Genomic DNA, 72,089 nt, shown 5'->3' on the forward strand with positions numbered 1-72,089 from the left:
TTACTCTCATATATTCCTTTATTTAGTTCTCCTTTGTCATATTGTGACAAAAAGGGGGAGAATAGTTTGTTCTTAACGATGTGATTGTGAGAGGAGTAGCATTGGTTATGTTACTCGGGGAGTATGTGACTTATTGAATGAAACTGGTTAAATGTTGAATGTTGAATGTTGAATGTTGAATGTGAATGTTGAATATTGAATATTGATTTGCAGTATTAACCAGTATATGACCTGATTCATAACTCTTTAACCAGGTTGTTTTACTTTATGTTTTGAACAATCGTTATGTGTTTTGTCACTAATTTGACAAAGGGGAGATTGTAAGTGCTATAGTTTATATCCCTGTCTGTTGTCAAATTTGTGGTGCCAAAATCACTGTTATATATGACTTGCATAAGTGAAGCTCTCTCAAGGATCAACATTCATAAACAAGCTAAAGTCACAACAAGCAAAGCTCACAAGTACAAAGATCAATCTTGAATGCAAGAACTGCTCACAAGACAAGACTCAAGCTGCAAGACTTCAAGAAGAGTACAAGGCAGTTTATAAAGAACTCAAGACTCTTTCAAGATTGAGCTACATCAAGATTTCAACTTCATCAAGACTTCAAGGCTCATACTTCAAGGTCACTTGTTCCTAATGTTTCAATGTCCTTACTTCATGATTGAGGTTTGATGACCATAGGTTGACCTTAGAAGTAGGTCATTTTGGATACATAAGTCGAATGTTTATTTTACATGAGTTTGGTCTGTTTGTTCTTCGACTAGTCCTAGGCCTTCTTCGACTAGTCCTAGAGTTGCTTCGACTAGTCTAAGAAATCAGTCAGGAGTTTGTTACAAATTTCGGATGAAATCTAGCTTCGACTAGTCCAGAACTGCTCGACCAAGGAACAGTTGTCGATCGCATCTTCGACCGAAAATCTTTGACTCAAATCCAAATGATGTTTTATAGGTTCTTCGACTGAAGGAAACCTACGATCCTAGGTGACCCACGACTCCGAAGGAGACCTTCGACCACCGTAGAATGGTCAAAGCTTATCCCGCCGGATCTTTCAAATATCATATTGCTTCGACTAGTCGAAGAGCTCCCTAGACAAGACACGATCCGCTCACCTATAAATAGTGCACGAATCTAAGAAATCATTGAATTAAGTAATCCATTCAAGCCAATCTTCGTCAAACTTCCGAGAGATAATTCGTGCTCCATCTAAGCTAAGTGTGTTATTTAATATTCTCTTTCCTTAGCTTTATTTAATTGATTTTGTTTCGCTATTCCAATCTAATTTGATAAGAGGAATTATTATTCCCTTTCTTTGAAATCAAAATCAATTAAGGCAAGCCCTATTTGGTTTAATTTAAAATCTATTAGAATTAGAACCATTGTAATTGAGTCTTGGACATTGAACTTGGACATTCAATCATCTACTCGACTTAGTTCTACCTGGCCGCTACATCGAAGGAGATAATCAGGTATTTTACATTTAATTGTAAATTCCTTTTTGTTTTGGTTTCTTTCAAGATTTGCCAGAAAAATCTTGTTGTATTGGTTATCTGAGGAGAGCCAGGAAAACTCAGAAGTGGGGTTTTTTTAATTGTGTAAGCCCAAGGACAAAGACACAATTGTAAAGGTTTTGGGTGAACCTGGGAAAACCTATTTTGTTAGTGAACGCTAATATCCCCTGTGTGAGGATATTATGAGTGGAGTAGCATTCTGTGTGGCTGTTGTTTAACAGTTGGTGAACACACAGGCGAACTACTATAATCCCTTGTGTTGTGGTTGAATGATTTATACTTCTGATTTTTAATTATTCTTTTGTGGGATGTATGCATGGTGGTGAATGTTGTAATCATTTAATTCAAGCATTGTGAGAATGTTGTAATAGTTTAGAATTTATTTTCTACTATTCCTTTATCAGCTTGATATTTAATTTCTTTTAAAAGTTGTTCCAGCAAGGTAATAAGTTTAGGGAAAGGTAATAGGTTTTGATTTAGGTTATAGGTTATAGGTTTTGGTTTTGGTTTTGATTTAGGTTATAAGTTATAGGTTTAGGTTAAGGTTTAGGTTTAAGTTTAGGTTTAGGTTATAGGTTTTGGGATTTGAGAATGGGTTCGGGTTTAAGTTATAGGTTTTGGTTATAGGTTATAGGTTATAGGTTTTGGTGATAGGTTATAGGTTTAGGTTAAGGTTTAGGTTTAGGTTTAGGTTATAAGTTTTGGGATTTGAGAATGGGTTCGGGTTTAGGTTATAGGTTTTGGTTTTGGTTTAGGTTATAGGTTTTGGGATTTGAGAATGGGTTCGGGTTTAGGTACTTATAAGTTTTGGTTTTGGTTTAGGTTTAGGTTATAGGTTTTGGGATTTGAGAATGGGTTCGAGTTTAGGTACTTATAAGTTTTGGTTTTGGTTTAGGTTTAGGTTATAGGTTTTTGGATTTGAGAATGGGTTATGGTTTAGGTTTAGGAAATCGGGTTCAGGTTCGGGATTGGGTTTAAGTTTGGGTTTTCAAGTTTAGGTTTAGGTTTTGGTTAGGGAGTTGAGATTAGGATTTGGTGTAGGTTTAGCTTTAGGGAATTGAGTTTAGCTTATAGGTTTAGGGAAAGGTTAGGTTTAGGTTATAGGTTTTGGGATTTGGGAATAGTTTTAGGTTATAAGTATAGGTTTAGGTTAGGTTATAGGTTAAGGTTTAGGGATTTGAGTTTAGGCTATAGGTTTAGGTTTAGGTTTAGGTCTATGGTTTAGGTTTTAGGGTTTAGGTTTTGGTTATAGGTTTAGGGATATGAGGTTTTGGTTAAAGGTTATAGGTTATAGGTTTATGGTTTGGTTTAGGTTATAGGTTTTGGTTTGAGTTTTGGTTTAGGTTATGGTTTTGGTTTAGGTTTAGGTTATAGGTTTTGATAGTTTTAGGTTTAGGTTTAGGTTTTGGTTTAGGTTTAGGTTATAGGTTTTGGATTTGAAATGGGTTAGGGTTTAGGTTATAGTATTTTTGTATTTGGTTTAGGTTATAGGTTTGAGGTTTTAAGTTGGTTTAGGTTTTGGTTTGGTTATTGGATTTAGGTTATAGGTTTAGTTTAGGGATTAAGGTTTAGCTTATAGGTTTGGGAAAGTTTAGGTTTAGGTTATAGGTTTTGGGATTTGAGAATGGGTTAGGTTTAGGTTATAGGTTTTGGGATTGAGAGAGAATGGGTTCAAGGTTTAGGTTTAGTTTTGGTTATGGTTTAGGTTTAGGTTATAGGTTTAGGTTTAGGAATGAGTTTAGGTTATAGGTTTAGGAAAGGGTTAGGTTTAGTTATAGGTTTGGGATTTGGAATGTTTGGGTTTAGGTATAGGTTTATGGTTTAGGTTTAGGTTTAGTTGGAATTGAGTTTAGGTAGGTTTAGGTTTGTTATGGTTTAGGTTTAGGAATTGAGTTTAGGTTATAGGTTTAGGAAAGGTTAGGTTTAGGTTTAGGTTATAGGTTTATGGGTTTGGAATAGTTTTAGGTTATAGGTATAGGTTTACGTTAGGTTATAGGTTAAGGTTTAGGGATTTGATAATGGGTTCTGGTTTAGGTTATAGGTTTTGGTTTGGTTTAGGTGATAGGTTTTGGAATTTGATAATGGGTTCGGGTTTAGGTTATAGGTTTTGGTTTTGGTTTAGGTTTAGGTTATAGGTTTTGACGAGTTTAGGTTAGGTTTAGGTTTAGGTTAAATGGGTTGTTGGATTTGAGTTAATTGGGTTTCAGTTGGTTTAGGTTAGGTAGAGTTTTGGTTGTTGGTTTAGGTTTAGGATTATTAGGTTTTAGGTTTAGGTTATGGTTATTGGTTTAGGTTTAGGAAATGTTTGTGGTTTAGGTTTAGTTTAGGTATAGGTTTATGGTTTAGGTTAAGGTTATGGTTCCCTGAAATAGGATTAGTTAGGTTATAGCTTTAGGCATTCGGTTTAGGTGATAGGTTTTGGAATTTGATAATGGGTTCGGGTTTAGGTTATAAGTTTTGGTTTTGGTTTAGGTTTAGGTTATAGGTTAACGGTTTAGGTTAAGGTTTAGGTTTAAGTTATAGGTTTTTGGATTTGAGAATGGGTTCGGGTTTAGGATATAGGTTTTGGTTTTGGTTTTGGTTTAAGTTATAGGTTTTAGGTTTAGGCTATTGGTTTTAGGATTTGAGAATGTGTTCGGGTTTAGGATTTAGGATATAGGTTTTGGTTTAGGTTAAGGGTATGGTCCCTGTAAATACAGATATAAACACGGCCATCCGGTACAAATGGCCAGGCCCTTCTAATGTCATCCATAAAAAATGGACAGCTTCATCATGGTCATAACAGCGATTCCCTCCTTCCAGGGACCCCCGCTCATCCGAATTGCTCCGACGCACATCCAGGTCTGATCCATTAATTTTGAACAAATACATAAACACGGCCTGTCCAAATGACCAGGCCCCTCCAATGATGTTCATAGGAAATGGACAACTTCATCATGGTCATAACAGCGGTTCCCACCTTCCAGGGACCCTTGCTCATCCGGATAGCTTCGACGCACATCCGGGTCTGCTCCATTAATTTCGAGAAAATTTAATGGAGCAAATACATAACCACTTGGCCCCAAATACTTACTTTATAAAAGAAAATTTTTCCTGTTTTCTCAAATTTTCCATTTCGATCTTTTTTGGCCCAAATCCATGTCAATGCATGAGAATCATGCATAAACATGGATTTTAAGCAAAATACATAAGGAAAATTACAACATAGATATCATACACACGACATCACATAATGTATTGTTTGATGAACTACACATGTGCATTATTGACAAGAGACGTACCAGATATTTGAATTTAAAATATGCAGCTCCAACCCTCCCATGTGCAACATCCACCTGAAAGAATGCGCATAACCGTCATGCTTGAGTAATCAATACATGAATGTACAAGTAAAACCATAAAAACAACATTCCTTCCTAAAAAGCATAAATAATAAAAGCAAATAACAAAAGCAACATTTCATAAGCAGGATTTATAAAAACAACATTCCTTCTTAAAAAGCATAAATCCTGTAAAAAGTTTGTTCAAAACAAAACAGAATCACAAATTATAAGAAGGGAAGTACAGGCTCCACCAATGAGGTCAATCAATCGCAGTGTGAAGAGCATCGCACATCAGTGTCTTATGAATATCTTTTGCAGTCTTGAGTTCCAAAAGGATGTTAATAAATGTTTTCCGGAGCTAAGATTTTCTTGATGTAAATAAGTGTAAGTAGATCCATCAGAAAGAAATCCCAGATGAATAACCATATCTGGTTGTATCAGTGCTGGAAGGTCAACTAACAACTGCCAGATAAGTCCTAGAATATAGAAGACATGTATAAAATCAATAAAAAGTTATGAAGAGACTTAGATCTAGGTTGCTCCCTACGGTTCCAAGTTCCAATCGCATGCAGCGACAACAAGTTTAGTAATAGGGGTACCTTGGTAGAAGAGTTCATCTACTAAAATTTCATATACTTGTTAAAATAGCTCCACCAATAGAAAAGGGCTTACTCAATTGCCACGAATTGATTGGACTAAATTTAGGAGCGACTTGGAAAAGGTTAACAAGATTCTTAATGCAAGATTCATTGTAAAGTTAACATTATAACGTTGAAAGATACACAAGCATACAAATTTTAATTTATAAAGCAGTAAAAAAGAAAAAGAAAAAAAAAAGAAGAAGAAGAAAAAGAGGACCGAGCATGCTATATGAGGCAAATTGTTAGGCAGTTAGAAAGCAGCATGAGCAGAGATTTGGTTGTTATAGAGATGAGAATGTGGAGATGAAACTGTATGAAGACAACGATAAGTTTAGAACCTGCAGTATGGTTTTTTTTTTTTCTAATGAAAATGGCTCTATTGTTAGCTGGTACATAATCTAAGTCATATGTTATTTTAAGTAATAGTCACCATTTGCTCCCCATGGGATTAAGCAATGTGAACAGTGAGCCATGTCAAAGGCTCTAGATGGGTAAGGGAGCTGTATGGTTCCAAGGACACCAATAACTGTAGGCACACCTCTTTCCAAAGAAAATTGCACTTGTGCCTGATGTGAGTCCCTTAGTGCAAAGGACATTGCCAATACATTTCTTTTCAATAGGTAAGCACCCCAGCTTGCAACTATGCACAGTTTCAAAGTTAGCTGGTAAACTACAACTAACGCAGTATCCTGAAAACTGTCGTGTACTAAAAAACTGGCCCAGTCAGATCGACTCCATCCAACTTGGTTGATTTTAATCAGTAACTTCGTTAAAAATTAACCAGAATTGGTTGGAGCACATTCCATCCAAGGTGTGGTCCATCAGATCAACAAGCTAGATCACCGGACCATGCCCGCACTTGTAAATAGGTATAATTGATTTCTTCTATATGACCATTTAAGGCTATTGACTTTAACAGCCATTAAAGTATTCCAAGAACTTTTTTTAAAGTAGTACAAGAACATAGATATGAACTCTAAAAGTTGGTAGTAGTAAGTGATGAATAAAAAGGAATGAGCTTTCAAATCCAGTACACAAAGAATTGAGATACCATACCTTGAAGTAGCAGACATGAGAAGGCATTGGTAGCGTCGAGGGACATGTGGGATAAGGGCTTTTAAGTCATCTTCATAGCCATATGACAAAAGGAGATCTGCCTGGAATCAAATATAAATCAAGTATTATTCTTGTAAAAGAAACCACACACAAAAAAAAACCCACATTCCATAGTTGAATAAAAGAGGAGACAAGTAGGTAAAACTTAACATCAATAAAACCTTGATACCATCCAATACAATTTGAAATGCATTCAAATGAAAAAGATGAATATGGAGAAGCTTTTCAAAATTAACAAGATTTAAAAATTAACACAATTCGAGCTTCGACTAATATGAAGCATGTGTAAGTGTCAAGTTTCTAAACCAAAAACCAAACAATAAGCTAGGCACCATATAAACCTCTTGGACAAAATCAACCTGACACTAAAGTTTGGAGATGCTAAGCACAAAGTTATATCGTGCTAAAAACAAAAGTAAGAGTGATTTTCTTAGACAGTGGGTGGTAAGTGTGTGAAATGGAATGAACTGAAAAGGCATTTAGAAGAATTCAGCATACCCCAAAACCAGTGTCCAGTGTAGTCCTGACAGTCCCGTTGGTAATTGGGTAGATAGAAGCAAGTTGTTTGATAAGCCTCAGCAATGATCGGTGTTTACTTACCTGGAATGGACTAGATTGTCAGATTGGTTGAGATCAGAACTCATCACTGAAACAGGACGGGTTTTAGCTGGGACTGAAACTCCTCAATGAAATGGGTCAGTTCACCAAAAATACAAGAATACCATTTTATTTAGAACATGAAAGTTCACCAGTCAAAGCTCAAACACAACATGCATTCACAAGAGACAATACAGGTCAGGCAACCAGATCAAAATTGAATTGAACTTGAACTCAATGATGTTCTATAAAGAAATAATCGATACTTAGCATACATTTTGTAAGGCTCGTATCCTAGACTGTACCGTTCCGTCCGTTTCCGCGGTCCTTTCGGTCAAAATCCGGCAATCCTCGACTTGTATCTGACGTTTGCACGCGGTCCTGAGTCGTGTCCCTTATATTTGAGTCGATTCGAACTGAAACTTGTACCCTGGCGACCATGCCGTCGCTGCGGTTCCAACGCCGCGACTCATGCACCGACCCGATAGCCAGGCTAGAAGATGTCGGCCTGCATTCAATTTGAGAAAAACACCATGCGTTGCGAACTTCGAGAGAATCTCTACCAAATGTCAAATCAATCCCATCAATCAATCAAAGTACTCAACTCATCAAGTCAAGTACCCTATCCCATCCCCAAGTACACAACACCATCCCCAAAGTCAACTTTCCCATCCCATCTCTTACACACCCCATCACTCATCCCATCACTCTCTCTCTTTCAATCCCTTTCTCATCTCTCTCTTCCATTCTCTCTCTCTCATTTTCCTCCCAAGCAACTCACATCCAATGCTCCATAAGAGAGCTAGGTGTGGCCCACCTTCCTACCTACCATCTCTACCATCCAAGTTCAATCTCAACCATTAAAGTCTATCCATTGGAGCTTTAGATCGCATCGGTGGAAGGAAGAGTTCGAGATCTTGAAGTGGGTGCTTCTCTCTCTCTCTCTCTCTCTCTCTCTCTCTCTTTCTCATTTCTGTATGATGATGTGGCCGTGTGGCTCACCTGGATGGACCTTATCTTGATGTATGTCTTATCCAACCATCCAAGTCATGTAGACCCCACGTTATGGTGGTGGAAACACACAAGTATCAAATTGATTCAAATCAGGTGGGCCACGTTCATGTGGGACCCACCTTGATGAAATGTGGGCCACATCCGTGTGGGACCCACCACGAGTCTTGTGTTTCTTCATGTCGTCCAGCGTCTCTGGACGCTGGACGAGCGTGACTCACATGGACTGTGTGTACTGACAGGGAGTGTACTAACGAGCTAACCAAAGATTAAAAAAAAGAAGAGAAATGATGGGCCACAAATGCAGGCCCCGCTTTGATGTATGTACTTAATCCAAGCCATCCATCCTCTTCCTCATATCATTTTAGTCGTTGAGCCGAAAAATGAGGCTGATCTGATTTCCTGGCGGGCCTTAGTATAGGAAACAGTGTTTACACCGTTGAATTTCATCCTGTTATTTCTGTACACCAAAAAAACTATCTAATATTAGACTCGATAGGTGTGTGTCAAGCCACAGGGACCAATGGCTGGGTCAGATTCACCTGATGCGGGCCCTACCTAGGGAATTCCTGAAGAATTCTTGATTTTCAAAAAAAAAAAGGAAAAGAAAGAAGGGTGCAGCGCTGCTGCTGCAGACGCAGGCAGCGCCTGCTCCTGACGGGTGGGCGGATAGGCTGGGCCTCACGGCCCCAGCTATGGGCCCCACTGTGATGTGTTTCGAACATCAACACCGTGCATTTGGCACGTGCCCTTTAAATTATGGGTTAACCCAAAAATCAGCCGTATACGAAACTCAGGTGGGCTACAACATCTAAAATCATGTGAAGACAAGCCTAAAACATAAAAAAACACCTGGTGGGGGACTACTTGAAATTTGGATACGGCTGAAACTTGGTCTGGATCCTCAGCCAGGTGGGACACACATAATGGGTGGGCTGGATTTGTGAACCACATTTCGGTGGGCCCCACGCCCACCCCCAGGTCCAAGTGACCTTATAAACAGGTTGGACGGCAGATAAATATCACGGTGGGCTCCCTGCCCACGTGACCCAATCAACAGATTGGGTGGAAAATAAATGTTACGGTGGGCCCCCTCCTTAACCGTGTGACCTTATGAACCGTTTAGATGGCAATAAACATTCCAGTGGGCCCCTGGACGGATTGGATGTAAATGGACATTTTGGTGGGCCCTTGGTCCACGTGATCTTATGGCCAGATTGGATGCAAATAAACATTCCAGTGAGCCCCAGGTCCTTGTGACCCTATCAACAGGTTGGCTGGAAATAAACATCATCGTGGGCCCCCCTTGGTCCACGGGACCTTATGAACCGATTGGATGAAAATAAACATTATGGTGGGCCCCTGGTCCACGTGACCTTATGAATAGATTGGATTGCAAATAAATATTACAGTGGACCCTAGGCCCATGTGACCCTATGAACAGTTTGGATGGAAAATAATCATCATGTTGGGCCCCCAGTTTGGATGGAAAGTAAACATTATGTTGGGCCCAGGTTTGGGTGGAAAATAAACATTTCAGTGGGCCTAGTTTAGGTGGAAAATAAATAGTACAGTGGGCCCTAGGTCTGAGTGACCTTATCAACAGTTTGGATGTTATATAAACCATATGGTGGACCCCCAGGTCTGAGTGACCTTATCCATGGGTCAGATGGAAAGTAAACATTATGGTGGGCCCCACATGGGATCCACTAATGTATGTACTGTAATCCACACCTTTCGTTAGTGTGGGCCCCACTAGGAGGTACGTACTTCCTCTATGCCGTCCATCCTTTTCCATTCCTATGGGACCCACCATGATGCATGTGTTGCATCCAAAGCGTCCAACCATTTTTGGAAAATAATTTTAAGGCTTAAGATAGATTTATTTATCAAGTGGACCACAGTGCACAGTGAGGATTGGACGGCTACCATTGAAATCCTTGAGATCTTATGATTAGATTGGATGGGAAATAAATGTTATGGCGGGCCTTGGGAATTTTAATAGTGGAAATCATTATCACCACTTATATTTGAGTGTGGCCCATTTGATATACATGTGGCCCATGTGGTGTGGCTCACTTACCATATTTATGGCCCATTGTTAAGGCCCACATTGATATATATGAGGTCCCTGTGATGCAGCCATTAGATGTATTTGGGGCCCATGGGTCAAGGCCCAATGTGATATATATAAGGCCTATTTTAATGTGTGATTCCGCCATGATAAATGTATTGTATATCCGCACCATTTAGCCTGCTAGATGGTGAGACTCACCCCGATCTATGTATTTTATATCCGTACTGTCTACCCGTCTTGATGGTGCAGGGCCCACTTCCTGCATGTGCTGGGCCCGCCTACACTGTACAGGCCCACCATGCTGTGCATGCTTTATCCATACCGTCCACTTGTGTGGCCCACCTATTATGTATATATATGGCCTCTGTTGAGGCCCAATATGATGTTTTATGACCCACCTTGATATATTTGTGGCCCATCCCTGAGGCCCACCTTGATGTATTAGTGCAGCCCATTGTGACATATGTGGCTCATCATGATGTGTTTGGCCCATATGCGGACCATCTGTTTATCTTGTTAGGTCCATAAGACGTGGCCCACTGTGATATATCCGAGGCCAATGGGTGAGGCCCATTAGTGCAGCACATATGATGCAACCCACTTGATGTGTATGAGGCCCATTGATGTGGCCCACTTATTGTATTTAAGGCCCACGGGTTGCGGCCCATTATGATGTAATGGGGCCCATGGGTCATGGCCCATTGAGATGTATACTCGGCCCATATGTTGTGGCACATTGAGATGTGTTTCTGAGCCATTTAGTGAGGTCATTGTGATATATTCCTGCTCATATGATGAGGACCATTGAAATGTATTTTCGGCCCATGTGATGCGGCCCATAGCGATGTGCATTAGGCCCATGTGATGCGACCCACTTGATTTATGAGACCATTGTGTGAGGCCATGGGCCCACTATATGTTTGGCCTTATGTGGGTCACTCGTTGGGAGCAATGTTGGTTAGATGTCCACATTGTTGGGCAATGGCGGTTAGATATCCACATTGTGACCTTCCCTTAGGCCTTGATCGGCCGATTACCGATTATCGATCGAGGCCGATTACCGATTCTTATTTGTTGTGGCTGATTGTCGATAATCGATCAATCTCGATTGTCGTGACCAATTGTCGATTCTGATCGACGTGACTGATTGTCGATTTTGATTGATGTGACCGATTTATCGATTTTGATTACCGATTGATCCCGATTGTCGTGACCAATTGCCAATTCTGATTGACATGACCGCTTTGCTGATTTTAATTATTGATCGATTCTGATTGTCGTGACCGACTGTCGATTCTGATTAACGTGACCGATTTGCTGATTCTGATTATTGATCGATCCCGATTGTTGTGGCCGGTTACTGATTCCGACTATCGATCGATTTCGATTGTCTTGTCGAGGCCGATTGTATAGGCCGATTCCGATTGTCGAGGCCTATGTGATGAGGCCCATTGTGATGCATTTGAGGGCCAGGCGATGGAGCCATTGTGATCTATGTTAGGCCCATGTGAAAGGCCCATCGTGATGTGTATTAAACCCTTGAGTAAGGCCCATCGTGTTGTATATTAGGACTTTGTGTGAGACCGTGGGCCCATTATATGTTTGGCTCTATGTGGCCATTCCTTGGGGGTAATGTTGGTTAAATGTCCTCATTGTTGAGGTCGATTGTTGATGTCGGTTATTGATACCAATTATGAGTATGTGACAGCATAACATCATGATACATGCCCATTCGCATTATCTATATATTTGTTATGAGATGTTATTGACCATTGCATATGTCATTGGGCAGGATGTTATGATACTCCCTGATAGGCGGAGGTTATCTCACATGAGTGCACGGTATGCGCAGGATTGATGCATGACTGGATTGTATGACTCATGCATCTTGCATTGTGTGCTATGATTACTGTATGCCTTAGTGACATCAGGGTCGTAGCCTCAACAGGCATATCGTGGATAGCCAGATGGGACACCAAAAATCTGTTCTACATGGGGTGCTATAGATATCCCTGGGTGAAAGTCCCTAAACCCTCTTGGTTCCAGAGGTTGCTCCAACGTCTAGACCGAGTGGATGCATGAGTGCATGAGGGCCGTATACCAATAGGCCGCATCTCCCACTGTGTCGTGGTCGGTTGGAAGGGGGTACAGCCTTACTCGCTAGGGAGGAGGGGGCAATACTAGGCTGAGTTTGACCAGCTCTAGGAATGGGTCCGTTATCGACGAGCCGAGCCCGATATTGGCAGGCGGATAGTGAGGTCTCTTCCACTCACTCTGCTGCACGCGATGGGGCGGCAACCTGGTTTGGAGTGTAATAGACCCCGGTGATTTTCCAGAGAGTAACCATACTGATATGTGGACTCATTGAGTAGGAGTTGTATATTCATTCATTCATTCATTTACTATCCACTCGGGCTGGTGGTGCGCAACTAATTGTTTTGTATCTTCGTAATGGCAAGGATTTCGGTTGGGTGGGCGACTAACCTGAGATCAGGAGTCTACTACATTGAGTCTGGCTATCCAAATTTAGGTATGGGACTGGTTTGGATAGAAGTCCCTTGTGATGGATCCTGTACCCTGCGATACTACGTACCATCATCCCGACTTCACACTCCAGCTTGGTCATTTCATTTACATCGCATTGCATCTTCAGTACATAGCATTTGGTTTATTGTGCTTCTATATTGCATAACATAATTAAGGTTAACGATATTCTTGGACTCGGTATCTGATATTTGGTTTATTATGTCTCCCCATTGCATAACTAATCTACATTGCATCCTCAGTATATGATATTTGTTTATTATATTCTTGCATCGCATAGCCTGGATAAGGCTGATGGTATTTATGGGCTTATCAGCATGTTTTTGCATTACTCTGATATTGTATGACTGGTGGACTTACCAGTATAATTCCGCTTATTCTGATATCTTATCTTGTCAGTATTTCTATTTATTCCATTGTATGATTTATGGCATTGTATTGCATACTTGACACTTACCTTGTGCACACACTTACACCAACCTCCAAGTGTTATATAAGCTTATGCACGATAGATGCGTGCAAGTGATGTTAGGTTGCAGTAGTGTTGAGCTTGGAGTGTGCAGCGGTCTTCGGGAGCTTGATTTTCGATTGATGTATTTTCCCTTCAGCATTGTACTCAAATGATTATATTAGTGGATATGTGATGATGATGTTGCCTTTGTGAATTGGGTAATCTTGTGGTTATGCTTATTATGAGTTAAATGTATGTTGAAAAATCCTCCTTGTAGGATCCCAAGATCGAAATCTGGCGTATGAACGCTAGGAGCCGAGAATGGGGTACTATGGAGGCTGTCGGCACCGGATTCGGCGATTGGGATTCCTTTGAATTCGATTTTCGATTTTGGGGTGTGATACATTTGACTTAACACAACACAACATAGATCAATACCAGAGGGAAAAATATGCAACAAGACCATGAAAAAGAATAACAAAGAATCCACTAATCTAAATCGAAGAAGCCTCATACCTGCTAGTAGCTTACCTCCAACAAAAGAGGGCGTATTTTAACATGAATGGGCAATGTGGACACAAAACGTAAACATAACCATGAGACTTCATCACTCCATGAAGTTAAACATCTCTTAGATGTCTTACTCCACAATATATCCACGTAATAAGGGCCAAGTGAATAGCCAGGCAACATGTGAACAATAGATTGATATTTAATAGCAGCGTCAGTTATAACTTGTAAATGCGTTAGGTATATAAAAAGTACGTAATGCAGACAAAAGAAAATTGATGTGCTAAACATTCCTTAGGGAATTTAATCAAACATATGACGTGCAGGTGTAAGATGTATGTGGATGGAGGAGATACATTGATTTTAATTTTATTTTTTCAATTTAAACTATTTCAAAACTTTGATCTTTGATACTTTTTCTTATACTTATTGCGTATAAGGCTAGGGCCAATACCAAAGGAATTTTAGTTCCATTACGGACAAGCCCATGGTTTAGGGAACCATGGCCAAGGTAGGACCAACCATGGTTCATTGCCGCCCAGCCAAGTGGGCACAATCGTTACAATGTTAAGATATTAGACTAAAAAGGATTGGCTTATACAAACCACCTAAACTTGATTGGGTCAGGTTGGGCACCTTGGATAGATATTTGTGTCTACTAACTTTTTTGTCAAGCTGGAACAGGACCTTCATTAACCCCAAATGCCAAGATTTTTGGTGTTCTTGCCTGAAATGGAGATGCAGTACAAAAATAAATTGTAAAATTTGTATAAAATGATATTCAAATATTTAATTATAATATATGAAATAAATGTCTGGTTGTAATGAAAGTAGAAAGATACTTAGGATGGATGTTCAATGTAATGTTCTCCATGAAAATCTCACTTGATGCTCGTCTTTAAGCTCATATTTAAAAGCCTTGGAAAAAAAATGAAAGAAGAATGCTTACAAGGAGATTCAAATGCATGAAGAGCTTGATGGGAGTGCCTTCTTCACCTGCAAATCTTATAAGATGAGATGTAGAAAATATGAACATCCATAAACAGCCATACACTAATAACACAATATAAAGATCATACATTTATCAAAGATCTGTCCATTATCACCCACATTGACATATCACAGTTCAATGTAATCATCATCATTAAATTAGGATGTTTCCAACTGAATCAGAAGCAATTGGACAAAGTGGAAATGTGTCTCTGGAGTGATGGGTCATCATTGTATGCCACTGAAACTTAGGGCCTATTTGGATTTGTTGAAATATAAATTAAGGACTTCGTTTATTTTTTGTAAATTTCCTGGAAATGTGGTTTCCATTTCACCAAATGCCCTGCATGTGCAAAATTCTAAAATCCCTAATTTGTAAAATCAGATAAAACCCCAATTCGGGGTCCACATTCAAATCTGTAAGCCCTAGAATCCCCAAATCCCTAAATGAGGGTCCACATAGAATCAGGAATCCACAAATTACTAAATCCCCAAATCCCTAAATCGGCATTGAGATTGAGAGAGATTGAGAGAGAGGGAGGGAGGGAGAGAGAGAGAAATACATCACGGTCGTAAATGAGCTAGCCTTCAATCGAACTGCATTGTGATGGGTCATCACGGTCCAGCAAAAATGAAAGATTCAAACAATAGCCAAAGGAATCAAACATACCTCGTCAAAAATTTCATGATCCAGCAAATATTGTGAACGTCCAACCCCGAACCTGCATTTCTCAAATGATTACTCAGATCAGCTCACCATTAAATAACCATAAACAGAAGGCATTGTAGTTGTTAACTCTCACCGTTCTTCTTCTCCTTCTCCTTCTTCTTCCTCTCCTTCTTGCAGTGAAAGGGGGTTTTGAAAACCCTAGCGAGAGAGACAAAGAGGTTGGGAAACAGAGAGGGAAATGGGGCTGAGAGATAGAGAGAGGGTGAGGTAGCGCGAGAGATCGAGAGAGGGCTGAGTGCGAGAGAGAGAGAGAGAGAGAGAGAGAGAGAGAGAGAGAGGCTGAGTCACGAGCTGGAGAGAGAGAGAGAGAGGCGAGGGCGAGGGAGGCTAAGTCACGAGAGAGAGAGAGAGAGAGAGAGAGAGAGAGAGAGAGGGATTTCCTTTCCACAAAGGGTGCGCAGGAGAGCGGACGGGATTTTAGGGGTTTTTTATTTTAGGACTTGTGGGGCCCATCGTTGTGTATGTTAATTATCCACTCCGTCCATTCATTTTAACGGCTCAATTTTAATATTCATCTAAAAAATGAGTCAGATCTAAGATTTAGGTGGACCACACCACATATTAACGATATAAATTTATTTTTTCATTCTTTCTCATGGTGTGGTCCACTTAGACTTTTGATCTTTCTAATTATTGGGTTCACGCACTAAAATAATATTTTAAAATTGATGGACCGATCAGATAAAATAAATATATTACAATGGGCCCCATGGATCCCCTTAAGCATCGTCCATCTCTAATAAAGTCGGAATGGGAGGTATGCTTTAGCTACAGATTAAGAAAGTTTTAGCTATGGATTAAAGCCGTAGCCATAGACCTCTATAGTCCGTAGCCTTTGGTCATTTTTTTGGTATGTATGGGTGACTCTTTACATGTACATGACATGTGTCTCATACCTCCATAATTATTTAGACATGGATGGCTCTTGATCCATGTATGCACGTATCATGCTGGTGATAGATGTTGGGAGTGCTGTCAGATTGGGATTGGGTTCAGCTAGCATTGAAGAGGAAGGACGGGCATGGACTCTAATGATGCTTGGTGACTTTGGTGGAGCGAGGCCATATAGCTTTTCATGGTATGTATAACTATATATAGATATCTTATACTTTAATGCATTCTAACTCATCTAAAGATAAAGTAATCAGGATAAATGCTCCATATCAATGATTAGGCATTTAACTTCATAGTTGATTTAAATCATTCATATCAAAGGCCAAAAGTTGGATGGTTACGATTCTTTGATCTAAATTTCTGGTATTGAATATGTGCAATCTAAGGTAGGGACGATGTGATGGATAAGCAAGATTGATATTTGGGTCTTGTCTTCTTAGCTTAAACCCTCTTAGGCGCGGAAACAACTTAAGATCAAATAAAAAAAACAATAGAGAAAGAAAAAATATCCAAACAAACACAAAGAACACAGGGATTTTATGTGAAAAATCTTTTGAGAAAAAAGCACGGCACAAATCGACGATTAATCTACTATACTAGAAGAATTACAAAAGATGGAAAAGCTTATATATGAAAACCATAGTTTCCTCCCTTTAAAACCTTTGAATTTGTGCTAGCTATATTCGTCTTTTTTCTTAATCATGATTATAAAGAGTATTTATACACTTTCATATGTAATTAGAAAAAAAAATCCATACTTACACATACCATTCGATTGGATCAAATATATCCTTCGGTCGGATCGAAAAAACTCGACATTCCTCGGTTGGACTGAGTGTCGAACTGAAGAGAGTCTTCATACATTCAGACACACCATAGTTCCCTGCCTAACCTATAATTACTCAACATACTTCAAAACCTTTTCAAAAAAGTCTGATTTATACATTTAGCCACGCCGTTTTCTTTAGTGTATGCTTGTAACACCCCGTACTTTTTAGTACTTGAGTGTTACCCGATAACCTAACTTATAGAACCATTCATCTTCATTATAAGCCCAAATATGATAATTAGGAGTAATCTTCATCTATGGATCTAACCATCCATCTGTTAATTTGCAAGCTGGACCATCATGTCATCAGGTTCAGTGTTCATCGGGACCCAAAGCATCAATACACCGTCCTTTGAGTCCACTATTGAGGGTCAAATATATCATATTAGACCCCAGTTGTTACTTAGCTTTACAAACATGATACTGTTTAACGTCTTATTTTAATCGTGCTTGTGATGCAAGGTGAATTTATGAGCATGGACTGAAAAGGATGCTAAAAGCATGGATTTAATGCTTAGGAATCATCAAGGCAAGGGATGGGCTCCAAGGGACCGAGATCGATAATTTTGCACGACCGAGATTCGAGAAAATCACGTGTTTCATGCTAAAGAGGCTTAAAAGTCATCTTGAATGCAAAATCACAGGGTTTTCACCATCCGTTTGGCTTTAAACTTTATATCTGGCCTGAGGACCCTAAATTAACCATACAAGTAGAATTTCAACCATTGGATCCCTATGGAAGTTTCCAAAAGGACAAATCAGCATACATATCAGTGATTTGGGGCCCACATGATCTCTGGATATGCTTCAAGTTTGGTCTCAACCCTTTAACTTACATAAGGAAAGGAATGTACAGAGAGGATTCTTCATATACATCAATATAGGACCCACATTACATGTTGCTTGTGCACAGCACACGCACAGTCGCAGTGCACCAGACCGGGGAAGATCGGTCAACACGTGTTGACCGATACTTCTTAAAAAATAGAAACGAAACTCTGTTTTCCGCTAGCATCCGCACCGGCGAATTTAGTGGGCCATATTCATCATCCTATTCGATGATCCAAGCCATCTAATGCATCAGAGGGGGGGGGGGCGCCTACCGTAGCCATGGTGACCAACTGCAACAATGCATGCACACACAGGAAGAGATCGTTCAAACGTAGGATGGACGACAGAATGGAAAGTACGTGGGCCACATAAAATCCAATCCAAAACCGTCCATTCCAGATTTTTTTTCGATATGAATTCAATGGACAGCTCTAATTCTTCAAAAAACAAGGCATGTGGGCTCCACAGTTAACGCAAAATCAGTATTTTTTGGATTTTTTTACGCAGACGTGCGTCCGGAGAGGCCCGGACGTTTCGGGCCGTTCTGTGATCTTAGCTAGGATCAGACCGTGGTTCCTAGCCATCCAAATCATTCCCATGGGACGACCGACCAATCCCAAGAATCCTGTCCGGATCAGATTTTGTAATGGGCTCTCTGATTTCTGCTTTTGCTGATGATGCGCAAGGAGTTTCTAGAGTGTTGCTGCGTAAACGCCACGCCTGACTTTCTCCACAAGCAAACCGACTTGGCTGACCTCCTTAGGGCTATAAAAGAGAGAGAGAATCAAACGTGAGAGGAGGCTGGGGCTTCTGGAACGTGGAAATAGTGGAGCAGAGAGAGAGAGACAGGGAGAAGTCAAGGATCCACTTGTAATGGGAGGATCCATTTGATCCAGCTATGGCCCATCTTGAGAAAACGTTTAGACGATCTAAACCATTCATCTTGTCTGTGAGGAGTTTTGAAACAAAACCCAACTCATTACAGACATTGAAGCACGAGTGTATGCATATGGCTGTCGGTGCAATAGCATTCGTGTGTGGTGTTACTCCGAAAATGAAAGCTGTTTGAGACAGTCTGATAGTCTGTGTGCAATTCTCTCCCTTCATCGCAGCCATCCACTTGGAATTATCTCAGCCCTTCGTCCTAGGGCTTTTTAAACCGCGGTTAGGGCTCCAGCAGCCATTGGTCGAATCTCTTGCTGCCGCATGCTAACCTCGAACCCATTAGCTAAAAGCTAATGAGCGTTCTCTTAGAGGGTCCCACAGGATTTAGTGATCTAATCCTTACCCTCCATGTGCATTGGATCAGAAGCCTACCCATCAAATCAGAATTTTCCATTAATGACGAAGTCATCTTCCCCATTAAGCTGAAGACCCACCTCCTCTAAGCGGGCCCTATTCCTTGATCTAAGTCATCTATCTGGTGGCACATAGCCTCAGATGTTCATCCAAATAGTTGGATTGCAGCCATGTATTGGATTTGAACATATCACCTTAAAAACTTGTTTACTCGAGCAATCAACCCGTAATTAATCTTAGGATTAGTTGATTCTTGAAGCCTCTATAGAGACCGATTAGTTAGGCTTATTAAAGGTTTCCTTTTAGGGAAACACTTTCCAAAGAAGGAAAACTAGAAAGAGAGTGAGAAAAAGGGAAAGAGAGGGCGTCGTTTCCAAAGCCACACCACTTCGAGTCGACTCAGTTCGAGTCACTAGGCGTCAGGCTGAGTCCAACCTCTAAACGACTGGGTTAGAGGATGGAAATGAGAGAGAAAAGAAAAAAAGAAAAGGAAGAATAGAGAAAGTAGAAGAAGGAAGGACGAGAGAGTAGGAGGCTGCCGCGCCGGGTTGACTCACCTGAGTCATTGGCATGAGTTACTACAAGCCGAGTCAGACTTCATCGAGTCCAGTCGTTAGATAGAGGTTGTAGAAAGAAGAAGAAAGAATAGGAAAGAAAGAAGAAGACGAAGACCAGTAAGGAAGGACGAGCTTGACTCGTCCGAGTCGACTAGGCTACCCCCCACTGAGTCAAGCTAGGTCAAATCAGAACAGGTCTAACGTCCATTGTTGGACTAGCCAGAAAAAGAAGGAAAAGAGAAGAAGAAAGGAGAAGAGAGGAAGAGGAGGAGGAGGAAGAAGAAAATGAGAGAGAGAGAGAGGAAAAATCGGGACTGCTGTGTTCGACTCAGCAGTGGTCAAGTCGACTCAGTGAGTTATTAGGCATTTAAGATAGAGGAAGACAGAAGAGAAGAGGAAGAAAGGAAAGGTGAAAGAGACATGGCTTGCCACTGATCCAGAACCAGGGTCATTGGGGTGCAGTCGAGTTGACTCAGACAGCCAACGAGTTCGGATCCTAAATCGGTCCATATCTAGTGTGTCTTCAATACTAAACTTTGAGACTAGATTGTGTTGGGTTTAGATCTCTAGTTGTTGTAGCAATTGAGTTTTTGTTATTGATTTGGTGTAAATGGAGTAGAACCAGTTTCCTGTGTTGACTCAGTGAGTACCATTGAGTCAAACCTCTCGTAGAAACTGCGTTGGGTTGCTTTAGTGCATCAACTCTGGTGCAGGAATTCCAACTCAATTCTTCTTCCAGTAGGGTAGTTTTCTACTCTTTGTGGAGATTGGTTACTCCTAAGTTGGAGTTCTTTTAAAAATATATGGATTCCAATCATGGTGAGATGATCAAGTCCGAGTTGTGGCCGAATCGAGTCTATGGCGAGTTATGTCGATCAAATCGAGTTAGCTTAGGGTGAATTAAACTCTATTGCCTAGTAAATGTTAATTTTACCTTAATTTTATGTTAATTAGGTTTAATTTCACTAGGAGATCAAAGCCCGAAGTTAAGATCTTAACCATGGATGGTGTGTGGAACTTAGATTTGATCCGTTCGAGTTGGATTTTTGCATTGGTGCGTTCATGTTGCGGTCATCTAATTTAAAAGTGAGGATCACCCTTCAAGCTTTTTCTACATCATGATAGTTATCTTAGTTTATTTATTTCACTAATTGCTTAATTTAATATTCATTGAAGATGATGATAAATGTTAGTTTCATTTGTGTAATTCTTCATAAATGATTGATGGCTAGATTTAGAATTCAAGTATGATATCAAATATTCCTATTATAATTTAAATTAAACAATTATTATCTGCAAGTACTATTGATATAGCACGTGACTTGTTTTACCACTTGTGATTACTTTATAGTGTATTTAGAGGTCCTCAAATTAGTAGAAATTTATGTAATGGATTAAATGAAATTATATGGTGGACTTACCATCTTATGGATCATTTGTTGCCTAGGTGGCTTTTGGGATAATATCTTTTTATTACATATTTGGGATGGACTGTTTACCTTATACGGCTTAATGAAATATTTGCCTTATGTGGCTTTAATGGATTGTCTTCGTATAACCATTTGATGGTAAGTTCCACTTTTAGAACTATAATTGACCACTAGTTGAGGAGGTTACCTTTAAATATAATATTCGTTAGAGTCTCATGAGCTGAGGATGATGGTATGGGACACTATGCCCGAGCTGTCGGCCTATGCTGGGTAATGAGCCCCCCATAGTGACCTTTGAGCTTTCTAAAAATGGATGTTTGAAATTGAAATAATAATGGTCGGGCTAATCATGCATTTTCATGGCATACAAACTTTACCGGGTGGTCGATGTAAGACACGGAATTTCTTGGATCATTATGGGCTACACCATAAAGTATTTTTCTGGGTGATCCTAAGTTTTTATTACGTGCATTCAAACCGCTATGAGTTATCCTTGTTGCATGGACTTTTCCAGGTGCCTAGTCCTCCTTAGGGCGTACCTTTGAGTACTTTTTCGGAAGACTAATTCACCTTGGGTGTCCTCATTGCGTGGTCTTTTCTTAGTGGCTAGTTCTCCTTAGGGGGTACCTTTGAGTGTTTTTTCGGGTTGCTAGTTCTCCTTAGGCAACCTTTTTGCTAGTTGGATGTGCATCCCTAAGTTTGTGAGCATGTGCATGCATTCATGCATTTAAATAAGAATTTCTTTGTGAAATTTATTCAATATATGTGTATCTGATAAACTCAGTTGTATTATTATGATGATCATTATGAAGTATTCATTATAAAATGTTCCTGATAAACTATGCTTAATTATCTTGATGTTTCGATAAATCTTGGGGGTTATACCTCACTAGGATAGCCATTGACGCTATCAAACCGTATTCAGTGTGTAGGAGATACAGATGATGCACATGCTGGTATTCATGTAGAATGGAGGAGTCAGATGATCTTGCGACTCTTTATTTTCGATTTCATTTGTATTTGATTTGTACTGTCATGTTTTGTAAAAACTTAAGACATTGGTATGTATAAGTTTTCGGGCAACCACTCGAATATTTAGTTATGTATATTTGGACTCCCTCTTATACTTGATTTGTTTCTATTTTGCTTGATTAGTAACTCCGATAAAGAAAAAAAATGTATGTGAAATTTAAGCTCTCTTTAAAGGTTAACCCACAGGTTTTTGGAAAACAAGTAGTGTACTCGGATTTCGGGAACTAAGTTGTTACAATGTCTCACTATCCCCTCATACCTATAATTACGTAATATACTTCGAACCCTTTTCAAAAAAGTTTGATTCATGCATTTAGCTACACCATTTTGCTTTGTGTATGCCTTATTATCCCATCATTCTTATAATATTGATTAAATTCCCTATAAGTAAATTCTTTGTCGTTATCTATCCTCAAAAATTTTACTTTCTACCTTATCTGTTTTTCAACCATTGTCTTCTCTGTCTTAAAAGTGGCAAACACATTAGATTTATGTTTCAAAACATAAACTCAAATCTTTATAAATAAGCCGTCAATTCCCACTTCAATGTTCATAGTAACTTGAAACACCAAATAGCACCCTGCCATGAAGAGCAGTTCAAAAGGCCAAACCGTGATGATCTATGGGACAGTTCGACTTGATTGCAGCCACAAAGTACTTGCATCCATCAAACTTTGTTCAAACAGATCTATGAATCACATCAATATTTCATGTATAATGAGATGAGCATCCTCTGTTCAGACACCATGGGAATCAAATGTTCAGACCATCTTTCTCTGCTCCTAGAAACCTTTATCTAGAAACAACAAGCGACGACCCCCACATGTTCGAATGCATATAGACAAGCTAACCTTTACTAGCACGTTTCTTGATTTTAAAGCCTAACTTTGATTGTTTTCCATATATGCAATGTTCACATATATCTAAATCAAAACTTTTAAAATTAAGAATTAAACGACGATTAAGAAGTATCTTCATACTACACTTGCTCATGTAGCCTAGGCATGCATGCCACAAATGTGCCGATGTGGACTCTGCTATAGATGTTGCAGCTCCGCTCAATATAGTATTTCCGATCAACTTGTAAAGATTTATGCTATTCTATGCTTTCATAACTGTGAATGCCCCTTTTAAAGCCTTCAGGACACCTTCATAACTGGCAAAATCACACCCGAGTGCATCTAGAGCTTCTAGAGAAATCAAATTCTTTTTTAAATCCAAAATGTGCCTCACATTTAACAAAGTATGCTCCATGCCATCCAACATCCTGATGCAAACCAAACCAATTCTGACCATCTTATAGGCATGATCATTAGATATAAGAACCAAGCTACTATCATACTAGTTATATGTGGTGAAAGATAACCGATGAGGACATAAATGGTATAATGCCCCCGTATCCAAAATTTACTCCTGATATAAGAAACTGGTCTTGGACATTGACAACATATCACCACTATCCGATCCTTCACCTGATTCCGCTGAATTGGTTTCATTTGAAAAATCATCTGATTTCTCCTCATTCTAGGCTTTGGGATATTGACAGTCTTTCATATATCCCACTGTTTGACAATTCCAACACTTCAATTTACCTTTGCCTTTCTACTAGGATCTATATTGCGACTTCCCATTCTCTCGCCCAAACTGTCTTTCTTGAGCAAACAATGCATATGTAGAAGTACATTTACCTCCATTGTTCCTTCTCAACTGCTTCGAATTAAGGATTGAGATAACGGTCTCGACGTTCAAGGTATATCTAGCACAACAAAGAGTATTGATTGGATACTTGTAGGACACTGGGAGAGACGTCAATAAAATTATTGCCTTGTTTTCTTCATTAATATTTACCTCCACGCTTGTCAATTTACAAACTAATTTGTTAAAGACGTTAATGTGTATAGAGAGATTTAACCCTTTCGCCATCTTCAAAGTATAAAACTCTCTTTAGATATAGACGATTGGTGAGCGATTTTGTCATGTAGATGCTCCCCATATTCGTTTGTCCATAAGCCTACGGTAGTCATCTCATGGATGACATTATAAATGACTTTATCGGCTAAGAACAATTGGATTGTGTTAATCGCCATTTGATCAAGTTCGTCCCCAATCATCTTCCTTCATAGTTTTTGGATGATTCACTTTCCCAAGGAGTGCATGCTGCATTCCTTTCTAAATTAGGAGGGCTTTCATCTTCAACCTCCATAATTCAAAATTATTTTTACTCGTGAACTTCTATATCTTGAATTTCATATTTGATTCCCTCGATATCTTGTTTCCAAATTTTACTTAATACCCTAACGTTAAGCTCTAATTCCACTTGTTGGGCGCAGAAGCAACTTTATATCAAATCAAACAAGTAATAGAGAAAGAAAAAAATCCAAGCAAACATATGGAATACAGAGATTTTACGTGGAAAGCCCTTGAGGTAAAAAATCATGACACAAAGTGAGGATCAATCCAGTATATCAAAAGAATTATAAGAGATGGAATAATTTATAAATGAAAACCTTAGTTTCTTCTCTTCAAAAACCTTAAACTTGGGCTAGTTCTATTCATCTTTTCCCGTAATCATGATTAAAAAGAGTATTTATACATTTCCGTACGTAGTTAGAAATAAAACTAGCACATAGGCATACCGTTCGGTCGGACTGGACAAAACCAACATTCCTCATTCAGATCGAGTGTCGAACCAAAAACGTGCAAAACATCAAACGAGCAAAGGGCCAAAACCAGAATTTTTGATCAAACCGACAGAAGCTTCACTTGAATCGAAAATTAACTTCTCTACAACGGATTACAGGCACTCGATCAACATGCCTAACCATCCAGTCAACAACCAGGAAAATGATTGTTTATAATGATTACACTTGAAAATGTTTGATTATTTATCTCAGTAATCCATCATGCTAAGCTCACCTTTAATGTTCATAATTCTAAACATCACTTTGATTAGATGAACCAAACCATTCGATCAATGGATATGATAAAAGACCTTTATCAATTATAACATAAGAAGTTCAATTATTAATCTAGACCATCCATTATGTGGCCCACCTTTAGTTATCCTAGAAAAGGTTAGATCATTGATCTCAACTATCCATTATATAATGCTAGCCCTTGATAGCATCCTTCCTCTGACACTCATTGCTCAATTATCAGATGGTGGTTGTGTTTCTTGGGGACACTCTTATCTTATATGAATGTAAGAAGCAACATGTATCCCTAACTTCTTAAGTTATCTAATAAAGCAAAATGCAGATTTATATCTTTCACTTGAAATGAGATGACATTATTGCAAGGGCTTTTATAAGACTTGGATATCCATTTTCCTCTCCAATACATGTCTATGTACATAACACGAGTGCTTTGTATTCCTTTCAATCCAATCCTTCATTAGAGGATAAACCATGAAAGTTAATTATCATTTTATTCATGACAAATACCTGGCTGAAGAGATTAATCTTCCTTGTATTGCTACATAAAATCAACTAGCATATATTTTTATACACAGTCGAAGCAATCACTCTTTCTCATATTGCTTCATAGAATCAAGTAGTAGACATTTTTATAAAAGAAATAATAAATGCTCATCAGAATTATCTTATGGACAAACTAATGTTGTCTACTCAGTCACTATTTGAAGGGGAGTGTATAGATAAGATTGCATATTTGTGTGTGCATGTGTGCATGTGTGTGTGTGTGTGTGTGTGTGTGTGTGTGTGTGTGTGTGTGTGTGATGTTATAATATGGATAGTAAATCTCTTAAACACATATTCCCTTGAACTTATATGGTTTCTTTTCCTTAGAAATGGATTAACGAAGATATGGTGAATTTTCTTCCATAAATATTGTCAATAAAGAGTTTGGTTCAATCTAAGACCATGGACTTTGATACAATTTTAAATGAATTGGGTTATGTTGAAATTCTAAGCCCTCAACTAACCCATATCAACCCTAGTTATTAGAAATTCAGATCTAATGCCACCATTAATTTGTGCACTTTACGGAAGCATGTTTAATGAAGATAAAATAATTAAATAAAGCAGAATAACCAAACAATAAAGTAAGCAACCACATAATACAATATATTTATGTGGAAAACCCTTGCGGGAAAAAACCATGACACAAAGCGACAAAAATCTACTATAATCAAAGCCTTAGAGATTACACCACTTACCTTCTTCGATTACAGAAGAAACCTGGATTTCTCCTTGCGATACGCATTTTAAAAAACACTAGTCCCTTGATAGAATCCCTTCCTAAGCCCTTGCAAGTGTTTAGAAACCCTCTCACAAAGTAAACCCTTATGCTTAAAGAGAAAACACTCATATTAACAAGCTCTAATTGTGATCGAACTTAAATACCTTGATTTGCACAAATCTACGTTACATGTTTGGTCAAACCAGATGTAATCTTCGATGGACTAAACCAACCTGACTATTATTTTTGGTTGGACCGAAAACGTGTAAATCTTCACGGCGTGTAACTTGAGAATCCACCCAATTTTCAATCGAATTGAAAATGGCCTCGGTCGAACCGAGACAGGACTTCTCTGCATAGTAGATTGGTAGAATCCAAGGCATCCTATATAATAATCTCCACCTTAACTTGCATTCTATCAAGTCACCCTAAATACCTCTCATGCAACCTCCACCTCGAGCGTAGACCGCTCCTTACATTCTCTACCTGTAACATAGCTCCATCCACACACTTGTGCGAGGGTACCTAGTCTCATCATTGGTTAGTGAGATTGATCAAGCCCAAGCAATGCTTAAACTTCTCTGTGGTCATCGGCTTTGTCAACATGTTTGCAGCATTCTTATCCATATGAATCTTCTAAAATAAAATCTCTCATGAAATAATGAGCTCTCGTATCTTCTGGAATCTCACGTCAATGGGCTTGGTTCTTGCGTGATACACTTGATTTATCACCAGATGTATAACACTCTGACTATCATAATGCAAACGGATCACCTCCTACTTCAACTCAAGTTCTCGTATCAGACATTTTAACCACAATGCTCCCTTTGACTCCTCCATCGCATCCATATATCTTGCCTTGATTGTAGATAATGTTATTATCAACTGTAGTATATATCTTCAACATACCGGTCCCCCTTACTAAAGTGAAAACATATCCCATAATGGACCTCCTATTGTCCAAATCACATATGTAATCCAAATCCACGTAGCCTACAATTCCACCCAATGCTCTGTCTCCCGAACATAATCCTAGTGTCGACTGTGCCCTTGAGATACCTGAGAATTTACTTAAGAACATTCCAATGCTCATTTATTAGATTTGTCATATATTCGTTAACCACACTAACTGTCCGTGAGATATCTGGCTTTGTATAAATTATTGTATACATAAGACTCCCCACTACATTAGCATACGACATTAGTTATATGTCTAAAATCTCATCTTCCGTACTTGGACACGACCTAAATGACAAGTTAAAATGACATGCTAGAGGTGTGCTAATTTCCTTAACACATTCCATGTGAAACCTCTCTAGCACCTTTTGCATAAAACCCTTCTAAGAAAGCCACAACTTTCTAGACTCTTTATATCTATGTATCTCTATACCTAGGATCTTCTTCGCAGCGCTCAGATCCTTCATGTACTTAACATATACTTAAGCAAGAACATCTCCTTTTTGTCATTTGCAACAATCAACATATCATCAATGTAAAGCCTCAGAAGAATGTATGACCCGTTCTCAAGCACCTTGTAATATACGCATCAATCGTACTCACATCTGATATACCCAATCTCCACCATATAGAAATCGAACCACTTGTATCATTGCCTCAGAGACTATTTTAACCCAAACAATGACTTCTTCAGCCTAAACACATGGCCTTCCTTATCAAGGTCCTTAAATCCTTCAAGTTGCCTCATGTAAATGACTTCATCTAAGTTTTCATGAAAGAATATTATATTCATATCGAGTTGCTAAAATTTCAAATTGGATTCCGCTACCATAACCAGTAGCACCTTAATTGAAATATGCTTCACGACTTGAGAGAAAACTTCATTGTAATCTACTCATTTCCTTTGCGAGTATCCCTTTGCTATGAGTCGTGCCTTATACTTTTCGCCCTTCTTTTTTACTAATGATTCCTTCTTCCTGAACACACACTTGCACCATATAGCCCTCTGACCTTTTGAAAGTTCAATAAACTCTTATGTATGATTCTTATGTAGAGATTCCATCTCATTTACCATGGCCGACATACACTTGGCACCATCCTTTTAAGATTTTAGTTTAAGAAAGGTGGAGGGATCTCCACTCTCTGTGAACAATGAAAAAAAGACCATGTCCTTGAACCCATATCAAACCGGGGCTCTAATAGTTCTTTTCTCCCTGTTCCTAGCTATACTCTCCTGGGTATACTGCTCTGATACCAGTTTGTTATGATTTTGAGCCCTCAATCAACCCTAAGTATTAGAAATTTGAATCTAATACCACAATTAATCTGTGTACTTTGTATAAGCATGTTTACTAAAGATATAACAATCGAATAAAGCAGAATAACCAAACAATAAAGTAAGCAACCACAGAACACAAGATATTTACATGGAAAATCCTTGTGGGAAAAATCATGGCACAGAGTGTTAAAAATCTGTTATAATCAAAGTCTTAGAGATTACACCACTCATCTTCTTTGATTACAAATGAAACCCGCATCTCTCCTTGTGATACACACCTAGGAAAACCTTAACCCCTTGAGAAAATCCATTCCCAAGCCCTTATAAATATTTAAAAGTTGTCTCACCTCGTAAACCATTGCCCTTAGAGAGAAAATACTCGTATTAACAAGTCCTAATTGCGATCGGACTTAAATACCTCGATTTGCACAAATCTGCGTAACATGTTTGGTCGGACCGGATGTAACCTTCGGTTGGAGCGAACCAACCCGACTACACTTTTCGGTCAAACCAAAAACGTGCAAATCTTCACAGCGTGCAACTTCAAAATCCATTCAATTTTCAGTCGAACCGAAAATGACCTCAATTAATCGAATTGAGATAGGACTTCTTTGCACATCAGATTGGCAGAAGCCCGAGCATCCTACGCAACATCTTAGGTAAAAACATATGATTTTTCGTATAGATTATCTATAGTATAATTGCATTTTTTTCCAAAGTCATTAAAAACGCATGCTTCTTGATGGACTTGGTCATGGATCGGGACCTGAACCTGTTTCTTGACCCAATTTTAAAATCCAAAGACTATTCTCAATTGGTGCTCACAATTAGACTTTAAAGGACTCAATAGGGTACTAAATTTGATTGGATCCAAATGCAGCACCTCATACATGGTACATGTGTTTAAACTCGATCCAGCTACGTAGGATGTTTGGATTTGGTTCCCTTAGGTTCGGATATGTGTACATCATTATTAAGTCTGAACTTGACCCATTGACACGCAGCCCTATTGAAGAACCTTTAGATGGGCCGCAAACAATATTTTAAATAAATCAACGTTTTATCGAGGCGATTGGTGAACATTTAATCGATATTCAAATGAAAATAGTCAATGATTTGAATTCAATCTGCGTTAATATATATATATATATATATATAAGTTTGAAAAAAAAAAAAAAAAGAATTCAATCCATGAACTTCTAATATATGAATGCAAACTACTTCAAATGCGACAGCTAGACGCATAAAATAGTTTTTCAATGATCAAATAGACTACTCAAAAAATGTATTTTATCTATATGAGCACGTGCAAAAAGTTTGATACAAGGTGAGATCTGTTACCAGCTAATGAGTTTGCATGATTTTCAGACCATCACATATTGAGTAGATTTCACTTATAAATCGCACAATATTCTATGTAGGTTTCATGTTCTATTGTGCATGGTCCCTCCATCTACTGTACTAGTATCATTTTGGCATAACTCTTCCGTACAAATATGGCCCACATCAGATCTTCATGATTCTGGGTCACAACAAATAGACATTGGGTGCCATTGTACATATGTCAAAAAGAGTTGAAAATCTTTTTTGCATGTGCACCCCTGTTGCACATTTATTAATTGGTGTTCAGTACCCGAAGGATGGGATTTTCTAATCATTTTGATTTACAGAAAAATATTTATACAATGAATGAGTGTGATTGATGATACACGTACTTAGAAATTATTTAGAAATTGCATACATGGCATACAAGTCATTCAAATTCAACTGTCTAAGTTATATAGGTTCCAATTTAAATGCATTATGAACCAAAAATTATCCACATCTGATTATCTGAGCATTGGATTGGTGGACATTTATTAGATTGTTTAAAATGAAAATATCCAATGGTACTATTTCAACGAACGAGTGTCCACAAATTAGAAGTTAGGATTGATCAACGAATCTGATTTTTGGACTGTGACGTAGCGATAGAGGGTTCTACTTAGCTAGTTTAATTTGAATTGATGTGCGTCATGTATGTAATTTTTTTATGCGTGCATATCAAGAGTCATACTCTGTTAGAGTATCAAATTATGCTGATCAGGATCATGATTCATGTAAAGTGGACCTTACGTGCGTGAAGAAGGATAGGTGTTTGAGGAGAGATAATCGGCCTGATATGATAAGTGATCCAAATCAATGATCAAATCTTTTTCCGTATAGTCACTGTGGGTCAATCTATTCCCACAGCCATTGATTAGGAGTAAACTAGATTTTTTTTACACGTTAAATATAGATTTTCCATATACCAAGACCTTGGATTACGCATATACACATTAGGTGTGGTATAAATTTTTATTTTGGTACAACCCAATTGTCTGATAAACGCATTGGGTTAGGCATATATGATTTTAGAGTATATAAAAATAATATGAGAATGACTGATAATGTGGTACAAGTTCTAGGGAAAAAAAAATTCAAATGCTTAATTAAGGTAATCCATAAACTAGGTTGGTTCGCCATGGCTGGGCTTGGGTTTTATTTTTAGGCCCTTGTGTTGGGCTCCAGTGGAAACATCGAGCACAACAAAAAATGGGCCTTTGGAAATGACCCTAGATTTGATAACATTCTCTATTAAGCCCAAGCTGGAGCATGATCGAAGCTTGTTAACGGCTAGATTTGGCTTCGGCTCTTCTGAACTGCATATAGAGCCGAGACATAAATCACAGGCTCGAAAAGGAATGAGATGGTCTCGGGCCCACATTGGCAAGGCTCATTAACAGGCTAATGTACAGCTACTTTAATTTCAGTTATTATTAGGTAAGTTTTCTTCCGATCTATTAAAAATTTGGAATTACACCTGATGTGAAATATTAGTATAGGGTCTAAGAGCCATTCATATGATGGGGGCCACATGAACATGCCCTACAACAAGACCCTCTACTCATCATGTAAGCCACATGTGTTTAATTAAATATTGATTGATTTGTAGCCTTTTCTCTAACTATTTAGTTTTTTATACATTTATGGCCCCCTAATGAATACTGGATTGGAAAGAATGTGCAATTTAAAAGAAAAGAAACCAAGGGTATTTTCATGCGTAGGGCCTGATTATTAGGAGGAAAAGAAAGGAAAATTATAATAATTATTTTTGGTTGTAAAAGTGTGGATTGCAAAATGTTGGTAGTTTGATTTGCTAGGAGAACTCACTTGAAATTCTTTATTAGATAATGGTCACCTCGTATCTCCATGGACACACATGACACTTGTGTTAGGGTAATAGATATGGACATTTGGATTCTTCCTTTGGGCATATGTTGGGTTCATAAAGATGTGGTCATGCACGCATGTTTCATAAGACTATAGAGTAACTTGCAACAATTCTATACGATGGTCCTTATTGATCAATGGTTTGGATCGACTTAAGGGTTGGATAATATGATCGAGAGTACCAGTGGACATGACTCAGTTGTGATTCATCCAAAATTGTGTAAGGAGTGTGTTATAACTGTGTCACATGGACAATGTTCTAGTTGGACTAAGATTGTCAAATTGGTATAGAGCCTAAGGGAGGAGAGTTTTGATGGGTTTCAAACACTTCAACCCTCTAAACTATATAAAAAGAGTTGGATCCCCATGCTTACATATGACTGAAGCTTCTATTCCCATTGTAGCGCTTCTCTAAAAGGTGTAAGGTGTGGAAGACTTAGGCATCAAGCCTACAACAATTGCGACTCAATCAGGTACAAATTCTAGATTTCTTGATCCCTATCTCCAATAAATTGAACGGTCCTTTCAATTTCGCATTACATGTTTACAACTGGTGTCAAAGATGACTGTGCATCGACTTTTGGCAGATCTATTTAAATTATAAACCTGCTCAAAAAAATCCCATGGGACAGATTTGAATTGTTCATTCATGGACGTCTGGTTTCAAACCTAGTCCAGCAATCACTGTCGGATTAGTTCCGAAGTTTGTTTTCATATCAGCAGCAACAACCATAGAATTTCATCTTGGTCATCAAATTCCAGAGCATCTATTGGAATTTACCATTATTGGTGACGACATTCACAATCATCAAGAGATAACCCTAATATTGTAATCAGGTTGGGAGGATTTGATCAACCGTTAGTCTTCAAACCCTAGCCATTAATGGCTTACGTCATCGTTGCCAGTATGATAGTCGGATTCTAGCTTAAAGCAAATGGGGACCCCTCCACAGTTGCTGCAATCTTTAGTATGACACCTAATCCCCTATCACAAAAAAATGTAACCCTTACTTGTGATGGTACAAATTGGTTGCCATGCCTTCTTGCTTTGCATCCCAATCAGTCGTGCTCTTCTCGATCACTTCAACTTCATCGCTAGATGTTGATATTGACGACTCGCAGCTCGTTTTGCCTCTTTTCCCTTGTATGCGGTATCAATTAGAAGCAGCGACATTAGCCACCATTAGTTCCAACATAAGACCACTGTTACCGTCCCGAAATCATGGCAATGACTAATCCTAAATAATAAGGAAAGGGGAACAAGGGCTGTGTTGTCATAGTTTTTGGATTGGGGTCACCATACGATCATTGATTGTAACTCTTTGATCATCACTCTTTGATCATCCGGTATCCTGAATCCACAATGTGAAAGGAGCAGAGGAGGCAAAGGCGGTGTTGGACTAGGGTTGGGTTTCACGCCCTTTTTTCTTCCCCTCTCGTTTCAGGACGATTTAGGGTAAAAGGTCATTAAAAAAGTATATATATGTATGCAAGGGAGAACGGGCTGGGTACGCTCTTTAGTGGTTCGGTCAGCAGATCAGTGGGCCCTTTAGACCCGCTTGATTCTAGTGATTGGTCATGCTCGCTGGGCCAGTAACACTTTTCTGCAGCTTGTACGTCGGCTTGACCCTTTACAGATCCTAAAGTGGGCATAAATATTTTATCACATTTATATATGACTAATTTTGTTTTGGTCACGTTTATCTTATAAAAGAAAAATCAGATGCCCTGGATGATTTTAAAATCTATAAAGCCAATGTTGAAAATGAATTTGATAGGAAGATTAAAGTTGTCAAGTCTGACCATGGTGGTGAATACTATATAAGATATGATGAATCAGGTCACAATCCAGGACCCCTTCACTAGATACCTACAAGATTATGACATTGTGGCCTAGTACATCATGCATGAGACTCGATAGGAGAAATGTATGATTGAAAGACGCAATCACACCCTTATGGACATGGTGAGTAGCATGATAAGTAATTTGATATTGCCAGAGTTCTAGTAAGGTGATACGATTAAAACTATACTTCATATCCTTAACAGGGTCCCCAATAAGGCTGTGAGTAAAATCCCTTTTGAGTTGTGGAATAGGAGAAAATCAAGTCTTCGATATCTACATATTTAGGGATGTCCTACTGAGGTTAAAGTCTGTAACTTGTATGAAAGAAAACTCGACCCCAGAAGCATAAATTATTTCTTTATATAATACCCGGAATGGTTAAAAGGTTATTGATTCTATTGCCTTCTCACTCTATCAGCATTATGGAGACTGGGAATCCCAGATACATTGAAAATATTGAAAATAGTAGGAGTACGAATATTATGAATTTTGTATTCGAGTAAGAAATGATTGTGACTCCCTTCATAGTCATTTTGGACCGCGAGGATATAAATCCTGCAATTGAGCTTATAGTCACTGCAGACCACCATAATAAACCTCATATATAACCTACTGAGGAAGAAAATTAAAGTCACATTCAAGAGAGTGAGCCATTAAAAAGATCTGAAAGAGAAATGAGGTTTGCTATTCAAGGCAATTATATTGTATACCTTTAGGAGCATGAGTTTGACATAAGGATGGAAAATGATACTGAATTGTTTATACAAGCCAAATAAAGTATTAACCCTTCTCGATGAATTAATGCCATGAAGGATAAATTAAAATTCATGAAGGAAAATAAAGTATGTGATCTTATTGAATTACACCAAGGAATAAAACTGATTAGTTATAATTGAGTATTTAAAACTAAATAGGACTCCAGGGGTAATGTCGAGAGATATGAAGTCAGACTTATTGCCAAAGGTTTTAACCATTGTGAAGGCATTGATTTTAAAGAGACTTTTTCACCAGTATTTAAAAAAGACTCATTTATGATCATAATGACTCTTGTAGCTAATATGGATTTGGAGCTACATTAGAAGGATGTAATGACCACATTTCTCAATGGAGATATAAAAGAAAACATATATATGTTGTAACCAGAAAGTTTTGCAGTCGATGACTCAGAAAATATGCTTTGTAAACTAAAAAAATCCATTTATGGGTTGAAACAAGCATCACGATAGTAGTACCTGAAATTTCATGAAGTGATTTCCTTGTATGTTTTTGTAGAAAATATTATAGTGTATCTACGTTAAAATCAATGAGAGCAAGCTCATCATATTAGTTTTGTATGCATGTAGTTGATATTTTGTTAGCTAGTAGTGATATTAGGATATTGAATAATACCAAGAAATTCCTATATTAAAGGTTTGAGATGAATGATCTTGGTGATACCTTTTATATATCGGGTTATCAAGTTTGTTTTTAATCATTATATATATATATATATATATATATATATATATATATATATATATATATATATCTATATATAAATTTCATAATGAAAATTGTAAAATGCATGAATTGGGTACTACCCACACCAAGACCTAGCTAGAGATGAATGGTCCTTTCATGAGCTTTGTGGGGCCACCATGATGTATATGTTTATCCACGCGGTCCATCTATTTTGATAGATCATTTTAGTGCATGAGCCAAAAAGGAGGTAGATTAAAAGTTCAAGTGAATTGGACCACACGACAAGAAGCAATGGGAATTGAAATCTTACAGTTGAAAACTTAAGCAGTGGGAATTGAAAGCTTACAGTTGAAAACTTACATGGGCACAAATTGTTTGGATGAACCTAATTTTAATTAATGTTTTCCCTTCTTACAAGTCTACATGACCTTATAAACAGGTTGGATGGCAACTAAACATCACAGTGGGCCCTAAAAAAATTTCAACGGTAAATCTCCGTTGCTTCTCCCCAATGCTTCATGATGTGTGGTCCACTTGAACCTTCAATATGCAATCCTCACTACTTCCTATGGTGTGGCCCTGACCCAAGGATGAACATGATGAGGTGGATCACCGTCTTCCTCAAGGATAACTACTCTGAATCCATGGAGCTTCTCTGGACTCCTCATAGAGACTTTTCGAATCCACAAGGAAAGAAAGCAAGAAAATAGAAATAAATTCTAATAAATTTAAAATTTAATTAATGAATGAAATAAACGAGTTCATAACCCTTTAAATATGGATACCAAGCAATGGGAGAGAAATCAGAAGCAAACTATAACTAAAACTCCTAGAAATTCGTAACTTACTATAAATAGTAAATTTACTTTTATAGTAAGTGTCATATGTGGCTTAACCACGTTATTCTCCTAATTATTCTAAGCACTTTTCATGTTGGACACAACTCCTAAAGCCTAATGGATGAAGAGTTATAATCAAATTAAAATTTATTATTTATAATAAAAATGGAACTAAACATGGAATAAATTTGGCATGGGCAACCTGGCATGGCCAGGCTGGTTGGCTAAAGTAGCTCTTCCTACCCCAAAATCATATTGGTACGTTGAGTAATTCATTCCAGTTCGTGAGATATGCCTGTTTTAAGGTTCTGATGGTCTTGATGACTTCTGCCTTTGATCGGGCCTTCTCTAATCCATCTTGGACCTGAAAGTGCTCGTGACCCGCTGTAAATCAGGTCCACTTAAACCTTAAATCTGCCTCCTTTTTGGGCTCGTGCCCTGAAATGATCTGTCAAAATGAATGGACAGTGTGGATAAAATATATACATCACAGTGGCCCCACAGAGCCCCTCACATAACCATCCATCTCTAAATAGGTCCTGGTAGGGGTAGCACCCAATCCGTGCCCTTAATCATGAACTAGGCCAGTGGACCGACAACAAAAAATCCCACGTGGGTGGTGCCCATACAAATCATTCCCGTTAAAATATTGACCGAAAATGTTGCACGCTTGTTTGGCCAAAAGATTCATTATAAGAAATCAAACCAACGACTAGATTGTTTCTCAAGGAATACAAATGCCTCTTATTCTCATATGAATACAAAGGAGTAGTATTATATTAATAAAAATTGATTTCTTTTAGTACTTTGCTTTAGATTTAGTGGATGACAATCATCAGTTCATAAATTCAACCCCCTGATCTTTGTTTAATTGATCCGTGCAGAGAGAGAGAAGGAATTTCCAACCGTTGGAATACAAGTCTAGTCTACCCTAAGATAATTTCCAATATATTAAGTGCATGTGACATCCAACCCTTCCAATAGGTTAGCCTTACATGAGGATTACCGTGTGCAAAATTCAGTCCATTCATCAAATGGACCACACCATATAAAAATTCTCAATCATTTATTAATAGCAAAGCGGAAGTGTTATCCACTCAATAAGTAGCTATTGTTGAGTTTTCCAAAAGGTAATCCTCACGATGGGCTCAACCTAGCTATTGGACAGGTTGGATGTCGTATATCCATGAAAGGCTGAAAGTTATCCACTAGTTGGACCATACTTATGGTCCAATCAATTGGACTTTAAGACTTTCTCATATGTGTGTGAAATGCTTACACACAGCCAGCATCTCCAACTATTTAAGTGTGTGGGACCCAATTGTGGTGTTTGTATGTCATCATGTCATTGCACTCTTCCACCATAGTACTTCACAATAAAAATGGGATGCCCTAAAATAAATTAATCTAATTGACGTGATTCATATGGATGTGGAGAGTTTTGGATGGTTGTTCATTGTTTCGCATAACGTGGCCCACATGGTGGTTGGATGGATCTAATTTTTAGGGCATCCCTTTTTCGTAGTGGGACTACTTTCATAGACATGTTAGATGTTCCGTAAAAATTATGGTGGGGATTACACAACTAATCGGATGTACAGCTAATTGTGTTTGAACATCTTTCTCTAGTTTTAGATTAGGCATCTGTGGGGGCCACCACTTTTTACCTACAGTGGGTCTTGTTGTGGCACCAACCATTTGATTGAAATGGAGCACAAGAAAATCATGTGTAGCAAAATAGACAGGATATCATGCCCACGCAATGCTCGCTTTCACATGAACCACAGCTTTGCACGGTACACGCTGGATTTTAATTTGGACAATCGGGTCACATGATTAAGCAATTGGGACCATTGGCTTGTTGTGTCCCACCTAGGATGGACTATCCCCCAAAATCTGATAGATTAGAAAACGTCATCCATTCTTTTCATGGCATTAGGATAGACGGTGAGAAGATAAACATATAACTAGGTATCAACTTCTGAAGATTCGTTTCTTGGATTTTCCAACTTGGGTTTTTATCTTGTGGTGGGTCTGAAATTATAAACGGTCTTGATTACTAAAACATGAGCCTCACTTATTGGAACTGAAAATCTGGGTTGGGAAATCGTTGGTCCGGGTTCAGATATTCCACGCCCACCAAACGGGTTTCTTGGAAATTTCCATACACAAAGTTAGGTGCTCTAACTCGTCTCAACTACCAGATCTCACTAACCCACAAAGAGGATCATGTCATCCACACACCATCAATGTGTTGTGGGCCCCACAAAGCACCATCTCAATCACGAGAGGTTTGCTGATTCCACATATTTGTAGAGCCCAGGCACACTTATGCCTGATCAGAGCTTTCCATCAGATGGGATTAAACTGTTTGGATCTTCTTGCGTAAAATCAGGACATTTATATCAGTGGGTGGGCCACCCCATATAAAACAAATGGAAGATTAGAAAATGATTGTTTTAGCCGTCAGTTTACACGGCATATTGTCGTCCACAAACAGCCTGTATTCTGAGGTAGGTGATCTAGTTATTCATGGTGGACCTTAGGAAAGGTTTATCTATTGAAGTGATGTCAAGTTCTTTGGGGCCCACCATGATGTCTGTTTTATATTCATACCGTCCATCCATTTGTAGAGATCATTTTAGCCTATGAGCCAAAGAATGAGGCGGATCCAAAGCTGGAGTGGACCCCACTACAGAAAACAGCAGGGAGAGTGATGCCCAGCCGTTGAAACCTTCCTAAGGTCCACCACGATTTTTATTTTAGATCCAACCTGTTCATAAGTTAACATAGACATGAACGAAGTGAAAACAAAAATATCAGCATGATCGAAAACTTTTGTGGCCCTTAGAAATTTTTAATGGTGGGTGTCACTCTTTCCATTGTTTTCTATGGTGGGGTCCACTCAAGCTTTGGATCTGACTCATTGTTTGGCTCCTGCCCTAAAATGATCTCTCCAAATGGATGGACGGTGTGGATAGAAAGCATACATCATAGTGGGGCCCACAGAACTTGGTGACGTCACTTCGGTAGTGAGTCACTCAACCCGAGTCAGTTGTTAATCCGAGTCCCTTCGCAAAAGCAATTAGCATAATCATAGAAAATAATAACTTTAATACTCTAATAGAATGTGGATACGGGTCTTACACATCAGGTGGGATTCTTGATAAATGTTCATCCCTTAAATCCTCACCAAAAACCCTCATGAAAAGAATTAACTAATCAGATAAAAAAGGAGAGAAAAAAATCTGTGTTAACAATAGTGTGTGCAACTTGTTTACACTCCATGGTATCCATCCTTACGCATGAACCTTCTGGCCTCTTAGAAAGTGCTATAAAACACTTCCTTACATGAGGAAGGTGGTCATAGCAACTCGGAACTGAATTAGATAAAATACTGAAGTAGAGAGAGAGAGAACAAAGAGAAAGAGAGAGCAGCCGGTTCATGAAGAAGGATGCTATGCATTCAATTGTAACTCACTAGGTTGCGAGTGACATCCAGATCCGAGTCCTCTAACAACTAAAGGTTAGCATAAACTACTTATCTTAATCCCCAGTTGTTAATCCATTCAAAGTAATTAATCATAAACTACATATATAGATCTAAAGATCAAGTCAAACCAAGACAACTCAGAAGGCAAATCCATTGACCAAGGGATTGGTCAGGCTGATCCAGGTAAGAAAGTATCTACGTTCATTATTCTTAATATGATTGGAAATTTACTTTGATCTTAACCATACAATCCATGAAAGGCGATGATATAATAATAAGAAATGTGTTAATCAAACTGGAGTTGGGACATGGCAAAGAAAATCTAGCAACGTTATGTTGAGATCAAGTTTAAAAGGTAAGGGTTTTCCCTTTAAAATTTGTAATAATTTGATTTGATTATCTTATTCTTACATTCTTTGAGTTTTATTATTGTGAATCATCACCTTATAAATGACTGTTGCACAATTTAAATTATCATATTATTAACTTATCACATCAGTATAATGTTGGAAATTTCACTTATAGTGATCAATATCTTATCGTGGACGTAATGCATTTCGGGTAGCGGCCCTCTTGGTCGGCACGTGATCACGTGGATTGGGTAGTGGTGTACAATCGATGTAAGTAAATCGTCATGCATATTACATCACTTCTCATAATTGGATGTCGCAAACAGTCACTCCATGAACAAATTGTTTCACGTAAATCTTCCAATCACATTGTTCTGTTGCCTTAAGATGTTCACATAAATCCATGTTAACATTGGACACACCGACGAATCTTTGTAGTGTGAGAATGCGGGGCGACCCGGATATTTTGAACTACTTTCCACATTGTGATCATAATTGTCGAGTGTGATGGACCGCACATACCTTGCTAGGCATGCATTTCATATAGAATGTTATGCATACCAATGCCACTTGTATTTGTGGAGTATGAGTTGTATCGGGACCCCTTTGTTATTCTTATGAATCATTTAAATCATTGTAAGCTTTAAAGGACAACCACCACTATGAGTAGGGCATTGACCCATTCCAGCCATGCACATGTTGACAGGTTGATGTAACAAACGACAACCATTCTTTGGAAGTCGGGTTCGAATAGAGAAGAAGAATAGTGCACGATTAATTTTATTTATTTTTCTCGGCAAACTTGATAATGTAATAAGTTCCCATTGAGAGGCCATTTGATGATTTGTTGAATTCTTTTTATTCTAATGGAATAATAAATATAGTCGATGTTATTCTCATGGATAGTTACTTTCATGAATGAAACCTGATGTGATATAATTGAAAAAAAAAAGATGTGATTTTGAAGCATCTAATTTATACATTATTAACACCCGGAATTCTTGGGCACTAATATGTACTCGGGCTACGAAAATTCGGGATGTTATATTAAACTAGCATATTTTAAATGTGACAGTCAACTTACCATGGAGGATGTAATTGCGGCAGCTACGACATTAGGGTAGGCACTATCTCCTCCAACTGAGCCTATTGTATTTGCATATCATTCATTGTCCCTTACATAACTTGCACCTCAGTCCTAAACTCAATTATCAATGCTTCTGCCTGTTCAGCCCTCTTTATAGCCTCATTCACATCATCATAGCTATGATAGGTCAATGTAGGCACCTTCCCATCCCCGAGACCATGAACGTAGCCAGATCTAGAGCCGAAGGCCTTAAAACATGCCTCGTCTATTGTCAATGGTGCAGTGTCCTCTGACTCAGATTTAATATGGAGTTGTAGCATATCGTTCTGCAATGTTAACAAAGTATTCTAGTATGAAATGAATAAATAATAAAACAACTTTAAGATAAGTTAAAATGATTCTTACATATACCTCCCCACAAAGATTTTATTAATCTTTTTCCAACTAATAAAACCTCGTCATCTACAAAAACAAAAAAAAAAAAAAAAAAAGATTTAAACCTCATGTATATTTTTCACTCACTAAACTACTATAGTCTTTAAAATAAATGACAATGATTGGACAATCAAAACTATTGAAGATGGTTGTGATTTTTGTATGGTTGATGTTAAAATCAAAGCCTCAATTACAATCCTTCCTACAAATGCAAAAGAAAAAGAATTGAACATTGACTTCAAGTACAATCATCACTTAACCTTACATATGTCCCTTCACCCGTGAATTCTACATTTTTACTAGTTGTTAAAATGTACAATTTGTCGATGAAGAATTATGGAGAATGGTGAGTACATATACCAGGGCCATGTAGCTTGTAAACTTTTCATGGCCAAGATCTGCATAATAGTATCCATTCAGTTGATCATTTAGCTTTAGTTTACCTTTGTAAACAATTTGTTGGGTATTTGTGCTATGGAATCCTACAGATTTGGATATAGGATAGCAATCCAATGACACCAAGCAATCACAAGAGAACATAAAGATTTAATGTGGAAAACCCTTGCAGGAAAAAACCACGACACAAGGCGACAAATCTTCACTATGAAAATAGAAATTGCAAAGAGAGATGACTTACCCGATTCGAACAACCTCGAATCTCACCCTTGCTACACCCTTTGAAACCCTAAAACCCTTTTAGGAACCCTTAGAATACCTTTAGAAAAACTTTTCATTACTTTAGAATAGCCTTAGAGACCCCTATTTATAGTTTAGAAAACTCCACCTAAGCACCTCTTTGGAAAATTCTAAAAATCACATCAAATTTACACAATCGGCACTAAATCTACGCAGAATCTGGGTAACCCTCGACTACTCAAGCCCTGTCTTCGACTGGTCAAGGGACCCCTTCGACTGGTTGAGTATGACTGTCAACCGGTCGAGCGTCCCAAAAAACCCAAATACCCTGTTGCTAGACTTCGAGTAGAACGGGCTATGACCAGTCGAAGGGCACCTTCGACTAGTCGAGCTAGCCCCTCAACTGGTCGAGCAACGTGGGACTTACAAGATTTAAGACATCCGTTTGACAATAATCTCCACCATGTCTTCACTCTTCAACCGTGTAACTTCCTGACCTCTTCTCTTAGTTTTGTATCGCATTATAACTTCTCGTGCACACTTCATCCTCCTTTTACGCCATTGCTAAGCTCAAAGAAGTTACACAGAACTTGAACTTCTCTACAAGAATGACCTTAATGATCATGTTTGCCATATCTAAATTTCTATGCCCAATCACCTTTGCTCCTGTCTTCCCAAAAGTAAAGACGTAGTCTTCTTACCATCTCACTGATACCCAAAATTACTTGCTGGGGTATTTGCTCATAACACTGATAGCCTGTGAAATAACTAGTCTAATACAGACCATGGCATGCACTGCATCTATTTTGGGACATGTCCTGAGGAAAACTTAAGGAGAGACGCGTAGGGAACGCTCTCTGGCTTTCCCTGGTCCATCACATACTTGATCAATACCTAGCCAAGGTATTCTGCCTAAAATAACCAAAGCCTACTCCTCTTTTATTCTCAATGTTGAGAACCATCTTTGCAGCCTCCCGATCCTTCATCTTAAATGTCCCACTTAACCGAGTCTTTAGTACATTAATTTCAGACATGTCATAATTGGCGATCTACATGTCATCAACATACAATTCTTGACTCACCATGAAGGAATCAAACCACTTCCTACGCGACATGTTGTATCATGACATCCTACAAACTTTTTTCTTAGCCCCTTTAACTTCGAACCATTCTGATTATTTTATTTAGACCTACTCTTCCAATTTCCCATGCAGAAGTTCAGACTCTACAACCATCCTTTCTAGCTCAAGATCGCATTGGCCAACTAGCGCCAATCACGAATCTAATAGACACTTGCTATACCATCGGCGCGAATATCTCTGAGAAGCCGATCCCTTCTCTTTGAGTATAACCCTTCTCTATTAACCTCGCTTTGTATATATGTTGTATCCTCCTGAAGATCCACCTGCATCCAACTGCTTCTCGGCCCACTAGAAGCTCCACCAGCTCTCATGTATCGATCTGGTACAATGAGTCTATCATATCACCTGTAGTCACCTTCCACTTCTCAGCATTAGGCTCGCCTAGAGCCATCTGAATAGAGGACGGATTCCCTACAATATTGGAGTCTTACATGTACCTCACCAATATCCTGCGATTATGCTATGTGATTCTTCTCACAGGTGGTTGCTCCACCTGCTCTGTATCTCTGTCCGCGCGTCACATCCTTCCTGCCCTACCCGCTCATGTGGCCATGCTCAGTATGCTACACACATGTAGAAGTGGAATCTGCTACAGCGACTGCAGCTTCACCTTTTGAAGTGCTCTTGATCAACCTGTAAACATTATCGAGTCGTTGCGCTTTCATGATCACTCATGCCCCCTTAGATACTTTAAGGACACCATCAATACCCGTGAACCTGCACCCTATAACTTCGAGTGTACCAAGAGAAATCAGTCACTTCTTCATGTCTGAAACATGCCTCACCCCAATCAGGGTACGCTCTGTCCCATCAAATATCTTGATACGCACTGTACCAATAGCCACAACATTACAGGCACTGTCATTGCCCATAAATACCTGTCCACCATTGTACTCCCTGTAGATGATGAACCAACTCTGATGAGGAGTCATGTGAAAAAATGCCCTTGTGTCTAGAATCCACTCGCCCTCATGATTATCATATGGGCGTTTGATTGTAGACACAGATAAAACATCACCATTACATCCACTCAATCCATCTGACGTGGCAGCACTGGCCTCCCTGTATGAAGCCTCAGATTCTTCTCTCTTAGATTTAAGATTTGTATAATCCTTCTTCACATGTCCTTCCATCCCACAGTTCCAACACTTTACTTTTCCTTTACCCCTGCCCTTGGATTTAGATCTATAACCTAAAGAACATATACCTTGTTCATAATTTCTACCCCTTGTAAGCAGTGCATCAGAAAATATCCCCATGTCGACGCTAAGCTTTCTTATAGCCTTCCCTTGAAGGGGCTGAGATAACAGTATCGACACTTAGGGTTTTATTCGTGGTGCACATTGTGTCTTTGAATGCCTCATAAGACGCCGGAAGAGAATTCAGCAACATACATGCTTGTTCTTCATCTTTCATCACTTCCTCCATATCCAGCAACTTGCAAACTAATTTATTAAAGTTGTTGATGTGAGCCTCCAAATCTCCACCCTCTGCCATCTTGAAGTTATACCACTATTGCTTCAAGTATAGGTGATTTTTAGAGGATTTTTTTGCATAGACATCCTTTAACTTCGCCTATAACTTAACTGTAGTTTTCTCACTCATGATATTGTAGAGAACCTCATCCGTGAGACATAAACAGATCGAAGATAAGGCCTTCTTATCAAGAGTAATCCAATCATCATCAGTTATAGTAGACTTTCGCTCCTCAAGAGCACCATCTTCGCCTTGCTTGATTAAGGAACTGATCATCTTCATCTTCCATAACTCAAAATTATTTTTCCCTGAGTATTTCTCAATATCATACCTAGTGTCCCATTATTACTAATCCCTCAGATTCAGATTTATGCCCTAACGATTGATCTGATACTACTTGTTGGGGATTTGTGCTGCGGAATCACAGATCTAGATCTACGATAACAATCTAATGGCACCAAGTAATCACAAGATAACACAAAGATTTAATATGGAAAACTCTTTTAGGAAAAAAAACCACGGCACAAAGCGACAGAATTTCTCTATGAAAATAGAAATTACAAAGAGAAAAGACATACCCGATTCGAACAACCTCGAATCTCACCCTTGCCATTATTAAGACTCAAATATTGCATAATTTTTCCCATTTACATCTTAGTTTTATGAACATGAATCAGCTTAATGTTCTATTTTACTCATGTATGTGTTGTAAGGTGAATTTAAGAGCTTGGATTGAAAAAGGATTCTAAAAAGCATGGATTTGATGCTTAAGAATCACCAAAGCAAGGGATGGATCTTAGGAGACCAAGATTGAAGAATTCACATACCAAAGATCTAAGAAAACCAATTGAAGAATGAAGAAAATTGAAGATTTGAAGTGAAGAATCCTGAAATCATTCTGAAAAAGTGTATTCTGAAGCTCTGAGGTATATTTTGGAAAACTGCGCAGCAGGAAATCTATTTTAAACAAACTGCGCAGCGATAAGTCTATTTTGGAAAACTACGTACATTTAAGGCGATTTCTAGGGTTTTTCAACTTTGTACGAAAATCGGAGTTCCCTACTTATAAATAAGGCTTCCTAGGGCATTCATAAGCATCATTCAAGGCATTCCAAAGCAAAATTTAGGATTTTTAAAGAGTTTTTAATTAGAGTTTTATATGTTATTTTTTTTAGATCTTTTCTATTTGCATTTATTTATTTCTTTTTATTTATTTATTTCTTATTTTAATTATGTTTTTCTAAGTTCCTTCTAGCCCAAGCTAAAAGGGAAGCACATGGGTTTAATAATTCTTTAAGATTATGATGATTGATTGTTTTAATAATCAGAAGAATGATGTATGCATGTTATCTATTATTTAGGTTTTATTTTTTTATCCTCTTTTGAAATCCATATGTTTCCATCATATGAGATCCACATTAATGGATAGGCTTACCCTAGATTAATCAGATTTCCTAGATAGGAGAGGTTCTCAACCTATTATATTTCTTTGATTTTTATTATCTAAATATTGAATTCTTAAAATCACTGATGCTTGAGAATATATATCAATGGTGCAAATCCATGATTTTCTAATATTTTATATCACTTATTAAAATATTTAAACTGTTTTATTTTCCGATTAGGCTGACCATAGTGCTCAGATTGTAGTTGTGTTATCCAAGTCATCATGATTTTGGAACATTAACCTATGTGTGGAACTTTGAAGCTTGGGTTTTATGTTATTCAGTTGAATTACATCCATTCAAAAATTTCAAAATCAAATCATCAGTTTAGTTTTTATTACTTAGTTTGTTTTGCATTTGATTTTTTCCTTCTCACAATTCATCTCCCTATGAGATTGACCCTATATTCACGGGATACTACTTAAGAACCTTTGCACTTTGAGGCAAGCAATCAAGTTCTTAAACCCTTTGGAAATCTTAAAACCCTTTTAGGAACCCTTGGAACCCCTTTAGAAAGCCCTTAACATCACTTTAGAATAGCCGTAGGGACCCCTATTTATAGTTTAGGAAACTCCACTTACCTCTTTGGAAAATTCTAGAAATCACATTAAATTTAGGCAGTTTGCGCAAAATCCATGCAGAATTTGCGTAACCCTTGACTAGTCGAGCCCTGTGTTCAACCGGTCGAGGGACCCCTTTGATTGGTCGAGCATGACCCTCGACTGGTTGAGCATCCTAGAAAACCCAAATACCCCATTGCTGGACTTCAAGTTGAATGGGCTATGACCAATCGAAGGGCACCTTTGACTAGTCGAGGTAGCCCCTCAACTGGTCAAGCAGCGCGGGACTTACAAGATTTCAGACATCCGTTTGACAACACAATTGCCTTGTAAAATCAGAGCTACCTAGCTGTAGTAAACTCAAAGGATAATAGCTTCAGAAAATGGAAGAAGAAGACACAAGTCACCTTGATGATGGAGAACAAATGTAAAAGTCCCTTTGTCCAGCATACTATTCCCTACACCAGAAGTATTGGTGCATCTATCACATGGGTAATGTTCAATTCGCTATACCCTAAGTATTTGTGCCATCCATTATATGGACCCCACATTTGGTTGCCTAAACCTTAAAAGTGTAACTTTCATTTGAAGGTCATACCTAATCAATCACATGAGAATCTCTTCCACCTGTTAAATTGCAATTCACGTTTCCAATTGGAATGGAAATTGAATAAATAATGTTTCGAGTTGTTAAATGATATTTTGAGTTATTGGCATTATGCCATCTAAATAATGTAATTTTTTAAATTGCATTTAAAATGCAATTCATAGTTCATCAAAAGATAGGAACACAAGAAAATCAAACCAATAAAGCATAAATATACCTTGAGAAACTTTCTAACCATATTGTCTAAGTAGCCTAAACCGAATGGCGGTTTTAACATAGATGCAATTGTGAAGAGTCAATGTTGATGATTATGTTAATAATAAGAATATTAGTTGGTGTTAAACATGATATATACATCTTGGTTTGAGAGTGAATTAGAGATGTTAGATTTATCATTTTCTTCTCCATTGTCTTTAATGAGTAATCAAGGGGGAAGCCCATACTAGGGATGGTTTCTCTTGATGATTAGAAATTTTCTAGTATGATCAATATGGACCATGTATTTTGATAATGATTGAATGTATGGTTTTATATAACAAAAATGATTTTTTTAATGGTATAATGGAAGTGATTCTTGAGAGTGATGGGAAAGCAAACAGTGGGCTGCACATGATGGATGGTCCAAATTGATAATCATATCTCTTCAAGCATTATTAACATCTATTATCCCTTCTTCACAATATTGATCAGATGGCTGGGATCATTCAAACAATGTTATTGAGATGCACGAGGAATCAAAGGTGGGTCCTTCTTAATGGACAATCTACATTAATGATAATTTATTTTCTAGTATATTCACTGGACCATCCATTCCTTGGCCATTGATTGATGAATAAATCATGTGACTCTTGAGAGTTTTGATACAGATTATCAACAGACTCACATTGATGATACAACTTTTTAAAAAAAATATAATTAGTCATTTTTTTTTTTCTCTTAGGCATTGATTAAATGACTAGAATGGTCCAATCAAAGTGAATCTTGAGAGTTAGTAATTGACCAAAGGTGGAGCCTACATGATGGATGTTTCAAGTTGTGACTGGATCTTTCCCTCTATAGTTAATTTGGACTATCCATTTCCACATACATTTATTGGGTGTTTGAAACATCCTATCAAAGTGATTATCTATGAACTTAGGTAATTAGAGGTGGTCCCACATGTTGGACCATCCAGCTATTAACTTTTTCCACATATATTTACGCATGATCTAACCACATTAAATCCAATGAATTGGATGACGCCACGTGACAATAAAATCTCAACAAGAGATAGAAAGAAGATTTCTTCCGTTGGTCTAATGGCTGAATGAGATCAAGATCTATAAAGTCATGAGTAGTCTAAAAAGGATAAGCCCAACTGGCTATAATAAGGGGACACACATCACATATCTTACTCATGTGACAGAACTAACCAATCACCATGGTGACATCATGACCAAAGTTGGGTTTTGACCGAAATATGGTCGCACCTATTGATAAGTTTGGTTGTTGCACCATAGTGTTCTGCATGGTCCCTATGGTTAAAAATATTTGAGTGGAGCAATGACTACAAGAAGTTGGCTTAACGTCACAGTGCATTATTCATGTTCATGCGGAGAAGCAAATAACCATCGCCAACATGTAGCAGCTCAAGAGAAACTCTCATCTACATAATTGGAGTAGGACGTGTGCGCAACCAATGACCAACACATGACAAACAAATTGCATACATTGGGTCATTTGATAGGCCATGATTGGCTTTAGGTCCAGATGATTATCACCACATCAACAAACAAGAGAAGTGGCTATAAGGATCTTTCCTTGTAATCATCCCAAAAATTCTATAAATAAGAGGAAGATTGAAGAGCTTTGGGTCATCGCCAACCTAACTCATATCAAATCAAATCTACAGTACAACACTATATATCTTCTATCTTGTCTTGGCATATGACAACTGTTCTACGCTATTATCCTAGACCGATTTTATTGTACGAGTAATGTAATTCCACCCATCTATGCTATGCAGGATTGGCTGAGATTAGGAGTAGTGTAATTTCATCCGTCCACGTTGGTATACTAGACCGACCTATATTAGTAGTGTAATTTCTTCCATTTATGCCAAGTGTTGGATTACAAGGAAGACTTTTTTCCATTTCACTAGTGTAATCCCCTTTGTCTGCGCTTGAGTTAATGGACTAAGGAAGATACACATTTAAGGCCTCACCATTACATCACAAATGTTGAATCATTGAGGGATACTTCTGTAAGTTTTTTACTTCCATTTTGATTAATGTAATTGAGTTATGTTTACTCTCACATTGTACAAATTGAATTTTCTTTGATATCACAATGACAAAAAGTCCTTTCGATTGAAAGGAAAAAAGAACTCATTAAAAGAACGATCCCTCCTCTTTGTCAATCACTTGATTATGCATACAAGTGGTTGCATAGATGGCTGAACCGCTTCAGCTCTCGGCCATGGATGACTGTTCACAGTCCTTTTGTCTATCTCAGTGCTTAGGGTCAAAGGTGTTGGTTTAAATCGAGTTGTAAATTGCTCTGGCATGCCCGACACAATACGCAGCTATGCATGACCAAATTTCAAGCCAAACGATAGTATAGTCAAATTGGAAGTGACCATTAATTAAATTGTTAGAATCATATTATCAAAATAATTCTTTAAGATTCTAAAAGTCAAAGATGGGCCCACATGATTAAAGGTCCAAATCAATGATTGAACCCTTACAATGTTATCAATCTAAATATCCATTTTCCTAGGCCTTTTTAGATGGTTAGAATTGTCCTATCAAAGTAATTTTTCAGTGATTAAGAACCCCACATGATGAACATTCTCGATCAAGGAATGAACCTTTCTTAGTATACACCTAGACCATCTTGCACGCTATTGATCAGAGATGGTTTGGATATGAAGGAAACATTTCAAACGACAATAGTTATAGATGGAAACTTGTGCAACTAACTGCATGTGGGGCCTACCATGTTGTTTGTATGACTTCCAACATGTAGAGTAGGGCCATCCCACCATGAACTGGGATACCCAAAATTCCAAAACAATTCAACCATTATCCACATAAATTTTGGGGTTGTTTGGGCTAAGGGGGTGTTTAATTTTTGGAAAACACATACAAATAGATGTAAAATGTTAATAATGACTATTACCACCTATTTGGAAGGGAGGAAAAAAGGTGAGAAATTCATCTCATTTTTCATGGTGGAATGCATGAATTCCATGTGCTTGCATACTTAGTTAAATATGGGGGTCCCACCATGATGTATGTGTATTATCCATGCCATCAATCTATTTTATCAGCTCATTTTATGGCATGAGCCCAAAATTAAGGCAAATCTAAAGTTCCAATGTACCACACCATATGATAAGGTGGTCTTGGAAGTGTAAGTCATTAAATGCTAAAACCTCCTTAGGGCCCATAGTAATGTTTATTTGTCATCCAATCTTTTGATAAGGTCTTGTAAGCATGGATAAAGGTAAAACACAAGTATTTGCTTGATCCAAAATTTATGTGTCTCCTAAAAAGTTTTCAATGATAAGCATTCAATTCCCACTATTACCTATGGTGTGCTCCACTTGAGCATAGGATATGCCTTATTTTTCGGCTCATGACCTAAAATGAGCTAGCGGAATGGATGGACAACATGGATAAGACATGCACATCACAATGGGGCCCACTAATTTTGTGCACTCATTTCCCTCCTCAATTTTAGAGTTGAAACTACCAAACAAGTTAGCTGTCAACCTCAATCGTTAGGGTTCTGTAGACACCCCACCCGGGATAATGTAGCTCGATCAATATAAGGCCTGACTCACACAAGTCTCCGATCCTCGTATCTCAAACCCCTAGTTCTAACCCTTGAGATATGCCTCAAAACTTAGCCTAACGTTACCCCAAAGCCTAATCCCAAGTTCAACCCCATAACCCAACCCAAAGTCCAAGCCCAAACTTAAGCCTAAGTCCAAACCCAAATATCCTATTGAACCCAAACCAACTTGAAAACCTAAAACTCCAAAGAGGTACTTGGGGTCTACCAGAGCTCCAGTAGAATTTGGGAGTGGTCCACGAAGATGTGTCACCTGCCACATGGATGATTGTGCATTTTGAGGTGTGCTTAGGTGGAGGAGAAATAATTCTACCCTCACCTTGAGTGTTGTGCTCGAACCTCGAATGACCAAAATATCCTTGGAACTTCCTTTTTTTTACCATCCATACCATGCCTCTTATGCAATGGGAGAATGTCATATGGCACTCCCATTCCTTTGGCTAATCATAACCCTCACCTCAGCTTTTTACCCTAGACTTCATATGGCACTCCCTTTGATCCAAAATCCCACCCACTTCAACCATACATATCCCCTCTTTATTTCACACATCCAACATCCATTATCCATCATCATCCCTTATTCATCTATTATTCATCCATTACACTCATTCCATCCCTCCACTAAGAAGAGAGAGGAGAAGTCATTCCAGCCCACGAGCTAGCCTAGTTATCCCCACGCCTAAGACATCCTAAAGTTTAGATCAAGCCTCCCCCTCAATTCTTATGACATTTAGTCCATCCACCACCCACTTCATAGCCATCTAGTTGAATAATCTAGGCCATAGATTAACTTTATTTTGATTATTTCTGCACCAAGCATTTGTATCATCGCATCTTTCCTAGCCCCCCTGCTTCTATGGTATGTTCGAGTGTATCCTTTAAGGTTTATCGGTTTACCCAAATCCTGCCACATCAAAAACTCGAATTGACTAGAACATTTATTTTCCTGTGTCTCTTAATTAAATGGGTTTTGGTGAATTTCCTGCCTTCGATCCCTCACTTCCACTCTTGAACTGGGCATTTCACTAGACATCATTTGTTCCATTTTTCTTTCTTTTGTTGCCTCTCTCAACTAAACAAGTTCTAGTGGATCGCCTACGTTTGATCCCTCACTCTCACTCCTGAGTTGGGATTACACTATGCTTCATTCATCCTCATTCATCATTCATTCCATTTTTTCTTTCCTTTGTCGCCTCTCTCAAGTAAACAAATTCTAGTGAATTGCCTACGTTCGATTTCTCACTATCACTCCTAAGTTGGGCATTACACTAGGCATCATTCATTCTCGTACATCTTCCGTTCATTTTTCTTTCCTTTTTTGTCCCTCTTAGGTATATGGGTTCAAGTGGATTGACTATGTTCGATCCCTCACTTCCAATCTTGAGTTGGACATGCATTATTCATCGTTCATCTGCATAAAGAACTAGGCTAATCAATCCCTTGAAGTCTATTAAATCTCATAAAGTATAGACTACATTCACATGCTGACAGTGAAAGTGTCTAACACCTTTCTCTATCACCGAGGTCCCTTACTCAAAATCTAAGGTTGCTGACCAAGAGTTATAAAACAGAAGATCCCCAAATTTTCTAGTTTTCAAAGATTTTGCATGGTCTAGCTGACTGTGGAAATCTAAGTTAACTAGCTAGTAGTAACTTCAAGTCAAATATATAAATCCCGAGTTAAACTACAAGAGCACACGAGTGAAAAGCCTGAAAAAAAGCCCCCGTGGACCGGCTCTACATTCAACTTTCAAAAGTTGCTATCGTAATTATAGGTGTGACTAATGTGACTTATTTACAAATAATTATATCGGTAATTGAAAAACCAAACATGCCTTAAGGGAATTGAGGAGGGGTGGGGATTTTTGAAATTCATATATTTATCTTCTTTTTTTGTAGGAATTTACCAAATAAGTAAAAATTTTAAATTCGTACCCATAACTGATGTAGAGTGGGTCGCAGACACTTTCATAGCAAAGATGGACCAGAGAAGGCCCGATTGGAGGCAGAAATGATCTAGACCCTCAAAATCTTAAAATAGTCATATCTCACAAATCGAGATGAGTTTTTCGACATATCATATATGATTTTAGGGTATGAGGAGCTACTTGAGCCAACCAACCTTGCTACGTCGAGTTTCCCAGGCCGTATTTTCAAGATTCCAACAGATCGACAGTCGAAAGTCCCTTTTATTTTCATTTTTACTATAAATAGTAAGTTTTAGTTCGAGTATAACTTTTGATCCTTTGAGTTGTAAAAGTCGTGCCCAACATGAAAAAGGGCTTAGAAAAATTAGGAGAATAGCGTGGTTAGTCCAAATTGGAACTTATTATTTTTGGCAAAAAACCAAGAAGTCTAGTAGGAATGGAGACCGTCTATAAATAGTAAGTTTACTATTTATAGTAAGTCGCATTTTTGGGGAGTTTGAGTCTAAAACTCCATCCTATGTTTGAGCTCATTATTTAAAAGATTATAATTTCATTTTTATCATTAATTAATTTATTTCAAATTTAATAGGAGAAAGCTCTATGAGGAGTCTAGAGACCTCTACGGATTTAGAGCAATTATTCCCCAATGAAGACAGTGATCGATATGATCACGTCCCTACCTACGTCAATAACAAAGAAAAATGAAAACTTTGAAAATCCACAAAATAAGACTCTCAAACTATAGAAATTATTTTCAAGCAATAAATGTTATTTCACTCAGCCAAATCAATGAATTTTGAACTCAGTTACCAAATAAGAATGTGGATTGCGTCCTACAGGCGGCTTGACTCTGGCTCGGAACTAGAAAGGACTTAGAGTGGCCATCGTGATGTATGGGTTTTATCCACACCATTCATCCATTATTTCGTATATAATTTTAGGATATAGGCCCAAAACTAAGGCAGTTCCATGACATAGGTGGACCACACAAAGGGAAATAAACTCTAATTATTCAATAAGTTGGATGTCAAATAAAGTGGGCCTTGGGAAAGTTTCAACAGTGAGCATCATTATCACTACTACTTTCTGAGGTGTGGTCCACTTGAGCTTTTGGATGAGCCTAACTTTTGGTCCTATTCCATAAAATGTCATGGCGAAATGGATAAATGTTGTGGATAAATTAAACCCATACATCACTGAGGGATTTGCCAAAATCTATGAAATTTTTTAAATTTTACTGGTACATGGATTTACCACATTTATATTCTATTTTCTCTATCTCAAATAACATTGGCCTTTGGGTGTGGTTTTCCATTATTTTTATGTGCAGCCCATCCAGGGATTGGAATTTTTTCCTTAAGCATCCCTTTCATGATAGGGAAACCTGTAGATGGGTTGGATGACATACCCACATCATGGTAGGCTCACATGAAGCTATTTGCACAAAAGTCTCGTCAACTGCCTATTCGTAAGACATTAGATATTTATCTCACAAGACATTAGATATTTATCTACCAGAAGATTGACCGAAAGCCCTCTCTCTTCAACTAACCCTTATGCCGCCCGAGGGCGGCCAAGATGCAGAAGCGGGGGAGGGAACGGGAATCCCTCCTGAGTCTCAGCCATTGCTTTTGGAAGGATGCGAACTAATCTAGGCATCTCCAAGGATCCACAGACCACTAGGTTTCTCTGTATTCATCAGCAACCTCTCGTTCGATTGCTCCTGTGAAGACATCGACATCATTTTTGGGAGGTATAGGAAGGTGAAGGAAGTTTCCATACCGACATTCCTTGGATCACTTAAATCGAGAGGGTTCACATTCATGTGCTTCCTCTATGAAGACAAAGCCAGAGCTGGCATAGGAGTGTTGGATTGTAAACGGATTGATGGGAGAGTGGTCTCCATTCAAGCAGCAATCTCTCATCCAAGCCGATAGAGGAAACCCAACCACTTCCATCAACATATCCCGAATCTGGTTCCCTAGAAACCAAATTCCTACAGCGAAGTCCTCAAAAGAAAACCCCCTCCCTCAGATCCAAAACCGGTAGGTGTTGAGTCTTATACTATTATAGCAGACAAAGCTACGGTCAACCATAGGAGACGTTGCTTAGAGAAGTCTCTTGTGGGTTACTCAACCCAACCAAATACTCCCATTATCCAAATCCTCCGGTCCCTCGGGAACTCTATATTCGTATCATCGGCCTTGGATGTGGTCAGGTTAACTCCTAACTCATTTCTTCTACAGTTTAAAACTATGGAGGAACTTAGAGACTTCTCCACCGATTCGGCCCTTTAGCCAACTATGGGCCTGGAAAGGTTTGAATCCTGGCAACCTAATACCGTGATGGGGCACAGTGGAACTTGGATTAAATTTTATGGCATCCCTGCCCACGCCTGGTTTGAATCTGTGATCGTGGATATCGGACAACACTTTGGTAAGGTAGTTCAGGTCGACTCAACGGCTAGATTTGGTATTTTTCAAGTTTTCGCTAGGGTGAAGATCATCTTGAGGCCAAGGAGAGACTTATCCAAGGTCGTAGAACTGAAGGTGGGACAGGAGGCCTATTCGATTTTTGTAGTTTTAGAAGATCTCAGGGGAGAGCTTCGAAACTTCTCCCACTCTCACCCTTCCCCTAAGGAACCACTAGACAGAGACCAGAACACAAGGGATTGGGTTCTTTCGACCTTCTACTAGAACAAGGGAAAGCAACCTGGTCACCCACCACCTATTTGATATAATGCCCCTCAGAACGCTACTGTATCTGGCTCCTCGGCAAGTCTGGAAAACAGACCCCTTAGTGATGTGAGACCTCAGGACTCTTTCATCCTAGCCATGCCAGTAACAGAACCGTTAGCCTTTGCCTTCCCTTCCAGGGAACATTTGCGAGAGACTGACATCTAGCTTCAGATCGCTCCAGCTTTGCAAACTAAGGAACTTCCCAAATTAAATGATCAGTGTACACTTTCTCATAGCCATCATCCAGGCCCCGCAACTACCATCCAATTAGCTGAGACCACCATCCCAGGTCTCGGTTCACATCAAATCATGAAGGGTCCATAACAAATGATCAATCCCAGATGCAAAACACAGCGGGTGACTTCTTTAACACCCTCTATTCAGCTAAAGCAACGACGCCAATTGGAGACTTCATCAACATGATCCTAGCTTTGGTCTCGCAAGTAGACAATAACTTCCTCCTTGCTCTCCCTTTAATAGATGAAGTGAAGCTAGCTATTTTGACGCTGCCTGTGGACGGGGCCCCTGGCCCAGATGGGTTCTTTGGTGCCTTCTTTTCAACGTGCTGGAATATTGTTGGTGCAGACCTCCACCGAGAAGTCAAATTCCTCTTCCAGGGAGGTACTATCCCTGGAGCCTTCTCAGCACTCTCCTATGTTTAATCCCAAAATGCGCAACACCCAAATATTTTTCTGATTTTCATCCAATTAGTCTATGTAATTGTGTATACAAAATTTTTTCTAAGGTGATTGCAGCAAGGTTAAATTCATCCTTCCTAAGCTAATATTTGACGAGCAAATGGCATTAGTTCAAGGGAGATCTATAGCGGATAGAATAGCCTTAGCTCAACAACTTCTCTATGACATAGACAAGAAAGTCAGGGGTGGTAACATTATATTCAAGATCGATCTCGAGAAAGCCTATGACCGCGTGAGCTGGCCCTTCCTTAAGGCAGTTTTCTAGAGATTCAGGTTCAATCAGGCATGGATCTCTCTTGTGGAGCAATGCTGGGTGGGCCCATGGTTCTCGATGCTTTTCAATGATGAGGCCTCGAGCTTCTTCAAATTGGAAAGAGGGCTCCGCCAGGGAGACCCCCTCTTGCCCAGTCTCTTCATTTTAATCATGGATGTCCTCAACAGGGTCATTGAATCGTTGATCGAATCCAACAAATGTCAGCCTATAGGACTAGAAGAGGTACTCAGACTATTTCTCACCTTCTCTTTGCAAATGAGACAACAATTTTCATCAACGGTAGTAGCGCATCCACCAGAAATCTGATGACTTTTCTCCAAAAGTTCAAGAAGGTGTCAAGCCTCAAGATCAACAATGCCAAAAGCAACTTCATGGCATCCTCTAAGATGACGGTGAGTAGGATTCGGGGAATTGAAAGGGTGTCTGGGATTCCTAGATCGGTGTCTAACTTTCTCTACCTTGGCGTGCTACTATCCAAAGGTAGAATCCGATCTTCCTCATATCAGCCTCTAGTGGAGAAAATTCTGTTCCGCATTTTGGGTTGAAAGGCCCGCTTTCTTAACCAGGCTGCCAGAATCATCCTCATCAAACATGTCCTCTCGAGTATCCCTATTCACTCTCTAGCTACGATAGAAGTACCGAAAAAGACGTTGGCGACCCTAGAAATTAGATTCGGTGACTTCTTTTAGGGGTGGTCAGAAGGAAAAAAGAACCTACATTACATTAGTTCGACTAAAATCTCTTCCCCAACTAAGAAAGGAGGGTTGGGAATTAAAGCCTTAAGGGATGTCTCAGCGGTCCTGAGATTGAAAAGGGCCTGGACCATCTTCTTCGGCCATAAGAGCAACTTATGAGCGAAATTCATGTGATCCAAATACCGAATCAATGAGTCCTGAGTCACCTCCATTCAGTGATAGTCAGACTCCCCAATGTGGAAGAAGGTTGGTAATCTTCTTGACCACCTTGAGGAAAACTCTCGTTTGCTGCTAGGGTATGGAAACATTAATTTTTGAGATGAAAATTGGACGGGGCTAGGCCCTCTTAAGAGATGGATTCCAGGCAATATCCCTCCTCAAATTCAAAACCTGAGGATCAAGGATATTATAGGGCCAGATGGCATAATTCACAACGCCCCTCTTCCGGCCTCTCTTCTAAGCTCGGTGTGCCTCCACGTAATCGCTGAAGGCATATTGCTTAACTAGAACGAAGATTGGGTAGTTTGGACCAGAGAGAAGTCCAGGAAATTCACCATCAAATCAGCATGGCACCTCATTTGTGCCCATGGCCAGATGTGCAATTGGGCCAAGTGGGCGTGGCACTCCCACCTGCCCCCCAAAATTGGGGTTTTCGCTTGGAAAATCCTTAACAACGCCATTCTAGTTGACATCAATGTCAAAAGGAAGGGCATCCACATGGCCTCTTCCTGCGTCTACTATAAGCCAATCTGCCATAGGGAGGAATCCCTCGATCACCTCTTCACCGAAGGTGAGCTTGCTTCATTCATTTGGAGTCACTTCTCGTCCATTCTCTCCGTTGCTTTCCTCCCCAACCAATCGACTGGGGGAAGAGCTTCCCAATGGTGGGCCATGGCCAACGACTCTTCCTCATTGGGTGTCCTTAGAGGGCTAACCCCAGCCCCGATCCTCTGGGAAATCTGGAAGACTAGGAACGCACATCACTTTGATGGGGTCCAATCCAGCACCTCTCAATCCATTCACCACATTCGGTCTTGGCTCATCCTCCTGTCCAATACATTTCCCCTTCCTCCGATTAAAAATCAAGTAGATAGAGACGTCGTGGTAGATCTCGAACTCCCTCTGGGCAGAAACTCCCTCCCCCCCCCAATTAAATGTGGGGGTGTTTATCGTGATGACAAAGGCGAGTTCAAGTTTACTTTCTCCATAGGGTCAGGTCTGGGATCCAGCTTTCCTGTGGAAGTGAAAGCAGTGGTAGATGGCCTCATCATTTATATGGATAAAAGGTTCAACATGATCGAGGTGGAAAGTGATTCGCTTGCCATAGTTGACATGCTCTCCAGTTCGGGTGATGCTCCTTGGAGTGTTTTCTATTGGAAAACGCAGTTTGACTCAATTCGGTTCATGGGTATTATTTCCATCAAGCATATCCCAAGAGAGGCCAACAGGGTAGCAGACAACCTAGCCCGCTGGGGAAGTTCCAACTAGCAAACTAGAATTTTTGATGAAGTTTCCGGCCTCCCTTATCTCTCCCATGAGGAGCTTGTCCTGGATAAGGCAGGTTAAGGAATGGTGCGGTTTTCCTAGACCTTAGTTTAGTTATTTTTTTCCTTTGATACGATTGGTGGGCCTCCTCTTGAGTTGGGCCTCCCCCAAATGTGCACGTGCTGTTCGGCGGGTCGCAGGGTCATTTAATTTGTTTGCCTGAGCTAGCTCCCCCTCTAATCTGTGAAGAAAGCATCCTTATCAATGAAAGTTCATTTTGACAAAAAAAAAAAAAAAAAAAAAAACATCTGCGAAGAAGATATCTTCCTTCATCTGCAAAACCCAAAAAAATATATAACAAGAAACAAAAATAAATAAATAAATATCGTCACGTTGTGTGAACTACAAAATAAAAAATAAAAAATAAAAATCTTGCCTCGTTGTGTGAACTACAAAATGAAAAATGCACTATAAAAATCTTGCCACGCGTGGTAAGGACTGCTCTTCCTTCATCTGCAAAACTTAAAATATCCAAAATAAAAAATAAAAAATCTTGCCACGTTGTGTGAACTACAAAGTGAAAAGTGCAACACGTGTAGAGATAAGAAGGCAGAAAGATGGAAGAATGACTGAGAGATCCATGCTTGGAGAGGGCAAAGGGGGACTCCGAGTGTGCTGCGTAGCACACAGCACCACGTTGGTACTGTTAGCGCTGGAAAAGTTCTATGGCCCCACCATGATATATGGATTTCATCCACGCCATTCATTCATTTGGCAGCTTATTTTAGGACATAAGCCCACAAAAATTAGACAGATCCAAATCTCAGGTAGACAACATCATAGGAAACGGTGGTGATTGAACACCCACGGTTAAAAACTTCATGGGGCTATAAAGTTTTGGATCAAGCTGATATTTATGTTCCCCCTTCATCTAGGTTTTTCTCACTTAATCAACTAGTTGGATGGAAAATAAATATTTTAGTGGGCCTTAGGAAGTTTTTAATGGTGGGCATTCAATCACTGCTGTTTCCTATCAATATCACGTGGTCCACCTAAGATTTAGATCTACCTTATTTTTGGGTTCATACGTGCCTTAAAATGATCTAAGAAAATGAATGAACACAGTGGATAAAACATATACATCATGGTGGGACTCATAAAGCTTTTCCGACAACGGCCTTAAAATGATCTAAGAAAATGAATGAACACAGTGGATAAAACATATACATCAGGGTGGAACTTACAGAGCTTTTCCAACAACACATAGTTCGGCATGCTGTGTGCTACGCTACACTATTAGGGCCCGTTTGGCCGGTCGGATTGGAAGGGCTTGGATGGTATTAGAAGGGATTGAAAGTCAAATCCCAGGATTGGCCTGGCGTGCCAAACAGAGTCGGTGATCTGATCCCAATCCCATGGATCTTAAGACAATCCACTGACAACGCCATCATTACCTTTAAATCCCATCCAATCCAACCTAATCCTTTCAAATTTGCCTGGAACGTGTTTGGTTTGAGGGATTGGAAGGGATGAGAAGGTTTAATCCCAGGATTGGCCGGGCGCGCCAAACAGATTGGATATAGCAATCCAGGTATATAGCAATCCCATGGATCTCCAGACAATCCACTGACAACACCATCATTACCTAGAAATCCATGCCATTCACCCTAATACCATTCAATCCCTCCCAATCCACCCGGCCAAACGGGCCCTTAGCATGTGAGGGAGAGGGAGGAGAGAGATATCTACATCGATAGCATTTGTGTTTTCAAAATCTGGGCTGCTAGCAAGCCATAAGCCTCCAAATTATCAAAATATCATTTACTTTAATTCAAATGCATTCTAAATATTAAAATTTTAATGGTTTTCAAAATTAAATTACATGAGTAAATTTTCATTACTCACCCCCGTTTATAAGGGTAGAGATTGTTTTCCCAAGAAAAAGAATAAAATAAAACAAAATCCTTCACATTAAATAATGTGCAGTTTGTCGATGCCATGCGTTTGGTATTTCAGACTTCTCATTAAATATTGTGCAGTGAGTTGATGTTATGGGTTTAATATCCTTCACATTAAATGATGTGCAGTTTGTCGATGCTATGCGTTTGGTATTTCGGACTCCTCATTAAATATTGTGCAGTGTGTTGATGTTATGGGTTTAGTACTTCGGACTACTCATTAAATATTGGGCAGTGTGTTGATGGACGCGGATTACCTACCAACTCCACCGTAGCCAATCTAACTACTGAAGTGATGTCATCACGCTCTATGGGCCCCACCATGATGTATGTATTGTATCCACACCATTCATCCATTTATAGAGATTATTTTAGAGTATGAAGTAAAGAATGAGGCAGATTCAAATCTCAAGTAGACCCCACCGTAGAAAACAGTGGAGATTGAATGCCTACTATTAAAAACTTCTTTGGGACGCACGATCAATGGCGGAATCATCACCGCATGATCATCCTCTAGCTTATTGAATGGCGGAATCATCACCGCACAATCAACCAGGTGGACCACATCGACGGGAAGCCAAAACATTACATCCCAAACCGGAATCTCGCCACAAAGCTGATGGAAGGAGTGAATTTTGTAAAACATCAGGGAATATGGGCCCCAGAGCGTTCACCACAATTGACGGTGTGCAAGAAGAAGGCCGTCCGAGCAATCCAGACGCTCTAGGGAGATGAACGAGTAAATCGTACATCAAGAAATCAATCCAGGCCATTCACTCGTCAGAGAAGGGACTTTTGACCACTCCCACGCAGTCGAATTGATTAGGCCGAATGATCTTTCCCCATAAACTCAAAACGACCGCAAGGCATCTTCGCGGTTTCATAACATAGGACCAGGGCTTGTGTAAACCGGTCCTGCGAAATGGTTTCGCTGGAATAGTCTAGAAAAAAACACAACACCCTATAAATAGGGTGTTGTCCAATGGCTGAAGAGAAAAACAAGAGGAGAGAAAAAAAGAGGAGTGAAGAAGAAAGAGAGAGAAAAGGAGAGAGAGAGAGAGAGAGAGAGAGAGAGAGAGAGAGAGCGTGAGCAAGGGGAGAGAGAGAACGTGAGCAAGCGGTCGGTCCGTTCTCTTGCCGGATGCACCAGGAAGTTGGGAGCAAAACTGTGGAGTGACCATCATCAAGAGTTTTTCTTCCCTTCCCTTAGTTCTTTTATGCTTTTCTTTAGAGATTGTAGTTCAATCATGTCTATAGTTGGCTAAACCTTTTAGCTAGGAGTAAGAGGTGAAGCTTGTAGCGTGATGGGAGCTTGTAGCGTGATGGGATGTTCTCTATTGTCTTGATTCATGTTTATATTGAACTCTCTTTGATTCTAGTTTGATTACAAGGAATACTTTCAATTTTTAATGATTGATTGTGACTTAAATTACAATGGATCTGCGATAGTTTTGAGTGTGTTCTTTTCATTATTGAGATTATGAATTTAAGAAATCCTGTTGTTTACCATCGTCCCCCGGGCATGGTTAGATGATGGAATCCTCCCTGACTCTCACAATTCTCTCAAATTGGTTGTGGATTAGTAAATTCTATTGTATGCTTTGTCTCATGGGAATGGTTTTATGATGGAATCACTTCTAGTTCTTATACCTCTCATCCATTAAGAACTAGATCAAAGGAAGTTCTGATTTAATTTTTAATGAGATATCTTTCAATTAGATAAAGATGGGACTCTGATTCCAGTTGTGTTCGTAAATGAAGCATAGATCTCCTTGATGTTTACAAGTAGATCCTTGAAAACTCTAGTTTCCCACTTTTGAATTTCACACATTTTTCATTAAGTTTTTCACAATTATTCTCTCACTTATTTCAAATTTAGGTTTTCATCTTCTTTTAATTCTAGTTCTAGTTGCTCTTAGAAAGCACACGAAATTAGTCCCTGTGGATTCAACCTCGGTCTTATTAAGATTATTACTACATCGCGACTCTACACTTGGGGTTGTGAACAGTACTCGCACTTGCGTCTTTTCATTTTAAATCAAAGAGATGTGTCTATTATGGTTGGTCGCATTTATTGGGTTTAAACTCAACGGACCTAACCCTTTTTAAAGGGTGCTTATGTACCACTTTGGAATCTATATAAAGACTTTCGATTCATATTTCAAACATACGAAAATCCTTTCTTCTCTTATAAAATTCTCTCTACTATTCTGGTTTAAAAAATTTTGCTGAGTTCATTGCTGAGTCAACTCAACACTTTCGGGTTAAACTGCAAATGGTTCGAGCCCACGTACAGTGATTGCACCGCTGGGACCAGGTCATAGTCGTTGTATCCTGGAGGTCAATTGCTCTGAAAACCTATTGCACTTGAGACGTTGTCCAAGGGGACCAAATTCGATTTCAAGCCAAGTAACTCACGTCACATCTCAACTCAGTTTAATAAGTCTTCTTTCTTAAATTTTATTTTCTATTTTGGTTCTCGATTTTTTTTATATAGTCTATTTAATTCAACATATATTCCAACAATCTTGAAATTGAATTGTTGAATTACATAAATTATGGCTATCGTAACAGTAAATGCTACTACTGAGTTAGCCAAAATCGAGTTGTTCGCTGGACAATGCTTTAAACATTGGAAAAAGAAAGTGATGTTTGCACTGACCATCCTGAAAGTTTCATACATACCATTTGAATCATTTACTATAGATCCAACAAATCAAACTGAAGTAGCATATGAAAATAATTATAAAAATTATATTCTAAACTCTTTGTCCAACGAACTATATGACGTGTATGCTTCTTACAAATCTGCTAAAGACATATGAACTGCTTTAAAAAAGAAGTGCATATTGGAAGATGCAGGCACTAAGAAACATGCAATCGCTAATTTCATTCATTATGAAATGACAGACGATAAACCTGTCACTAATCAGATTCATGATTTTCAAAATCTAGTTCATGAACTGTCGACTGAAGGAATTAAGTTGGATGAAGAGTTTTTGTCGGGAGCGTTAATAGAAAAGCTACCACCCTCCTGGAAAGAATATAAGAATAAAATGAAATATAAAAAGAATGGTGTTTCTTTGGAAACTATTATCATACACATACGAATAGAGAAAGCCAATAGAATCAGGGACTAGAAAGAAAACAGAAATGAGATAGATTCAAAGGCAAATCTTGTGGAATTAAGTTAGAAAAACAATAAGAAAATGAGGAAATGTCGTAATTGTGGCAAACTTGAACATTATGCAAATGAATGCAGGCTCAAAAAGAAGAATGCAAACAATCAATTGAAGAAAAATGAAAATTTCTATAACTATCGAAAGCCTGGATATTACATTAAAACCTGCATGTTTAAGAAAAATAAAGATAAGCCGCAGGCTAATCTTACAAAAACAGGCAATGAATCTGACATGGTAGTAGCTGTGGTGTCAAAAGTCTTCCTTATAAACAACTTGGAGTGGGTACTAGACACTGGTGCAACTAAGCACGTGTGCAAGGAACGTAGCATGTTTACCTCCTACCAAGTATCAGAAGATGATGAACAGGTGTTCATGCGTAATGCTAAAACATCTCCAGTTGTAGGAAAATGAAAAGTACTTTTGAAACTTACTTCTGGAAAGACTGCTATTGAATGATGTCTTACATGTGCCTGACATTAGAAGAAACTTGGTATCTGGTTCGCTCCTCAATAAGGCTGGTGTCAAGTTAGTATTCGATTCAAATAAGTTTATAATGACTAAGAATGAAACTTTTGTTGGTAAGGGATACTGTAGTGATGGTTTATTCATTTTAAATATATCCAATGATAATAATAATAAGATATACATTTTTATTTATATCATTGAACCATTTTATCTATGGCTTAGTAGATTAGGTCATGTGAATGTAGTATCTTTGAAGAAAATGAAAAGATTAGGTTTATTACTTAATATATCTAATGAAGAATTCAATAAATGTGAAACAAGTGTAAAATCAAAATTCATTAGAAAACCTTTTAAAGGAATATAACCGTCCTCTGTTCTATTAGAGTTGATACACAGTGATTTAGGTGATTTTAGAAATTACATATGTAGAGGCAAAAAAAGATATTACATAACTTTTGTATATGACTACTCTAGGTTCACTAGAGTTTATTTGTTAAGGAAAAAAGATGAAGCTTTAGATGATTTTTCTAAGTACAAAATTGTAGTTGAAAATCAGTTAAATATAAAAATTAAAAGACTTAGAACAGATAGAGGAGGTGAATATGAATCTTCTCAACTTAGAAAATTATGTAAAAAGAGTGGAATAATTCATGAAACTACAGCTCCGTATACACAAGAATAGAATGGAATAATAGAACATAAAAATAAAACTCTTAAGTAGATAATGAATGCTATGTTAAATAATTCAGGCTTACCCTCAAATATGTGGAGAAAAACAATTCTTTCTGCTTGTTATATCCTAAATAGAATTTCTTCTAAATCTTTTGAACAAACATCTTATAAACTTTGAAATAATCATGTTCCTAGTTATAAATATATTAAAGTGAGGGGGTGTCTTGCTAAAGTAGGATTGCCTGAAACTAAGAAAAGAAATTTAGCCTCTAAAATGACCAATTGTATATTTATAGGGTACGCACAAAACAGTGTAGCCTACAAGTTTCTAGTTTTAAAGACTAAGGATAGTATTTTAAATCTTAATACAATTATAGAAGCTAAGGATGTATAGTTCTTTGAGAATGTATTCCTTATAAAATCTGAATCTATAGGAATAGAAGAAGTTAACGAATTAGATATCGCGAGTGCTTATGAGAAAGTAGAAGAAGATATACAAACAAGAAAAAGTACTAAGGTTAGAAGAGAAACTAACATAGGAGATGATTTTTTCACCTTCTTAGTAGAAGATGATCCTAAAACATATAAAGAAGCAATTAACTCTCTGGATGCAACCTTTTGAAAGAAAGCAATAAATGATGAGTTGGAATCAATTACATTTAATAACACTTGGGAACTTCTAGACCTACCGCCTGGAAACAAACCAATAGGCTATAAATGGGTGTTTAGAAAGAAACTAAAATTAGATGGGATTATTGATAAGTTTAATGGTAAGTTGCTAACAAAAGGTTTTAAACAAAAGAAAGGAATAAATTATTTGATACATATTCCTCTTTAACTAGGATTACAACAATTAGGGTCTTAATAGCGATAACCTCTATATATAAACTGGTGGTACACCAGATGGACGTTAAGACGACTTTCCTAAATGAAGACTTAGAAAAAGAAATATATATGGAGCTACCTGAGGGTTATAAGATATCAGGTAAAGAAAATAAAATATGTAGACTAATTAAATCACTATATGGTCTAAAACAGGCTCCTAAACAATGACATGAAAATTTTGATGGTGTTTTAAAATTTAATGGTTATCATATAAATGATATAGATAGATGTGTATATAGTAAAATTTCTGGAAATAATTATGTTATTATATGCCTTTATGTTGATGATATGCTTAATTTTAGAACTAATATTAAATTAGTTATTGTGATTAAGAAATTCTTGTCATCTAAATTTGACATGAAAGATTTAGGAGAGGCTAGTGTAATCTTGGGTATTGAAGTAACCAGGAAAGATAGTGTTATTGTATTATCACAATCTCATTACGTTTAGAAATTACTGAGAAAGTTTAACTATTTTGACTGTTTACCTATCAGTACACCTTATGATTACAGTATGACTCTCATGAAGAATATAGGTAACAGTATGTCTTAATTAGAATATTCCAGAATAATTGGTAGCCTTATGTATCTAACAAACTACACTAGATATAGCTTTTGCAATAGGAAGGCTAAGTAGATATACACATAATCCTGGAAAAGAGCATTGGAATGCCTTATCTAGGATTTTGAAATACCTAAAAGGCAGTATGACATATGGTTTACATTATAATGGTTATCCCGCTACCTAAAAGGCAGTATGGCCTATGGTTTACATTATAATGGTTATCCCGCTACCTAAGAGGTAATATGGCCTATGGTTTACATTATAATGGTTATCCCACTGTATTGGAAGGATACAGTGATGTTAACTGAATCAGTGATTCAGATGAGACAAAATCTACTAGTGGATATGTTTTTTTACTTTGAGTGGATGAGCAATCTCTTGAAAGTTTACCAAGCAGACATGTATCACTCGGTCAACTATGAAATTCGAATTTATTGCCTTAGAAAAGGCTGGGTTAAAAGTCGAGTAGCTTAGAAATCTTTTAGTTGATATACCATTATGGCCAAAGCCTTTATCAGCCATGTCTATTCATTGTGATTGTCAAGCAGCTATAACAAAAGCAAAGAGTAAAATGTATAATGAAAAGAGTAGACATATTAGATTCAAACACAACATAGTAAAGCACATGTTATGTGACGGAGTTATATCTATTGACTTTATGAGGTCAGAAAAGAATCTGGCAGATCCCCTGACTAAATGATTATTTAAAAAATTAGTCAATGATATATCGAAGGGAATGAGGCTGAGCTTAATATATGAGCTACCAGTGTCGGCAACCCAACCTATACAAGTGGAGATCCCATGAGATAGGTTCAATGGGTAAATAATAAGACATGAGGTAAACGATTGCGCTGAGTTATATGAGCCCCTTCTATGGTGTACAGTGCGAGCAGCAACGCGGAAGGATAAATTTTTTAGAACTCTTAATGGATCCATAGCCATATATTTAGTAGTGTATACAGTTGCTGTATACACTTGATGGAATTCACCTATATGGGTATGGAGGTGAAGGCAGCTTCCGATTAGAATCTAGGCAAATTCTTTAGAGCACTTATGAAATCCAAGTAATGGTATATGACCGAAACGTATTGAACCGCAGAATCATTTGCAGAGGAAGAGTTGTATGAGTAACATGTACTTGCGATTTATATTAAAAGGATTTATGTTCAAGACTATGGTGTCACCTGATTCTTGTAGACATGTCTTGCTTCCTCTAATGTTGGTTCAAGTCTATGGTGACACCAGCACCATTGCACAACTATTACGCTTTAACTTGAAAGTTTTTATTTATTTATTTTGAAACATGGGATTGTTGTATTTTGTTTCAAAATAAACATTAAAAATTTGATTTTTAAAATTTTTAGTTTCCCTCCACATTTGAAATTTGGTGCTTTTGAGTTGTGAGTTTTGTCCCACATCGAATTTTTTAAAGAAAATCTTCTTGTATATAAGATATGCTTTTTGCCTTGGGGCTTGAGCCCCATTTAGAGGGCATGTGAATTTGTTCCTATGGGGGGGCTATGCCAATAGCTCTAATTTATGTCTTTAACCACACACGCGCACCTGTGCGTCTAGCCAAGCTGTGTCATGTCGTGCCGTGCCAAGTCCGAGCTAAGTCCGAGTCTGAGTCAGTGTCCATGTGCATGTGCGTGTACGTGTGTGCATGTGCGACGCAATGCGACGGGATGGGACGAGACAGTCTGGGCTGGGCTGGGCGTAGGCGCGGGCCTGGGTGCGGGTGAGGTGTGAGTGTACTCGCATGGGTGTATGTGTGTAGGGTACTTGCAGGACTTTATTTGCTAAAGTGTACTCGCACTTATGCCTTTTTGTTTTAAACTAGAGAGATGTGTCCGTTCCAGTTGGTCGCATCTGTTGAGTTTAAACCTAACTAACCTAACTCTTTCTAAAGGGTGCTTATGCACCACTTCAGAGTCTATATAAAGACTTCCGATTCATATCTCCAATATAGGAAAATCCTTTCCTCTCTTATAAAACTCTCTCTGCTATTCTAGTTTAAGAAATTTTGTTGAATCAACTCTGCACTTTCGACTTAAACTACAAGTGGTTCGAGCTCGCGTACAGTGAGTGTACTACTGGGACCGGGTCATAGTCATTGTATCCTAGAAACCTGTTGCACTTGGGACGCTGTCCAAGGGGAGTAAATTTGATTTCAAGCCGAGTTACTCATGTCACCCCTCGACTCAGTTCAATAAGTCTTCTTTCTTCGATTTTATTTTCTTTTTTGGTTCTCGATTTTTTTTATATATATAGTCTATTTAATTCAACATATATTCCAACAGATGTTATGTGCTTCATGCTTTGGACCTTCTCATTAAATAATGTGCAGTATGTTGATGCTATGGATTCCATACTTTTGGGATCATGTTCTCGTGATTCAAACCATTGATATGATAGCCTCCCTCCAGCCTACCTTGAGGATTCCCTGGACATCTTCTAGATTGAAATATCTAAATCCTTTAATGCATTGAATGTGAAGAGTTCTAGTGCTTTTCTCTTAGTCACCTATCTGCATGACACCACTGTCAAGGCACAAATATGTTGGGTTGACCAGGCGGATCATTGGATTCAATTCGCAATAAGTAGGTCTACATCTGAAATTTGTGTGTCATGGAGTGGGTTTGGGTCTAAAAGCTCATCCAGAATTACTAAATGGATTATGTCTGTAGTCTCTCAAAATTACCTTGGCCTAACCCAACCCAACACCGATTTGGATTTTAAATAGCTTCTATTAGGGCCACCATAAAATGAAAAACCTAAGAAAAGTATTAGTTAACAAAAAGAGAGATGTGGCTGTGCTCTTGAGCATGGTAAGTTATAGTGCTCTTACTTCCATTGGGATAATTAATCCAATTCATTGTTCTAGCTTGTTTATTAAGTTCAACGCATTAATCATGGGCTACAATGTAAACATTACATTAATTTGATAAAAAAGACAACAATATTTGATCAATGACCTTTAATATGGATGATCAAGATCATTTATAGTAAAGACAACAATATAAACCATTTGATCAGTGACCTTTAATACGGATGATCAAGATCATTTATACAAAAGTCCAATCAGCAATTGGTACTATGCCAAAACATTAGAATAATGGCCAAAAAATGTCATTAATTGAAATTAGAGACAATTTTCAACCATCTCATAGGCTATTGTATTTCACCATGTGGCTAAACTTAATTGGTGGTTGAGAAATGTCGCTTGGTATCAATGGTTAAGATGTGTCTACAATTGTCGTTATAGCCAAAGTTTTTATAAAACCAGTCCCATTTAGCGACGACTTCTTAATTAGGAAATTAGAGATAGTCAGAAGTCATTTTTAATGTTCAATAATTACGAGTCATCACTACTTTTCTTGTAGGTAAAAGAAAACTAGTTGTAAGCTTACATTAGTTACCACCGGGGTGCACCTAATAATACATTTAGTTCTCTATGTTTGTTACGACTACACTAGATACTAAACTAGAAAGAATTAAACCTTGCAAAAAATAAAACAATAATGAAAAATACAGCTTAATCGATAAAAAATGTAAAGAGTATAAGCTGTATTTGGATGACTTTCCTATTCCAGGTAAATTTACACTTCTAAGCTCCCCATAAAGCTTATTGAAAACATGACTTACCTATTCCTGCATGAAGACCAAACTTCCTGAAAGAGTGTAAGCTACATTTGGATGCACTGTCAAATTGAATTGTAAACATACAGTTTTGATCAATAAAAAATGTAAAAATGAGAGGGGGGAAAAACAGAATAGAGCTGAATTTTCTGAGTATTCATTATGATGAATTTATCCTTAAATTACAATAACTTCCATTTCAACTCCAACTTCGTAAGTAACATTATTATTTTTATTTATTTTTTATTTTTTAAGCTCAAAAAGGATTTTCATTTCATGTATAAACTGTACATGACCTAGACAGATATTCAGGTAACCCCTATCTATATTTAAGAAGGGGTAGCCTATCATATGACTAAACAATCTACGCATACCCAAACAACAACCAGATCCCTACTTCTTTTTAATGGACCCCAACCCCGCTTTGTCTAACAAAATGAGGCCTCTAATCTAAAGCGGGAGATCAGTCAAGCACCAGAAAATAGAGTTTCTCTGATACTCAATACCAATGCGAGCTAAGCCGTCCGCCAGGGCATTACTTTCCCTCAGGATATGTTGAAAGGAGAATGACCCTCTATTCTTCTGGTCACCAATCCTCTTTAAGCATTACCTCCAAATCCAAGTTGGGTGAGAGTTCCCACTGAGGAGATCAACCACCAACTTAGAGTCTGACTCCACCTCCACCTTGGATAGCCCTTGACTCAGGCAAATCTTGATCCTGATCCAAACCATGTGTAACTTAACTCGGATGCTAGTTCTTTCCCTATACCCCACCGAGAATGCAAAAATGAGGTTACCCTCGGAACCTCTACAGATCCCTCCCTCTCCCGAGGGACTTGGATTTCCACGCGCCGATCCATCTAATTTTAGCTTCGCCCAGCCCATTGGCGGCTTAATCCACCTTACCACCTCAAAATGCCCTGTCTCTAGGGACGGGCCCATTGTCTCCGCCATCCTCAGCAGCTGGCCCCCTCCTAAAGTTAGAGAATCCAATCACCACTTAACCTGAGAAACTGTGCCTACAGAGGATCTGGCCTTACCGTCAAGCTTTATGGAGTTTCTGGCCTGGCAGATCTCCTAGAGGATCAGGCTTGGGATGAGCCTTCTATGGTAGGTGTTGCTACCACCTGAATCTACAAGCCACCATTGTTTCATCCTAGCTTCCATCGAATGGGCCTGTATAGGAGGGATCCCAAAGATAGCTCTAAAATGATTCCAAATCTTTATCGCCAACTCACCATAGAGGAAAATGTGATCTAGCGTTTCCACCTCTGGTCTCTGGGTGTTGTCCTTGTCACAACAGACACATCTTGAGGCTAGCCTAATCCCTCTGGATTGGACTCTTTCCTCCACTGCAACTTCTCCTTGCAGCAACCTCCACTCAAGGATAGTGATCTTAGGTGGGATTTTACCTTTCCATACTCCCCTTGCCTAGCTCCTTCGCTAGTTACTTGAGCTGCATAGGCCCCAAGCTGATTTAACCATGAACTGACCAGAGGGGTCAAGGGGCCAGAAGCATTCGTCCCCATCTTCCGAGGTCACAAAGCCACCCTGAAATATGAAATCCACCACATGTTGTGTGAGATATGAGAAAACTGAGGACAAAGGAAGAGGCTCATCCTTTCCTATCA

The sequence above is a fragment of the Magnolia sinica genome, chromosome 16 (assembly GCF_029962835.1).
Source record: "Magnolia sinica isolate HGM2019 chromosome 16, MsV1, whole genome shotgun sequence".
In the NCBI taxonomy this organism is placed as follows: Eukaryota; Viridiplantae; Streptophyta; class Magnoliopsida; order Magnoliales; family Magnoliaceae; genus Magnolia; species Magnolia sinica.